This window comes from Oncorhynchus nerka, linkage group LG8 (genome assembly GCF_034236695.1).
Source record: "Oncorhynchus nerka isolate Pitt River linkage group LG8, Oner_Uvic_2.0, whole genome shotgun sequence".
Taxonomy (NCBI): Eukaryota; Metazoa; Chordata; class Actinopteri; order Salmoniformes; family Salmonidae; genus Oncorhynchus; species Oncorhynchus nerka.
Genome location: NC_088403.1, coordinates 70,864,229 through 70,936,317, shown reverse-complemented (window position 1 = coordinate 70,936,317; position 72,089 = coordinate 70,864,229). Strand labels below are relative to the sequence as shown.

The 72,089-nt window shown below is 49.8% G+C and overlaps 1 protein-coding gene across 1 annotated transcript; it reads right to left on the bottom strand.

The window, feature by feature from the left end:
* Positions 1-31,559: 31,559 nt before the first annotated feature.
* On the bottom strand, positions 31,560-67,145 carry LOC135572993 (eukaryotic translation initiation factor 4E type 2-like). Its single transcript, XM_065022040.1, has 6 exons — positions 66,790-67,145; positions 59,496-59,580; positions 40,391-40,439; positions 37,441-37,544; positions 34,092-34,228; positions 31,560-33,975 (listed from the first exon to the last, which is right to left on the bottom strand). Exons 1-6 carry the CDS (start codon positions 66,804-66,806, stop codon positions 33,936-33,938), a joined length of 432 nt encoding a protein of 143 aa, XP_064878112.1. The 5' UTR covers positions 66,807-67,145; the 3' UTR covers positions 31,560-33,935.
* Between the last annotated feature and the right edge of the window lie 4,944 nt (positions 67,146-72,089).

Here is a 72,089-nt window from a genome sequence, read left to right as displayed (position 1 = left end):
TGTCCCTAACCCTAACACACTGTCCCCAACCATAACACACTGTCCCTAACTGTCCCTAACCCTAACACACTGTCCCTAACACACTGTCCCTAACCATAACACACTGGCCCCAACCACAACACACTGTCCTTAACCATAACACACTGTCCCACACTGTCCCTAACCATAACACACTGTCCTCAACCATAACATACTGTCCCTAACCATAACACACTGTCCCTAACCATAACACACTGTCCTTAACCATAACACACTGTCCCTAACCAAAACACACTGGCCCCAACCACAACACACTGTCCCTAACACACTGTCCCTAACCATAACACACTGGCCCCAACCATAACACACTGTCCCTAACCATAACACACTGGCCCCAACCATAACACACTGTCCCTAACCATAACACACTGTCCCTAACACACTGTCCCTAACCCTAACACACTGTCCCCAACCATAACACACTGTCCCTAACACACTGTCCCTAACCATAACACACTGGCCCCAACCACAACACACTGTCCTTAACCATAACACACTGTCCCACACTGTCCCTAACCATAACACACTGTCCTCAACCATAACATACTGTCCCTAACCATAACACACTGTCCCCAACCATAACACACTGTCCCACACTGTCCCTAACCATAACACACTGTCCCTAACCATAACACACTGTCCCTAACACACTGTCCCTAACCATAACACACTGTCCCTAACCCTAACACACTGTCCCCAACCATAACACACTGTCCCTAACTGTCCCTAACCCTAACACACTGTCCCTAACACACTGTCCCTAACCATAACACACTGGCCCCAACCACAACACACTGTCCTTAACCATAACACACTGTCCCACACTGTCCCTAACCATAACACACTGTCCTCAACCATAACATACTGTCCCTAACCATAACACACTGTCCCTAACCATAACACACTGTCCTTAACCATAACACACTGTCCCTAACCAAAACACACTGGCCCCAACCACAACACACTGTCCCTAACACACTGTCCCTAACCATAACACACTGGCCCCAACCATAACACACTGTCCCTAACCATAACACACTGGCCCCAACCATAACACACTGTCCCTAACCATAACACACTGTCCCTAACCATAACACACTGTCCCACACTGTCCCTAACCATAACACACTGTCCCTAACCCTAACACACTGTCCCCAACCATAACACACTGTCCCACACTGTCCCTAATCATAACACACTGTCCCTAACCATAACACACTGTCCCTAACACACTGTCCCCAACCATAACACACTGTCCCACACTGTCCCTAACCATAACACACTGTCCCTAACCATAACACACTGTCCCTAACACACTGTCCCTAACCATAACACACTGTCCCTAACCCTAACACACTGTCCCCAACCATAACACACTGTCCCTAACCATAACACACTGTCCTTAACCAAAACACACTGTCCCCAACCATAACACACTGTCCCTAACACACTGTCCCTAACCATAACACACTGTCCCTAACCATAACACACTGTCCCACACTGTCCCTAACCATAACACACTGTCCCTAACCATAACACACTGTCCCTAACACACTGTCCCCAACCATAACACACTGTCCCACACTGTCCCTAACCATAACACACTGTCCCTAACCATAACACACTGTCCCTAACACACTGTCCCTAACCCTAACACACTGTCCCCAACCATAACACACTGTCCCTAACTGTCCCTAACCCTAACACACTGTCCCTAACACACTGTCCCTAACCATAACACACTGGCCCCAACCACAACACACTGTCCTTAACCATAACACACTGTCCCACACTGTCCCTAACCATAACACACTGTCCTCAACCATAACATACTGTCCCTAACTGTCCCTAACCCTAACACACTGTCCCTAACACACTGTCCCTAACCATAACACACTGTCCTCAACCATAACACACTGTCCCTAACCATAACATACTGTACCTAACCATAACACACTGTCCCTAACCATAACACACTGTCCCTAACACACTGTCCCCAACCATAACACACTGTCCCACACTGTCCCTAACCATAACACACTGTCCCTAACCATAACACACTGTCCCTAACCATAACACACTGTCCCTAACCCTAACACACTGTCCCCAACCATAACACACTGTCCCTAACCATAACACACTGTCCTTAACCATAACATACTGTCCCTAACTGTCCCTAACCATAACACACTGTCCTCAACCATAACACACTGTCCCTAACTGTCCCTAACCCTAACACACTGTCCCTAACACACTGTCCCTAACCATAACACACTGGCCCCAACCACAACACACTGTCCCTAACCATAACACACTGTCCTTATCCATAACACACTGTCCCTAACCATAACACACTGTCCCTAACCCTAACACACTGTCCCCAACCATAACACACTGTCCCTAACCCTAACACACTGTCCCCAACCATAACACACTGTCCCTAACCATAACACACTGTCCTTAACCATAACATACTGTCCCTAACTGTCCCTAACCATAACACACTGTCCTCAACCATAACATACTGTCCCTAACCATAACACACTGTCCCTAACCATAACACACTGTCCCTAACACACTGTCCCTAACCATAACACACTGGCCCCAACCATAACACACTGTCCCTAACCATAACACACTGTCCCTAACCATAACACACTGTCCCTAACCCTAACACACTGTCCCCAACCATAACACACTGTCCTACACTGTCCCTAACCATAACACACTGTCCCTAACCATAACACACTGTCCTTAACCAAAACACACTGTCCCCAACCATAACACACTGTCCCTAACACACTGTCCCTAACCATAACACACTGTCCCTAACCATAACACACTGTCCCACACTGTCCCTAACCATAACACACTGTCCTCAACCATAACATACTGTCCCTAACCATAACACACTGTCCCTAACCATAACACACTGTCCTCAACCATAACACACTGTCCCTAACCATAACACACTGTCCCTAACCATAACACACTGTCCTTAACCATAACACACTGTCCCTAACCAAAACACACTGGCCCCAACCACAACACACTGTCCCTAACACACTGTCCCTAACCATAACACACTGTCCCTAACCATAACACACTGGCCCCAACCATAACACACTGTCCCTAACACACTGTCCATAACCATAACACACTGTCCCTAACCATAACACACTGTCCCTAACCATAACACACTGTCCCTAACCACAACACACTGTCCCTAACCACAACACACTGTCCCTAACCATAACACACTGTCCCTAACCATAACACACTGTCCCTAACCATAACACACTGTCCCTAACCATAACACACTGTCCCTAACCACAACACACTGTCCCTAACCACAACACACTGTCCCTAACCCTAACACACTGTCCCTAACCATAACACACTGTCCCTAACCATAACACACTGGCCCCAACCACAACACACCGTCCCTAACACACTGTCCCCAACCATAACACACTGTCCCACACTGTCCCTAACCATAACACACTGTCCCTAACACACTGTCCCCAACCATAACACACTGTCTCACACTGTCCCTAACAATAACACACTGTCCCTAACCATAACACACTGTCCTTAACCATAACACACTGTCCCTAACATAACACACTGTCCCTAACATAACACACTGTCCCTAACACACTGTCCCCAACCATAACACACTGTCCCTAACCATAACACACTGTCCCTAACCATAACACACTGTCCCTAACACACTGTCCCTAACCATAACACACTGGCCCCAACCATAACACACTGTCCCTAACCATAACACACTGGCCCCAACCATAACACACTGTCCCCAACCATAACACACTGTCCCCAACCATAACACACTGTCCCGAAACCAAAACACACTGTCCCCAACCATAACACACTGTCCCTAACCATAACACACTGTCCCTAACCATAACACACTGTCCCTAACCATAACACACTGTCCCTAACCATAACACACTGTCCTTAACCATAACACACTGTCCTTAACCATAACACACTGTCCCTAACCATAACACACTGTCCCTAACCATAACACACTGTCCCTAACCATAACACACTGTCCCTAACCATAACACACTGTCCTTAACCATAACACACTGTCCCTAACATAACACACTGTCCCCAACCATAACACACTGTCCCTAACCATAACACACTGTCCCTAACCATAACACACTGTCCCTAACACACTGTCCCTAACCATAACACACTGGCCCCAACCATAACACACTGTCCCTAACCATAACACACTGGCCCCAACCATAACACACTGTCCCCAACCATAACACACTGTCCCGAAACCAAAAAACACTGTCCCCAACCATAACACACTGTCCCTAACACACTGTCCCTAACCATAACACACTGCCCCCAACCATAACACACTGTCCCTAACCATAACACACTGTCCTTAACCATAACACACTGTCCCTAACCATAACACACTGTCCCTAACCCTAACACACTGTCCCCAACCATAACACACTGTCCCACACTGTCCCTAACCATAACACACTGTCCCTAACCATAACACACTGTCCTTAACCAAAACACACTGTCCCCAACCATAACACACTGTCCCTAACACACTGTCCCTAACCATAACACACTGTCCCTAACCATAACACACTGTCCCACACTGTCCCTAACCATAACACACTGTCCCTAACCATAACACACTGTCCCTAACCATAACACACTGTCCCTAACACACTGTCCCCAACCATAACACACTGTCACACACTGTCCCTAACCATAACACACTGTCCCTAACCATAACACACTGGCCCCAACCATAACACACTGTCCCTAACACACTGTCCCTAACCATAACACACTGTCCCTAACCATAACACACTGTCCCACACTGTCCCTAACCATAACACACTGTCCTCAACCATAACATACTGTCCCTAACCATAACACACTGTCCTCAACCATAACACACTGTCCCTAACCATAACACACTGTCCTTAACCATAACACACTGTCCCTAACCAAAACACACTGGCCCCAACCACAACACACTGTCCCTAACACACTGTCCCTAACCATAACACACTGTCCCTAACCATAACACACTGGCCCCAACCATAACACACTGTCCCTAACACACTGTCCCTAACCATAACACACTGTCCCTAACCATAACACACTGTCCCTAACCACAACACACTGTCCCTAACCACAACACACTGTCCCTAACCATAACACACTGTCCCTAACCATAACACACTGTCCTTAACCATAACACACTGTCCCTAACATAACACACTGTCCCTAACATAACACACTGTCCCTAACACACTGTCCCCAACCATAACACACTGTCCCTAACCACAACACACTGTCCCTAACCACAACACACTGTCCCTAACCATAACACACTGTCCCTAACCATAACACACTGGCCCCAACCACAACACACCGTCCCTAACACACTGTCCCCAACCATAACACACTGTCCCACACTGTCCCTAACCATAACACACTGTCCCTAACACACTGTCCCCAACCATAACACACTGTCTCACACTGTCCCTAACAATAACACACTGTCCCTAACCATAACACACTGTCCTTAACCATAACACACTGTCCCTAACATAGCACACTGTCCCTAACATAACACACTGTCCCTAACACACTGTCCCCAACCATAACACACTGTCCCTAACCATAACACACTGTCCCTAACCATAACACACTGTCCCTAACACACTGTCCCTAACCATAACACACTGGCCCCAACCATAACACACTGTCCCTAACCATAACACACTGTCCCGAAACCAAAACACACTGTCCCCAACCATAACACACTGTCCCTAACACACTGTCCCTAACCATAACACACTGGCCCCAACCATAACACACTGTCCCTAACCATAACACACTGTCCTTAACCATAACACACTGTCCCTAACCATAACACACTGTCCCTAACCCTAACACACTGTCCCCAACCATAACACACTGTCCCACACTGTCCCTAACCATAACACACTGTCCTTAACCAAAACACACTGTCCCCAACCATAACACACTGTCCCTAACACACTGTCCCTAACCATAACACACTGTCCCCAACCATAACACACTGTCCCACACTGTCCCTAACCATAACACACTGTCCCTAACCATAACACACTGTCCCTAACACACTGTCCCTAACCATAACACACTGTCCCTAACCATAACACACTGGCCCCAACCATAACACACTGTCCCTAACTGTCCCTAACCCTAACACACTGTCCCTAACACACTGTCCCTAACCATAACACACTGGCCCCAACCACAACACACTGTCCTTAACCATAACACACTGTCCCACACTGTCCCTAACCATAACACACTGTCCTCAACCATAACATACTGTCCCTAACCCTAACACACTGTCCCTAACACACTGTCCATAACCATAACACACTGTCCTCAACCATAACACACTGTCCTTAACCATAACACACTGTCCTTAACCATAACACACTGTCCCACACTGTCCCTAACCATAACACACTGTCCTCAACCATAACACACTGTCCCTAACCATAACACACTGTCCCTAACCATAACACACTGTCCCTAACCATAACACACTGTCCCTAACCATAACACACTGTCCCTAACCATAACACACTGTCCCTAACACACTGTCCCTAACCATAACACACTGTCCCTAACCATAACACACTGTCCCTAACCATAACACACTGTCCCTAACCATAACACACTGTCCCTAACCATAACACACTGTCCTTAACCATAGCACACTGGCCCCAACCACAACACACTCTCCTTAACCATAACACACTGTCCCACACTGTCCCTAACCATAACACACTGTCCCTAACCATAACACACTGTCCCTAACTGTCCCTAACCCTAACATGACTGCCCTTGACCAGCACAAAAACATCCTGTGGCGTTCTGCATTACCATCGAATAGCCCCGTGATATGCAACTTTTCAGGGAAGTCTGGAACCAACATACTCAGGCAGTTTAAAAAAAAAAAATTATTTCACCTTTATTTAACCAGGTAGGCTAGTTGAGAACAAGTTCTCATTTGCAACTGCGACCTGGCCAAGATAAAGCATAGCAGTGTGAACAGACAACACAGAGTTACACATGGAGTAAACAATTAACAAGTCAATAACACAGTAGAAAAAAGGGGCAGTCTATATACAATGTGTGCAAAAGGCATGAGGAGGTAGGCGAATAATTACAATTTTGCAGATTAACACTGGAGTGATAAATGATCAGATGGTCATGTACAGGTAGAGATATTGGTGTGCAAAAGAGCAGAAAAGTAAATAAATAAAAACAGTATAAAAACAGTATGGGAATGAGGTAGGTGAAAATGGGTGGGCTATTTACCAATAGACTATGTACAGCTGCAGCGATCGGTTAGCTGCTCAGATAGCTGATGTTTGAAGTTGGTGAGGGAGATAAAAGTCTCCAACTTCAGCGATTTTTACAGTTCGTTCCAGTCACAGGCAGCAGAGTACTGGAACGAAAGGCGGCCAAATGAGGTGTTGGCTTTAGGGATGATCAGTGAGATACACCTGCTGGAGCGCGTGCTACGGATGGGTGTTGCCATCGTGACCAGTGAACTGAGATAAGGCGGAGCTTTACCTAGCATGGACTTGTAGATGACCTGGAGCCAGTGGGTCTGACGACGAATATGTAGCGAGGGCCAGCCGACTAGAGCATACAAGTTGCAGTGGTGTGTGGTATAAGGTGCTTTAGTGACAAAACTGATGGCACTGTGATAGACTGCATCCAGTTTGCTGAGTAGAGTGTTGGAAGCCATTTTGTAGATGACATCGCCGAAGTCGAGGATCGGTAGGATAGTCAGTTTTACTAGGGTAAGCTTGGCGGCGTGAGTGAAGGAGGCTTTGTTGCGGAATAGAAAGCCGACTCTTGATTTGATTTTCGATTGGAGATGTTTGATATGAGTCTGGAAGGAGAGTTTGCAGTCTAGCCAGACACCTAGGTACTTATAGATGTCCACATATTCAAGGTCGGAACCATCCAGGTTGGTGATGCTAGTCGGGCATGCGGGTGCAGGCAGCGATCGGTTGAAAAGCATGCATTTGGTTTTACTAGCGTCTAAGAGCAGTTGGAGGCCACGGAAGGAGTGCTGTATGGCATTGAAGCTCGTTTGGAGGTTAGATAGCAGTGTCCAATGACGGGCCGAAAGTATATAGAATGGTGTCGTCTGCGTAGAGGTGGATCAGGGAATCGCCCGCAGCAAGAGCAACATCATTGATATATACAGAGAAAAGAGTCGGCCCGAGAATTGAACCCTGTGGCACCCCCATAGAGACTGCCAGAAGACCGGACAGCATGCCCTCCGATTTGACACACTGAACTCTGTCTGCAAAGTAATTGGTGAACCAGGCAAGGAAGTCATCCGAAAAACCGAGGCTACTGAGTCTGCCGATAAGAATATGGTGATTGACAGAGTCGAAAGCCTTGGCAAGGTCGATGAAGACGGCTGCACAGTACTGTCTTTTATCGATGGCGGTTATGATATCGTTTAGTACCTTGAGTGTGGCTGAGGTGCACCCGTGACTGGCTCGGAAACCAGATTGCACAGCGGAGAAGGTACGGTGGGATTCGAGATGGTCAGTGACCTGTTTGTTGACTTGGCTTTCGAAGACCTTACATAGGCAGGGCAGGATGGATATAGGTCTATAACAGTTTGGGTCCAGGGTGTCTTCCCCTTTGAAGAGGGGGATGACTGCGGCAGCTTTCCAATCCTTGGGGATCTCAGACGACATGAAAGAGAGGTTGAACAGGCTGGTAATAGGGGTTGCGACAATGGCGGCGGATAGTTTCAGAAATAGAGGGTCCAGATTGTCAAGCCCAGCTGATTTGTACGGGTCCAGGTTTTGCAGCTCTTTCAGAACATCTGCTATCTGGATTTGGGTAAAGGAGAACCTGGAGAGGCTTGGGCGAGGAGCTGCGGGGGGGTGGAGCTGTTGGCCGAGGTTGGAGTAGCCAGGCGGAAGGCATGGCCAGCCGTTGAGAAATGCTTATTGAAGTTTTCGATAATCATGGATTTATCGGTGGAGACCGTGTTACCTAGCCTCAGTGCAGTGGGTAGCTGGGAGGAGGTGCTCTTGTTCTCCATGGACTTCACAGTGTACCAGAACGTTTTGGAGTTGGAGCTACAGGATGCAAACTTCTGCCTGAAGAAGCTGGCCTTAGCTTTCCTGACTGACTGCGTGTATTGGTTCCTGACTTCCCTGAACAGTTGCATATCACGGGGACTATTCGATGCTATTGCAGTCCGCCACAGGATGTTTTTGTGCTGGTCGAGGGCAGTCAGGTCTGGAGTGAACCAAGGGCTGTATCTGTTCTTGGTTCTGCATTTTTTGAACGGAGCATGCTTATCTAAAATGGTGAGGAAGTTACTTTTAAAGAATGACCAGGCATCCTCAACTGATGGGATGAGGTCAATGTCCTTCCAGGATACCCAGGCCAGGTCGATTAGAAAGACCTGCTCACAGAAGTGTTTTAGGGAGCGTTTGACAGTGATGAGGGGTGGTCGTTTGACTGCGGCTCTGTGGCGGATACAGGCAATGAGGCAGTGATCGCTGGGATCCTGGTTGAAGACAGCGGAGGTGTATTTGGAGGGCCAGTTGGTCAGGATGACGTCTATGAGGGTGCCCTTGTTTACAGAGTTAGGGTTGTACCTGGTGGGTTCCTTGATGATTTGAGTGAGATTGAGGGCATCTAGCTTAGATTGTAGGACTGCCGGGGTGTTAAGCATATCCCAGTTTAGGTCACCTAACAGAACAAACTCTGAAGCTAGATGGGGGGCGATCAATTCACAAATGGTGTCCAGGGCACAGCTGGGAGCTGAGGGTGGTCGGTAGCAGGCGGCAACAGTGAGAGACTTATTTCTGGAGAGAGTAATTTTCAAAATTATTAGTTCGAACTGTTTGGGTATGGACCTGGAAAGTATGACATTACTTTGCAGGCTATCTCTGCAGTAGACTGCAACTCCTCCCCCTTTGGCAGTTCTATCTTGACGAAAGATGTTATAGTTGGGTATGGAAATCTCTGAATTTTTGGTGGCCTTCCTGAGCCAGGATTCAGACACGGCAAGGACATCAGGGTTAGCAGAGTGTGCTAAAGCAGTGAGTAAAACAAACTTAGGGAGGAGGCTTCTGATGTTGACATGCATGAAACCAAGGCTTTTTCGATCACAGAAGTCAACAAATGAGAGTGCCTGGGGACATGCAGGGCCTGGGTTTACCTCCACATCACCCGCGGAACAGAGAAGGAGTAGTATGAGGGTGCGGCTAAAGGCTATCAAAACTGGTCGCCTAGAGCGTTGGGGGCAGAGAATAAGAGGAGCAGGTGTCTGGGCATGGTAGAATATATTCAGGGCATAATGCGCAGACAGGGGTATGGTGGGGTGCGGGTACAGCGGAGGTAAGCCCAGGCACTGGGTGATGATGAGAGAGGTTGTATCTCTGGACGTGCTGGTTGTAATGGGTGAGGTCACCGCATGTGTGGGAGGTGGGACAAAGGAGGTAACAGGGGTATGAAGAGTGGAACTAGGGGCTCCATTGTGAACTAAAACAATGATAACTAACCTGAACAACAGTATACAAGGCATATTGACATATGAGAGAGACATACAGCGAGGCATACAGTAATCACAGGTGTTGAATTTGGAAAGCTAGCTAAAAACAGTAGGCGAGGCTAATCCGCTAGCACAACAAACAGCAGGTAAAATGGCGTTGACTAGGCAACGGGGCCGACAGATAAAACAAACAAGCAGAATGGAGTACCGTGATTAATGGACAGTCCAGCGTGCGTCAGCTATGTAGCCAAGAGATCAGTGTCCAGGGGGCAGCGGTGGATGGGCAGGGAAGCTGGACTGGCGAGTGTTATCCAGGTAAAAAAAACTAACAATGACTAAATAGCTTGTAGCTAGTTAGCGTCTGGAGGTTCTTGAGTGTGTTCTAAAAAATTAAAAGTAATAGCGATTCCGTATCACATTGGGTGAGGCAGGTTTCCGGAAGGTATAAACAAATTAAAAATCAAAAAGAGATAGTAAATGGGTCCAGAGAGTGTTTGGGACGCGGTTCGTAGGCCCGGGCTAGACAAGGTAGCAGTTAGCGGACCGGAGCTAGACAAGCTAGCAGGCCGAATTAGCAAGCAGGGAGATAGCGAGGGCTAGAGAGTTAGCCTTTGGGGGACGTCGCGATGGGGTGAGTCTGTTTATTCCTCTTCAAGCGGTGGCATCGACAGACCGGTCGTGGGCCCGGGTATTGTAGCCCAGGAGTATGCTACAGGTGCTCTGGCCGGGCTAGCTTCAGGCTAAGTGGGTGGAAACGCTAGCCAGGGGTAATCATCTGGGGTTGCAGTTTAGCTAGATAGCTAGTTGTGAAAATCCAGCTGAAAAATGTTCCGTTTGCGGTGGGAATCCGGGGATGAAAAATAAATAGGTCCGTTGTGCTCTGGTTAGAGTCGCGTTGTTCGAACTGGCGAGAGCTTTCCGGGCTAAAGGTTAGCTGATGACCGGTTAGCTGAAGACCGCTAGCATAGCTGGTGGTTAGCTGGCTAGCTTCAGTTGAGGGGTTCCGGTTCCGAAGTAAATATAAATACTTTAGGAAAAATAGCTACATTGGGTGAGGCGGGTTGCAGGAGAGTACTTGGAAGCTTAGGTTTAGCAAAATGTTTTTAAAGAGGTATGCGAAGAAAAATATGTAAAAAAAACGAAAAAGAAGCGATATATACAGGGACGGGACGACAGGACGACTTACTGCTACGCCATCTTGGAAAGCAAAGGCTAGCTTTTTCAAACAGAAATGTGATCACCGACCATTTTGAATCCCACCGTACCTTCTGGTTTCCGAGCTGATCATGGGTGCCACTCAGCCACGCTCAAGGTCCTAAACGATATCATAACCACCATAGATAAAAGACAATACTGTGCAGCCCTATTCATAGACCTGGCCAAGGCTTTTGACTCTGTCAATCACCGCATTCTTATCAGCAGACTCAACAGTCTTGGTTCTCAAATGACTGTCTCGCCTGGTTCACCAAACTACTTCTCAGACAAAGTTCCGTGTGCCAAATCGGAGTGCCTGTTGTCCGGACCTCTGGCAGTCTCTATGCAGGTGCCACAGGGTGCAATTCTCGGGCCGAATATGTGGACAACTACAAATACCTAGGTGTCTGGTTAAACTGTAAACTCCTCCCAGACTCACATTAAGCATCTCCAATCCACTTCACAGTTCAGGAGCAGAGCTCGGTCACTCCTTCTCACCCCTTCCAGAATCAGAACAGAGCTCAGTCACTCCTTCTCAATCCTCTGAGGGGCCTCCCTAGTCTGAATCTCTGAGGGGCCTCCCTAATCTGAATCTCTGAGGGGCCTCCCTAGTCTGAATCTCGGAGGGGCCTCCCTGGTCTGAATGTCGTTGTTAATCTTTGCCATTTTCTCTTTTAAAAGAGTAGAAACATCCACCATCAGTTGTATTTCAGCCATCACCTCCACCTGCTCCAATCCCCTCCACCTCCTCTCCCATCCCCTCCGCTTCTTCTCCCATCCCCTCTGCCTCCTCCAATCCCCTCCGCTTCCTCTCCCATCCCCTCCGCTCCCCTATCCTCTCCCATCTCCATCCCCTCCCCTCCCCTCCGCTCTCCCATCCCCTCCTCCCCTCTTCTCTCCTCTCCCTCCCAATCCCCTCCTCTCCCATCTCCTCTCCCATCCTCCGCCTCCTCTCCCATCCCCTCTGCCTCCTCCTCCTCTCCCATCCCCTCCGCCTCCTCTCTCCCATCCCCTCCTCCTCCTCTCCCATCCCCTCCTTCTCCTCTCCTCTCCCATCCCCTCCGCCTCTCCTCTCCCATCCCCCCGCCTCCTCTCCCATCCCATCCCTCCTCTCCCATCCCCTCCAGGTCTCCTCTCCCATCCCCTCCTCCTCTCAATCCCCTCCGTCCCTCCTCCATCCCCTCCTCTCTCCTCTCCCATCCCCTCCGCTCCTCTCCATCCCCTCCGCCTCCTCTCCCATCCCCTCCGCCTTCTCCCCCCTCCGCCTCCGCCCATCCCTCCTTCTCCTCCCCATCCCCCTCCGCCTCCTCTCCCATCCCCTCTGCCTCCTCTCCCCATCCCCTCCGCCTCCTCTCCCATCCCCTCCTTCTCCTCTCCCCATCCCCTCCGCCTCCTCTCCCATCCCCTCCGCTTCTTCTCTCCCATCCCCTCCGCCTCCTCTCCATCCCCTCCGCCTCTCTCTCCCATCCACTCCCCTCTCATCCCCTCTTCTCTCCCATCCCCTCCTCCCCTCTCCCCTCTCCCATCCCCTCCGCCTCCTCTCCCATCCCCTCCGCCTTCTCTCCCTTCTCCATCCCCCGCCTCCTCTCCCATCCCCTCCGTCTCCCTCCCCTCCCCTCTCTCCCATCCCCTCCCTTTCCCATTCCAGCCTCCTCTCCCATCCCCTCCGTCTCCTCTCTCCCATCCCCCTCCCCTCCTCTCCATCCCCTCTGCCTCTCTCTCCCATCCCCTGCCTCCTCTCCTCTCCATCCCCTCCGCCTCTCTCCCATCCCCTCCGCCTCTTCTCCCATCCCCTCCGCTCTCTTCTCCCATCCCCTCCCGCCTCTCCCATCCCCTCCTCTCCCATCCCCTCCGCCTCTTCTCCCATCCCCTCCCATCCTCTTCTCCCATCCCTCCTCCTCCCCTCCCATCCCTCCTCCTCTCCCATCCCCTCCATCTCCTCTCCCATCCCCTCCGCCTCTCTCCCATCCCCTCCATCCCTCCCCATCCCCTCCTCTCTCCCATCCCCTCTGCCTCCTCTCATCCCCTCCGCCTCCTCTCCATCCCTCCGCCTCTCCTCTCCCATCCCCTCCGCCTCTTCTCCCATCCCCCTCCCTTCTCCATCCCCTCCGCCTCCTCTCCATCCCTCCGCCTCCTCTCCATCCCTCCCTCCTCTCTCTCCCATCCCTCCTCCCCATCCCCCTCGCCTCCTCTCCCATCCCTCCCTCCTCTCCCATCCCCTCCTCTCTCCATCCCCTCCGCCCACTCCTCCTCTCCTCTCCCATCCCTCCGCCTCCTCTCCCATCCCCTCCTCCTCTCCCATCCCCTCCGCCCCTCTCCTCTCCCATCCTCTGCCTCCTCTCTCTCCCATCCCCTCAGCCTCCTCTCCATCCCCTCCGCCTCTTCTCCCATCCCCTCCGCCTCCTCTCCCATCCCCTCCGCCTCTTCTTCTCCCATCCCCTCCGCCTCTCTCCCATCCCTCCGCCTCCCATCCCATCCCCTCCTTCTCCTCTCCCATCCCCTCCGCCTCCTCTCCCCCTCCCCTCCCATCCTCCCCCTCCCTATCTCCTCTCTCCCATCCCCTCCCCATCCTCCTCTCCCATCCCCCCTCTCCCAACCCCCTCCGGCTCCTCCCATCCCCTCCCTCCGCCTCCTCTCCCATCCCTCATCTCCTCTCCTCCCATCCCTCCTCCTCTCTTCTCCATCCCCTCCGCCTCCTCTCCCATCCCCTCCTCTCCTCTCCCATCCCCTCCGCCTCCTCTCCCATCCCCTCCCCCATCCCCTCCGGCTCCATCCTCTCCCATCCCTCTGCCTCCTCCTCTCCCATCCCCTCCACCCTCCTCTTCTCCCATCCCCTCCGCCTCCTCTCTCCCCATCCCCTCTGCCTCTCCCATCCTCCCCTCCTCTCCCATCCCTCCGTCTCTCTCTCCCATCCCTCTCCTCTCCCATCCCTCCGCCTCCTCTCCCATCCGCCTCCTCTCCTCCCTCCGTCTCCTCTCCCCTCCCTTCCCATTCCCTCTTCTCCCATCCCTCCTCCGCCTCTCTCCCATCCCCTCCCATCCCCTCCTCTCCCATCCTTCTTCTCCCATCCCCTCCGCCTCCTCTCCCATCCCCTCCGCCTCTTCTCCCATCCCCTCCGCCTCCTCCCCATCCCCTCCGTCTCCTCTCCCATCCCCCTCCCCCTCCGCCTCTCTCCCATCCCCTCATCTCCATCCCCTCCTCCTCTCACGCCTCCTCTTCTCCCATCCCTCCAATCCCCTCCGCCTCCTCTCCCATCCTCCTCCCCTCCCGCTCTTCTCCCATCCCCTCCGCCTCCTTCTCCCATCCCCTCCCTCCTCTCCCATCCCCTCCGCCTCCTCTCCCATCCCCTCACTCCCTCCTCTCCCCTCCCCCTCCACCTCCTCTCCATCCCTCCATCTCCTCTCCCATCCCCTCCGCCTCCTCTCCCATCCCCTCCCTTCTTCTCCCATCCCTCCTCCTCTCTCTCCCATCCCCTCCACCTCCTCTCCCATCCCCTCCTCCTCTCCCCATCCCTCCGCTTCTTCTCCCATCCCCTCCGCCTCTTCTCCCATCCCCTCCCATCCCTCTGCCTCCTCTCCCTCATCCCCTCCGCCTCCTCTCCCATCCCCTCCGCCTCCTCTCCCATCCCTCCGCCTCCTCTCCCATCTCCATCCCGTCTCCTTCTCCTCTCCCATCCCCTCCGCCTCCTCTCCCATCCCCCTCCTCCTCCTCTCCCCTCCCCTCCCTCCTCTCCCATCCCTCCGCTCTTCTCCCATCCCCTCCTCTCTCCTCTCTCCATCCCCTCCGCCTCTCCCATCCCTCCTCTCCTTCTCCCATCCCCTCTTCTTCTCCCATCCCCCTCCTCTCCCATCCCCTCTCATCTCCCCTCCTTCCCATCCCCTCCTCTCCCATCCCCTCCGCTTCTTCTCCCATCCCCTCCGCCTCCTCTCCCATCCCTCCCCATCTCCATCCCTCCGCCTCCTCTCCCATCCCCTCCGCCTCCTCTCCCTCCCATCCCCTCCGCCTCTCTCCCATCCCCCGCCTCCCTCCCATCCTCTCTCCATCCCCTCCTCTCTTCTCCCATCCCCTCCGCCTCCTTCTCCCATTCCCCTCTCCCATCTTCTCCCATCCCCTCCGCCTCCTCTCCCATCCCCTCCGCCTCTTCTCCCCTCCCCTCATCCCCTCCTCTCTCATCCCCTCCGCCCCCATCCTCTCCCCCATCCCCTCCGCCTCCTCCCCATCCCCTCCCTCCTTCTCCCATCCCCTCTGTCTCCTCTCCCATCCCCTCCGCCTCCTATCCCATCCCCTCTTCTTCTCCTCTCCCCCCCCATCCCCTCCCATCCTCTTCTCCCATCCCCTCCTTCTCCTCTCTCCCATCCCCTCCTCCTCCTCTCCCATCCCCTCCGCTCCTCTCCCATCCCTCTCCCTCCTCTCCCATCCCCTCCCATCCTCAGCCTCCTCTCCCATCTCCCATCCTCCCGCCTCCTCTCCCATCCCCTCCCTCTTCTTCCTCCCATCCCCCCATCCCCTCCTCTCCCATCCCCTCCTCCTCCTCTCCCATCCCCTCCGCCTCCTCTCCCATCCCCTCCGCCTCTCCCATCCCCTCCTTCTCCCATCCCCTCCGCCTCCTCGACTCTCCCATCCCTGGGCCTCCTCCCATCCCCTCCTCTTCTCCCATCCCCTCCGCCTCCTCTCTTCCCCATCCCCCCTCCTTCTCCTCATCCCCTCCCCTCCTTCTCCCATCCCATTCCCTCCTCCCATCCCCTCATCTCCCATCCCCTCCTCTCCCATCCCCTCCGCCTCCTCTCCCTCTCCCCCCCTCCCGCCTCCTGCCTCCTCTCCTCTCCCATCCCCTCTCCTCCTCCCCCTCCTCCCTCCCATCCCCTCCGCCTCTTCTCCCATCCCCTCCGCTTCTTCTCCCATCCCCTCCCCCTCTTCTCCCATCCCCTCCGCCTCCTCTCCCATCCCCTCCGCCTCCTCTCCCATCCCCTCCTTCTCTCTCCCATCCCCTCCCGCCTCTTCTCCCATCCCCTCCGCCTCCTCTCCCATCCCCTCTCTCCTCTCCCATCCCCTCCGCCTCCTCTCCCCATCCCCTCCGCCTCCTCTCCCATCCCCTCATCTCCTCCCATCCCCTCCGCCTCTCTCCCCTCCCCTCCGCCTCTTCTCCCATCCCCTCCGCCTCTTCTCCCATCCCCTCCGCTCTCCCATCCCATCCCCTCCTCCCATCCCCTCCGCCTCCCCTCCCATCCCCTCCTCTTCTCCCCTCCCATCCCCCTCCGCCTCCTCTCCCATCCCCTCCGCCCTCCTCTCCCATCCCCTCCTTCTCCCATCCCCCTCCGCCTCCTTTCCCATCCCCTCCTCTCCTCTCCCTCCTATCCCCTCTGCCTCCTCCCATCCCCTCCACTCTCCCATCCCTGCCTCCTCTCCTCTCCCATCCCCTCCGCCTCTTCTCCCATCCCCTCCGCTCTCTTCTCCCATCCCCTCCGCCTCTTCTCCCATCCCCTCCGCCTCTTCTCCCATCCCCTCCGCCTCTTCTCCCATCCCCTCCGCCTCTTCTCCCATCCCTCCGCCTCCTCTCCCATCCCCTCGGCCTCCTCTCCCATCCCCTCCACCTCATCTCCTCTCCCATCCCCTCCGCCTCCTCTCCCATCCCCTCCGCCTCCTCCCATCCCATCCGCCTCCTCTCCCATCCCCTCCCCATCCCTCCGCCTCCTCTCCCATCCCCTCCGCTTCTTCTCCCATCCCCTCCGCCTCTTCTCCCATCCCTCCTCTCCCATCTCTTCTCCCATCCCCTCCCCACTCCTCTCCCATCCCCTCCTCCTCTCCCATCCCCTCCGCCTCCTCTCCATCCCCTCCTCCCATCCCTCCGCCTCCTCTCTCCCTCCCATCATCCCCTCATCCTCCTCTCCCATCCCCTCCGCCTCCTCTCCCATCCCCTCCGCCTCTTCTCCAATCCCCTCCGCCTCCTCTCCAATCCCCTCCGCCTCCTCTCCAATCCCCTCCTCCTCCTCTCCCATCCCCTCCTTCTCCCATCCCCTCCCTCCGCCTCCTTTCCCATCCCCTCCCTCTCCTCATCCCCCTTCTCCCATCCCCTCCGCCTCCTCTCCCATCCCCTCCGTCTCCTCTCCCATCCCCTCCGTCTCCTCTCCCATCCCCTCCGCTTCTCCTCTCCCATCCCCTCCGCTCTTCTCCATCCCCTCCGCCTCCTCTCCCATCCCCTCCGCCTCTTCTCCCATCCCCTCCGCCTCTTCTCCCATCCCTCAAGTCTTCTCCCATCCCCTCCGCCTCTTCTCCCATCCCCCCGCCTCTTCTCCCATCCCCTCCGCCTCTTCTCCCATCCCCTCCGCCTCTTCTCCCATCCCTCCGCCTCTTCTCCCCATCCCCATCCTCCTCCCCTCTCCCATCCCCTCCGCCTCCGGCCCCTCTCCCATCCCTCCGCCTCCTCTCCCATCCCCTCCGTCTCCTCTCCCATCCCCTCCATCCCTCCGTCTCCTCTCCCTCTTCTCCCATCCCCTCACTTCTCCCCCTCTCCATCCCCCGCTCCTCTCTCTCATCCCCTCCACCCTCCTCTCCCCATCCCCTCCTCCCCTCTTCTCCCATCCCCTCCGCCTCCTCCCCCTCCCATCCCCCTCATCCCTCTCCTCTCCCATCCCCTCCGCCTCCTCTCCCATCCCCTCTGCCTCCTCTCCCATCCCCTCCATCTCTTCTCCAATCCCTCCACCTCCTCTCCCATCCTCCTCCTTCTCCCTCTCCCCCATCCCCTCCTCCCCTCTCCCATCCCCTCCCCTCTCCCTCTTCTCCCATCCCCTCCGTCTCCTCTCCCATCCCCTCCGCCTCCTCTCCCCATCCCCTCCGTCTCCTCTCCCATCCCCTCCGCCTCCTCTCCCATCCCCTCCTTCTTCTCCCATCCCCTCCGCCTCCTCTCCCATCCCCTCCGCTTCTTCTCCAATCCCTCTCCCATCCCCTCTGCCTCCTCTCCCATCCCCTCCTTCTCCTCTCCCCCCATCCCCTCCACCTCCTCTCCCATCCCCTCCGCCTCTTCTCCCATCCCCTCCGCCTCCCCTCTCCCATCCCCTCTTCTCCCATCCCCTCCGCCTCATCTCCCATCCCCTCCGCCTCTTCTCCCATCCCCTCCGCCTCTTCTCCCATCCCCTCCGCCTCTTCTCCCATCCCCTCCGCCTCTTCTCCCATCCCCTCCCATCCTCCTCTCCCATCCCCTCCGCCACCTCTCCCATCCCCTCCGTCTCCTCTCCCATCCCCTCCGTCTCTTCTCCCATCCCCCCTCTTCCTCCTCTCCCATCCCCTCCGCCTCCTCTCCCATCCCCTCCGCCTCTCTCCCATCCCCTCCGCTTCTTCTCCCATCCCCTCCGCCTCCTCTCTCATCCCCCTCTTCTCTCCTCTCTCCATCCCCCCCATCCGCCTCCTCCTCCGCCTCTTCTCCAATCCCCTCCGCCTCCTCTCCCATCCCCTCCGGCTCCTCTCTCCATCCCATCCCCCCTCCGCCTCCTCTCCCATCCCCTCCGCCTCCTCTCCCATCCCCTCCGCCTCTTCTCCATCCCTCCGCCTCCTCTCCCATCCCCTCCTTCTCCTCCTCTCCCATCCCCTCCGGCCCCTCCCCTCCCCTCCTCATCCCTCACTCCCCTCCGCCTCTCCCATTCTTCTCCCATCCCCTCCGCCTCCTCTCCCCATCCCCTCCGCCTCCTCTCCCATCCCCTCCTTCTTCTCCATCCCCTCCGCCTCCTCTCCCATCCCCTCCTTCTCCTCTCCCATCCCCCATCCCCCGCCCTTCTCCCATCCCCTCCGCTCCCTTCTCCCATCCCCTCCTCTCTCCCCATCCCCTCCCCATCCCCTCTCCTCTCTCCCATCCCCTCCGCCTCTCTCTCCCATCCCCTCCGTCTCCTCTCCCCCTCATCCCCTCCGCCTCCTCTCCCATCCCCTCCGCCTCCTCTCCCATCCCCTCCACTTCTTCTTCTCAATCCCCTCCGCCTCCTCTCTCCCATCCCCTCCTTCTCCTCTCTCCCATCCCCTCCGCCTCCTCTCCCATCCCCCTCCGCCTCCTCTCCCATCCCCTCCGCCTCCTCTCCCATCCCCTCCGCCTCATCTCCATCCCCTCCCCTCCGCCTCTTCTCCCATCTTCCCTCCCTCCTCTTCTCTTCTCCATCCCCTCCGCCTCTTCTCCCATCCCCATCCCCTCGCCTCTTCTCCCCATCCCCTCCGCCTCTTCTCCCATCCCCTCCGCCTCTTCTCCCATCCCCTCCTCTCCCATCCCTCCGCCTCTCCCCATCCCCTCTGCCTCCTCTCCCTGCCCTCCCTCCCTCTCCAATCTCCTCCCATCCCATCCCCCCAATCCGTCTCTCTCCCATCCCCCGCCTCCTCTCCATCCCCCTCCGCCTCCTCTCCCATCCCCTCCTCCCTCCTCTCCCATCCCCTCCGCTCTTCTCTTCTCAATCCCTCCGCCTCCTCTCCCCTCCAATCTCCTCTCCCATCCCCTCCTCCCCTCCGCCTCCTCTCCCTCTCCCATCCGTCTTCTCCAATCCCCTCCGCCTCTTCTCCCATCCCCTCCCATCCCCCCGCTCCTCTCCCATCCCATCCCCATCTCCGCCTCCTCTCCCCATCCCCTCCGCCTCCTCTCCCATCCCCTCCGCCTCCTCTCCCATCCCCTCCTTCCTCCTCTCCCCCATCCCCTCCGTCTCCTCCTCTCCCATCCCCTCCTCCTCCTCTCCAATCCCCTCCGCCTCCTCTCCCATCCCCTCCGCCTCCTCTCCCCCATCCCCTCTGCCCATCCTCTCTCCATCCCCTCCGCCTCCTCTCCCATCCCCCTCCGCCTCCTCTCTCCCATCCCCTCCGGCTCCTCTCCCATCCCATCCCCTCCGCCTCCTCTCCCATCCCCCTCCGCCTCCTCTCCCATCCCCTCCTCTCCCATCCCCTCCGCCTCCTCTCCCATCCCCCTCCTCCCTCCTCTCCCATCCCCTCCGCCTCTTCTCCCATCCCCCCTCCCCTCCTCTCCCATCCCCTCCTCCCATCCTCTCCCAATCCCTCCGCCTCCTCTCCCATCCCCCTCCGCCTCTTCTCCCATCCCCTCCCTCTCCGCCTCCTCTCCCATCCCTCCTCTCCCATCCTCTCCCATCCCCTCCGTCTCTTCTCCATCCCCTCCGCCTCCTCTCCATCCCCTCCGCCTCCTCTCCCATCCCCTCCCTCCTCCTCTCCATCCCCTCCTCCTCCTCTCCCCTCCTTCTCCTCTCCCCTCTCCCCTCCTTCTCCTCTCCCATCCCCTCCGCCTCCTCTCCCATCCCTTCTCCGCCCTCCCTCCTCTCCCATCCCCTCCGCCTCTTCTCCTCCTCATCCCCTCCGCCTCTTCTCCCATCCCCTCCGCCTCTTCTCTCCCTCTCCCCTCCAGCCTCTTCTCCCATCCCCTCCGCCTCCTCTCCCCATCCCCTCCTTCTCCTCTCCCATCCCCTCCTCTTCCTCTCCCATCCTCCATCCCCTCCGCCTCTTCTCCCATCCCCTCCGTCCCCCCCTCCCTTCTCCCATCCCCTCCCGCCTCCTCTCCCATCCCCTCCGCCTCCTCTCCCTTCTCCCCTCCGTCTCCTCTCCCCATCCCCTCCGCCTCCTCTCCATCCCCTCCGCCTCCTCTCCCATCCCTCCGCTTCTTCTCCAATCCCCTCCCGCCTCCTCTCAATCCCCTCCTTCTCCTCTCCCATCCCCTCCGCCTCCTCTCCCATCCCCTCCCATCCCCTCTTCTCCCATCCCCTCCGCCTCCTCTCCCATCCCCTCCCGCCTCATCTCCCATCCCCTCCGCCTCTTCTCCCATCCCCTCCGCCTCTTCTCCCATCCCCTCCGCCTCCTCTCCCATCCCCTCCGCCTCTTCTCCCATCCCCTCCTCTTCTCTCCCATCCCCTCCGCCTCTTCTCCCATCCCCTCCGCCTCCTCTCCCCCATCCCCTCCGTCTCCTCTCCCATCCCCTCCGTCTCTCCCATCCCCTCCCATCCCCCCCCTCCACGCCTCCTCTCCCCATCCCCTCCGCCTCCTCTCCCCATCCCCTCCGCCGCCTCTCCCATCCCCTCCGCTTCTTCTCCAATCCCCTCAGCCTCCTCTCAATCCCTCCGTCTCCTCTCCCATCCCCTCCGCCTCCTCTCCCATCTTCTTCTCCAATCCCCCTCCGCCTCCTCTCCCATCCCCTCCCGCCTCCTCTCCCATCCCATCCCCTCCGCCTCCTCTCCCATCCCCTCCGCCTCCTCTCCCATCCCCTCCAAACTTCTTCTCCAATCCCCTCCGCCTCCTCTCCCTCATCCCCATCCTCCTCCTCTCCCATCCCCCTCCGGCCCCTCTCCCATCCCATCCCTCCGCTTCTTCTCCCATCCCCTCCGCCTCCTCTCCCATCCCCTCCGCCTCTCCATCTCCCCTCCCCTCCTCCCCTCTTCTCCAATCCCCTCCCATCCCCCTCCTCTCCCATCCCCTCCTTCTCCTCTCCCATCCCCTCAAACCTCCTCTCCCATCCCATCCCTCCGCCTCCTCTCCCATCCCCTCCGTCTCCTCTCCCATCCCCTCCGCCTCCCTCTCTCCCATCCCCTCCGTCTCCTCTCCCATCCCCTCCCCTCTCCCATCCCTCCCATCCCCTCCGCCTCCTCTCCCATCCCCTCCGCCTCTTCTCCAATCCCCTCCGCCTCCTCTCTCCCATCCCCTCCTCCCTCTCCTCTCCCATCCCCTCCGCCTCCTCTCCCATCCCCTCCATCCCAGTCTTCTCCCCCATCCCCTCCGCCTCCTCTCCCATCCCCTCCGCCTCATCTCCCATCCCCTCCGCCTCTTCTCCCATCCCCTCCGCCTCTTCTCCCATCCCTCCGCCTCTTCTCCCATCCCCTCCGCCTCTTCTCCCATCCCCTCCGCCTCCTCTCTCCCATCCCCTCCTTCTCCTCTTCTCCCATCCCCTCCGCCTCCTCTCCAATCCCCTCCGCCTCCTCTCCCATCCCCTCCTCTCCTCTCTCCCCTCCCTCCTCCTCTCCCATCCCCTCCCCTCCTCTTCCCATTCCCCCATCCCTCCGCCTCTTCTCCCATCCCCTCCGCCTCCTCTCCCATCCCCTCCCATCTCTCCCATCCCCTCCATCCCTCAAGTCTCTCTCTCCATCCCCTCCTCTCTCCCATCCTCCTCTCCCATCCCCTCCCCTTCTCAATCCCCTCCTCCTCCTCTCCCATCCCCTCCGCCTCTTCTCCCATCCCCTCCGCCTCTTCTCCCATCCCCTCCGCCTCTTCTCCCATCCCCTCCGCCTCTTCTCCCCCATCCCCTCCGCCTCCTCTCCCATCCCCTCCGCCTCTTCTCCCATCCCCTCCGCCTCTTCTCCCATCCCCTCCGCCTCTTCTCCCATCCCCTCCGCTCCTCTCCCATCCCCTCCGCCTCCTCTCCCATCCCCGCTTCTCCTCTCCCATCCCTCAAGTCTCCTCTCCCATCCCCTCCGCCTCCTCTCCCATCCCCTCCGTCTCCTCCTCCCCTCCCCCTCTTCTCCTCTCCATCCCCTCCCTCTCTCCTCTCCCATCCCCTCCTTCTTCTCCCCATCCCTCCGCCTCCTCTCATCCCCTCCCCCTCTTCTCCCATCCCCTCCGCCTCCTCTCCCATCCCCTCCGCCTCCTCTCCCATCCCCTCTTCTTCTCCAATCCCCTCCGCCTCCTCTCCCATCCCCTCCTTCTCCTCTCCCATCCCCTCCGGCCCCTCTCCCATCCCATCCCCTCCGCCTCTTCTCCCATCCCCTCCGTCTCCTCTCCCATCCCCTCCGCCTCCTCTCCCATCCCCTCCGTCTCCTCTCCCATCCCCTCCGCCTCCTCTCCCATCCCCTCCGCCTCCTCTCCCATCCCCTCCGCTTCTTCCTCAATCCCCTCCGCCTCCTCTCTCATCCCCTCCTTCTCCTCTCCCATCCCCTCCACCCCTCCTCTCCTCTCCATCCCCCCCCTCCTCTCCCATCCCCTCCGCCTCCTCTCCCATCCCCTCCGCCTCCTCTCCCATCCCCTCCGCCTTCTTCTCCAATCCCCTCCGCCTCCTCCAATCCCCTCCGTCTCCTCTCTCCATCCCCTCCGCCTCCCCTCTCCTCCCATCCTCTCCAATCCCCTCCGCTCCTCTCCCATCCCCTCGGCTCCTCTCCATCCATCCCCTCCAATCCCCTCCTCTCCCATCCCCTCCGCCTCCTCTCCCATCCCCTCCGCTTCTTCTCCAATCCCCTCCGCCTCCTCTCCCATCCCCTCCTTCTCCTCTCCCATCCCCTCTCTCCCATCCCATCCCCTCCGCCTCCTCTCCCATCCCCTCCGCCTCCTCTCCCCCTCCTCTCCCATCCCCTCCGCCTCCTCTCCCATCCCCTCCCCTCCGCTTCTTCTCCAATCCCTCCGCCTCCTCTCCCATCCCCTCCTTCTCCTCTCCCCATCCCCTCCGGCCCCTCTCCCATCCTCCTCCTCTCCCATCCCCTCCGCCTCCTCTCCCATCCCCTCCGTCTCCTCTCCCATCCCCTCCGCCTCCTCTCCCATCCCCTCCGTCTCCTCTCCCATCCCCTCCCATCCTCCTCTCCCATCCCCTCCGCCTCCTCTCCCATCCCCTCCTTCTCCTCCAATCCCCTCCGCCTCCTCTCCCATCCCCTCCTTCTCCTCTCCCATCCCTCCGCCTCCTCTCCCATCCCCTCCCCTTCTTCTCCATCCCCTCCGCCTCCTCTCCCATCCCCTCCCCTCATCTCCCATCCCTCCGCCTCTTCTCCCATCCCCTCCGCCTCTTCTCCCATCCCCTCCGCCTCTTCTCCCATCCCCTCCGCCTCTTCTCCCATCCCCTCCGCCTCTTCTCCCATCCCCTCCGCCTCTTCTCCCATCCCCTCCGCCTCCTCTCCCATCCCCTCCGCCTCCTCTCCCATCCCCTCCGTCTCCTCTCCCATCCCCTCCGTCTCTCCCATCTCCCATCCCCCCGCCTCCTCTCCCATCCCCTCCGCCTCCTCTCCCATCCCCTCCGCCGCCTCTCCCATCCCCTCCGCTTCTTCTCCAATCCCCTCCGCCTCCTCTCCAATCCCCTCCGTCTCCTCTCCCATCCCCTCCGCCTCCTCTCCGCTTCTTCTCCAATCCCCTCCGCCTCCTCTCCCATCCCCTCCGGCTCCTCTCCCATCCCATCCCCTCCGTCTCCTCTCCCCATCCCCTCCGCCTCCTCTCCATCCCCTCCGCCTCCTCTCCATCCCTCCGCCTCCTCTCCCATCCCCTCCGCCTCCTCTCCCATCCCCTCTGCTTCTTCTCCCATCCCCTCCGCCTCCTCTCCCATCCCCTCCTTCTCCCTCTCCCATCCCCTCCGCCTCCTCTCCCATCTCCCATCCCCTCCGCCTCCTCTCCCATCCCCTCCGTCTCCTCTCCCATCCCCTCCGCCTCCTCTCCCATCCCCTCCTCCTCTCCCATCTCCCCCCCTCCCCTCCGCCTCCTCTCCCATCCCCCTCCCCATCCTCCTCTCCCATCCCCTCCTTCTTCTTCTCCAATCCCCTCCCCCTCCTCTCTCATCCCCTCCCAATTCTCCTCTCCCATCCCCTCCTTCTCCTCTCCCATCCCCTCCGCCTCTTCTCCCATCCCCTCCGCCTCCTCTCCCATCCCCTCCCCTCATCTCCCATCCCCTCCCTCCTCTTCTCCCATCCCCTCCGCCTCTTCTCCCATCCCCTCCGCCTCTTCTCCATCCCCTCCTCCTCTTCTCCCATCCCCTCCGCCTCTTCTCCCATCCCCTCCGCCTCTTCTCCCTCCCCTCCGCCTCCTCTCCCATCCCCTCCGCCTCCTCTCCCATCCCCTCCGTCTCCTCTCCCATCCCCTCCGTCCTCCTCTCCCATCCCCCGCCTCCTCTCCCCATCCCCTCCGCCTCCTCTCCCATCCCCTCCGCCCTCTCCCCTCTCCCATCCCCTCCGTCTCTTCTTCTCCAATCCCCTCCCTCCGCCTCCTCTCCCATCCCCTCCGTCTCCTCTCCCATCCCCTCCGCCTCCCCTCCGCCTCTTCTCCAATCCCCTCCGCCTCCTCTCCCATCCCCTCCGGCTCCTCTCCCATCCCATCCCCTCCGCCTCCTCTCCCATCCCCTCCGCCTCCTCTCCCATCCCCTCCGTCTCCTCTCCCATCCCCTCCGCCTCCTCTCCCATCCCCTCCGCCTCCTCTCCCATCCCCTCCGCTTCTTCTCCAATCCCCTCCGCCTCCTCTCTCATCCCCTCCTTCTCCTCTCCCATCCCCTCCGCCTCCTCTCCCATCCCCTCCGCTTCTTCTCCCATCCCCTCCGCCTCCTCTCCCATCCCCTCCGCCTCATCTCCCATCCCCTCCGCCTCTTCTCCCATCCCCTCCGCCTCTTCTCCCATCCCCTCCGCCTCTTCTCCCATCCCCTCTCCCCCCTCTTCTCCCCTCCTCTCCCATCCCCTCCGCTTCTTCTCCAATCCCCTCCGCCTCCTCTCCCAATCCCCTCCGTCTCCTCTCCCATCCCCTCCGCCTCCTCTCCGCTTCTTCTCCAATCCCCTCCGCCTCCTCTCCCATCCCCTCCCCTCTCCTCTCCCCCATCCCCTCCCCTCCGCCTCTCTCTCCCATCCCCTCCGCCTCCTCTCCCATCCCCTCCGCCTCTTCTCCCCATCCCTCCGCCTCCTCTCCCATCCCCTCCGCCTCCTCTCCCATCCCCTCCGCCTCCTCTCCCATCCCCTCCGCCTCTTCTCCCATCCCCTCCGCCTCCTCTCCCATCCCCTCTGCCTCCTCTCCCATCCCCTCCGCCTCCGCTCTCCCATCCCCTCCGCCTCCTCTCCCATCCGCTCTCTTCTCCCTCTTCCCATCCCCTCCGCCTCCTCTCCCATCCCCTCCGCCTCCTCTCCCTCCATCCCCTCTCCCATCCCCTCTCTCCCATCCCCTCCCCCTCCTCTCCCATCCCCTCCGTCTTCTTCTCCATCCCATCCCCTCCCTCCTCCCCATCTCCTTCTCCCCATCCCCTCCGCCTCCTCTCCCATCCCCTCCGCCTCCTCTCCCATCCCCTCCGCCTCTTCTCCCATCCCATCCCCCCTCCCATCCTCTCCCATCCCCTCCGCCTCTCCCATCCTCCTCCGTCTCCTCTCCCATCCTCCGCCTCCTCTCCCATCCCCTCCGCCTCCTCTCCCATCCCCTCCGCCTCCTCTCCCATCCCCTCCGCCTCCTCTCCCCTCCTTCTCCTCTCCCATCCCCTCCGCCTCCTCTCCCATCCCCCGCCTCCTCTCCCATCCCCTCCCGCCTCCTCTCCATCCCTCCGCTCTCTTCTCCCATCCCCTCCGCCTCCTCTCCATCCCCTCCGCCTCCTCTCCCATCCCTCCGCCTCTTCTCCAATCCCCTCCGCCTCCTCTCCCATCCCCCTCCTTCTCCTCTCCCATCCCATCCCCCCTCTCCCATCCCATCCCCTCCGCCTCTTCTCCCATCCCCTCCGTCTCCTCTCCCATCCCCTCCGCCTCCTCTCCCATCCCCTCCGTCTCCTCTCCCATCCCCTCCGCCTCCTCTCCCATCCCCTCCGCCTCCTCTCCCATCCCCTCCGCTTCTTCTCCAATCCCCTCCGCCTCCTCTCTCATCCCCTCCTTCCTCCTCTCCCATCCCCTCCTCTCTCCTCTCCCCATCCCCTCCGCTCCTCTTCTCCCATCCCCTCCGCCTCCTCTCCCATCCCCTCCGCCTCATCTCCCATCCCCTCCGCCTCTTCTCCCATCCCCTCCGCCTCTTCTCCCATCCCCTCCGCCTCTTCTCCCATCCCCCTCTCTTCTCCCATCCCCTCCGCCTCTTCTCCCATCCCCTCCGCCTCTTCTCCCATCCCCTCCGCCTCTTCTCCCATCCCCTCCGCCTCCTCTCCCCATCCCCTCCGTCTCCTCTCCCATCCCCTCCGTCTCCTCTCCCATCCCCCCGCCTCCTCTCCCATCCCCTCCGCCTCCTCTCCCATCCCCTCCGCCTCTCCCATCCCCTCCGCTTCTTCTCCAATCCCCCTCCGCCTCCTCTCCCATCCCTCCGCCTCCTCTCCCATCCCCTCCGCCTCCTCTCCGCTCTTCTCCAATCCCCTCCGCCTCCTCTCCCATCCCCTCCCCATCCTCTCCCATCCCATCCCCTCCGCCTCCTCTCCCATCCCCTCCCCTCCTCTCCCCCTCTCATCCCCTCCGCTTCTTCTCCAATCCCCTCCGCCTCCTCTCCCATCCCCTCCTTCTCCTCTCCCATCCCCTCCGGCCCCTCTCCCATCCCATCCCCTCCGCTTCTTCTCCCATCCCCTCCGCCTCCTCTCCCATCCCCTCCGCCTCCTCTCCCATCCCCTCCGCTTCTTCTCCAATCCCCTCCGCCTCCTCTCCCATCCCCTCCTTCTCCTCTCCCATCCCCTCCGCTCCTTTCCCATCCCCTCCGTCCCTCTCCCATCCCATCCCCTCCGCCTCCTCTCCCATCCCCTCCGTCTCCTCTCCCATCCCCTCCGCCTCCTCTCCCATCCCCTCCGTCTCCTCTCCCATCCCTCCCCCATCCTCTCCTCTCATCCCCTCCGCCTCCTCTCCCATCCCCTCCGCTTCTTCTCCAATCCCCTCCGCCTCCTCTCCTCATCCCCTCCTTCTCCTCTTCTCCATCCCCTCCGCCTCCTCTCCCATCCCCTCCGCTTCTTCTCCCATCCCCTCCGCCTCTTCTCTCCCATCCCCTCCGCCTCCTCCCCATCCCCCATCTCCCATCCCCTCCGCCTCTTCTCCCATCCCCTCCGCCTCTTCTCCCATCCCCTCCGCCTCTTCTCCCATCCCCTCCGCCTCTTCTCCCATCCCCTCCGCCTCTTCTCCCATCCCCCTCCGCCTCCTCTCCCATCCCCTCCGCCTCCTCTCCCATCCCCTCCTCCCCTCTCCCCATCCCCTCCGTCTCCTCTCCCATCCCCCCGCCTCCTCTCCCCCCTCTCCTCCCATCCCCTCCGCCTCCTCTCCCATCCCCTCCATCCTCTCCCATCCCCTCCGCCTCTTCTCCAATCCCCTCCGCCTCCTCTCCAATCCCCTCCGTCTCCTCTCCCATCCCCTCCCTCCTCCTCTCCCTTCTTCTCCAATCCCCTCCGCCTCCTCTCCCATCCCCTCTCCCATCTCCTCTCCCATCCCATCCCCTCCGCCTCCTCTCCCATCCCCTCCGCCTCCTCTCCATCCCCTCCGCCTCTTCTCCCATCCCCTCCGCCTCCTCTCCCATCCCCTCCGCCTCCTCTCTCCCCTCCGCCTCCTCTCCAATCCCCTCCGCCTCCTCTCCAATCCCCTCCGCCTCCTCTCCCATCCCCTCTGCCTCCTCTCCCATCCCCCCGCCTCCTCTCCCATCCCCCTCCGCCTCCTCTCCCATCCGCTTCTTCCCCATCCCATCCCTCCGCCTCCTCTCCCATCCCCTCCGCCTCCTCTCCCATCCCCTCCGCCTCCTCTCCCATCCCCCATCCCCTCCGCCTCCTCTCCCATCCCTCCGCTTCTTCTCCCATCCCATCCCCTCCGCTCTCCCCCATCTCCCATCCCTCCGCCTCCTCTCCCATCCCCTCCGCCTCCTCTCCCATCCCCTCCGCCTCTTCTCCCATCCCATCCCCTCCGCCTCCTCTCCCATCCCCTCCGCTTCCTCTCCCATCCCCTCCGTCTCCTCTCCCATCCCCTCCGCCTCCTCTCCCATCCCCTCCGCCTCCTCTCCCATCCCCTCCGCCTCCTCTCCCATCCCCTCCGCCTCCTCTCCCCTCCTTCTCCTCTCCCATCCCCTCCGCCTCCTCTCCCATCCCCTCCGCCTCTTCTCCCATCCCCTCTGCTTCTTCTCCCATCCCCTCTGCTTCTTCTCCCATCCCCTCCGTCCCCTCTCCCACTTCCCCTGCTATTCTGTAAATTACCTCCTACGCTATAGAATTGTAAAAAAAAAAAAATGCCGAAGATAAAAATCAGTGTTTTTGAGGGTGGATCTGCTTAATATTGCGGAAAGAATGTTGCTTCCAATGTAATTGTCTGCATCATTTCCAATCCCCCATATTCTTGGGGTAAATATATATATCCATACACGCATGCATATACATACACATATATACATACACATACCTATATAGACATACATACTTTTTTAAAGAATATACCTTTATTATTATTTATTATTATTCCCCCCAAACCCTTCCCCCGATCCCCCAATTGGAGTAAACTAATAAACACTTCTGCTTCTACCTTCAATCCATACATCTTATACACACTCTACAGACACAGTCTACTTTACAATAGGTCTCTCTTGTTTGTTCTTAGTCCTCTATTTCTGATGTCCATCCAGTTTGATGATTTCTATTTGTAACTATGCTATTTCACAAAAGCTCCGAACCTATATACATTCTACAGATCCCTTATGCCCTACATTGTTTCTCTTGTTATTAGCTCCACTCAACCCATCTGTCTCTCAACATTTCTACTTGCCATATATTTTTAAACTGTGCTGTGATGCTTCACAAAATAATTGAACCTTCCTATTCTCATTGCTTCTACAGATTGTAAATTTAAAAAAAATTTTTTTGCTAAAATAATTATTATATTATTGATTGATTTACTATGACTTTTCAAATCACCCAGTATCTGTAGTGTTAGTTCTAGGCAAATGGTGCAATTCTTCAGCCATTCCTGGACCTGTGACCAAAAATGGACAATACCAAAATAAATGATCTAATGACTCTGCCTCCTCACAGCAGAATCTGCAGAGCTGGGAAGATTGTATCCCCCATATATATACCATTCTATTAGTAATGACTCTGCCTCCTCACAGCAGAATCTGCAGAGCTGGGAAGTATCCCCCATATATATAACCTTCTATTAGTTGCAAGTATTTTGTATAGTAATTTAAATTGAAAAATTTAAGTTTTGAATCCGGCGTTGTTTTGCGTATCAATTCATAAACCATGTGCCATGAAATGGGTAAATTGAAAATCTCTTCCCAACTATTTTGCAATTTATCAGTGTTTGTAGGTCACGCGTTCACAATCAATTCTTTAACTGCCATTATTCATCTTGACCAACATTCTGAAACCTATTTTGACACTTTTCTGCATAATATCCACGATTTGTTTGACCCTTTACACAGACTGGAAGTTAGCGGAGTTGGATGATTCGCTTTATGGGAGTTGCTTCATTCCCCCAAAAGGGGACACAGCCTTTTTCAAAACAATTTATAAACAAAGCCAGTCTGGTGTAAAGCCTCTTTCCCTGTCTGCTCTTGAATGGCAAATCCAGGCATAGTAATTCATATACCATTTGTTGTGTTCATGAAGAAACAAAACTGTGGGAGCAACAATTCCATCTGGGGCTTCCATGCCCGGCCTTGTTGGCTAAGTTCAATGCCCGGCTTCACCCCGCTGTAGAGCTGTCCCTGTTGGCTAAATTCAATGACCTCTTCACTGCCCCGTAGAGCTGGCCCTGTTGGCTAAATTCAATGACCTCTTCACTGCCCCGTAAAGCTGGCCCTGTTGGCTAAATTCAATGACCTCTTCACTGCCCCGTAGAGCTGGCCCTGTTGGCTAAATTCAATGACCTCTTCACTGCCCCGTAGAGCTGGCCCTGTTGGCTAAATTCAATGACCTCTTCACTGCCCCGTAGAGCTGGCCCTGTTGGCTAAGTTCAATGACCTCTTCACCGCCCCGTAGAGCCGGGGCAGACTTTAGCACGTTAATGTATTATCAAAATGCAATAAGCATTCCCACAGGTCACGGGTATTCAGCATTTTTTAAGCAAGATTAGGGTCAATGTAATAATGAATTAGTCAGACAGGATACTAAAAACACATTTATTTCTGTAGGGTTAGGGAACATTAACACCATCACACACACACACAGAGAGTTGGTCCCACTGGCCTGTTGTGGCAACTCAGGGACAAGTTGCAAAAAGACGACGCTCATGTCTCCATAGTATCACACTATTTTCCATAGCAACGCACTACTCCATCTCCGCAGTGAAACACTCTCAGAAATGCAATAGACAGCGAGAGAGAGAGAAATGCAGGGAGAGAGAGAAATGCAGGGAGAGAGAGAAATGCAGGGAGAGAGAGAAATGCAGGGAGAGAGAGAAATGCAGGGAGAGAGAGAGAAATGCAGGGAGAGAGAGAAATGCAGGGAGAGAGAGAAATACAGGGAGAGAGAAATGTAGGGAGAGAGAGAGAAATGTAGGGAGAGAGAGAAATGCAGGGAGAGAGAGAGAAATGCAGGGAGAGAGAGAGAAATGCAGGGAGAGAGAGAGAAATGCAGGGAGAGAGAGAGAAATGCAGAGAGAGAGAGAAATGCAGAGGGAGAGAGAAATGCAGAGAGAGAGAGAAATGTAGAGAGAGAGAGAAATGTAGGGAGAGAGAAATGCAGAGAGAGAGAGACATGCAGGGAGAGAGAGAGAAATGCAGGGAGAGAGAGAGAAATACAGGGAGAGAGAGAGAAATGCAGGGAGAGAGAGAAATGCAGGGAGAGAGACATGCAGGGAGAGAGAGAGAAATGCAGGGAGAGAGAGAAATGTAGGGAGAGAGAGAAATGCAGAGAGAGAGAAATGCAGAGAGAGAGACATGCAGGGAGAGAGAGAGAAATGCAGGGAGAGAGAGAAATGCAGGGAGAGAGAGAGAAATGCAGGGAGAGAGAGAGAAATACAGGGAGAGAGAGAGAAATGCAGGGAGAGAGAGAGAAATGCAGGGAGAGAGAGAAATGCAGGGAGAGAGAGAGAAATGCAGGGAGAGAGAGAAATGCAGGGAGAGAGAGAAATTCAGGGAGAGAGAGAAATGCAGGGAGAGAGAGAAATGCAGGGAGAGAGAGAAATGCAGCAAGAGAAACAGGTAGCAAAAGAGAGAGACAGGATTCATACAGACAGTGGCAAGTCGAATTCAAGGACTTAAGTACTTTTTCAAGCACTAGTATTTATTTTCAAGGACCATCAGTTTGTAATATTAACCATGTGTATGTGACCAATAAAATGGGATTATTTGTTTCTAGTTGCCACCAGATGACAGTATATCGCCTTAATGGAAAAAAATGACTATATTATTCATCACTAAAGTTATACACTACCTTACAAGTTAAACTCAATACGTTGTTTTATTATATACATGAATCGTCAGTACTGATGATGTCATTTGAGTATTAATGACTATTGTATTTTTATTGCACATTTGGGAATCTTAATATCTACGAAAAAGCATCTTGCTTCCGACTGGCAGCTTTAGTGTCGCTGCTCGGGTGAACAGCCAACAGAACGCCAGGAGCCTGGCTGCCGCTTGATAAAATTGAATGTCACATGACCCCGGTGAATGACGCGATTGGTAAAAATGCTCTGGAGGTCATTGCAGAGAAAAAGTCACAACGTAGAACTGGCGCCGGCGCAGGACGTTGTCTTTGCCGCTTCATGTCGCTCTTCAGGGTCGAATCACCCATGTGAATGTTTCATGAGCTGAAATAAAAGATCCCAGAAATGTTCCATACCCACAACAGGTTAAATCTACATGCCTGGCCTTTTAGCTATCGATGTGATGTTTGGCGGGAACCTAATCAGTCAGTTTTGGACCTGCCTGGCTGAGTGGGTGGAATGAGCGATCTCGCCTGGCAACCAGATCACAGAACGTGAGGAAATAAAACTGGGTAGAATTCAAGACCAATACTTTTTTCATAACCATATTTGATCATTTTCTGTTCTCCTTTAATTCAAGTACTTTTCAAGGTGTTCCATTTCAGAGTGCTAATTCAAGTATTTTAAGCACCTCAATCACCTTGTGAAGCCTGGAGAGAAAGAGCCAGAGAGAGAAAGAGAGATGCCGAGAGAGAAAGAGAGAGAAGCCAAGAGAGAGAAGCCGAGAGAGAAAGAGAGAGAAGCCGAGAGAGAAAGAGAGAGACGCCGAGAGAGAAAGAGATGCCGAGAGAGAAAGAGATGCCGAGAGAGAAAGAGATGCCGAGAGAGAAAGAGATGCCGAGAGAGAAAGAGAGAGAAAGAGATGCCGAGAGAGAAAGAGATGCCGAGAGAGAAAGAGATGCCGAGAGAGAAAGAGATGCCGAGAGAGAAAGAGATGCCGAGAGAGAGGAGATAGAATGTGACAGAGAGTCATGTTATGCTTTATGAGGAAACAGTATAACTTCAGGAGAAACGGTCAGGTGGTTTTGCCTCTCTTCCTCCTCCGCCTCTCTTCACAGGGTGATCTTTGTGTTGCGGAAGCTGGAATTATCCCTAAAAAGAAAACAGAGATCAATAAAAAAACGTTTGAATTATCTATAGAGATAACACAGTACATAGTGAGTGGTCGTGTGTACACGATGGTGGGAGTGTGTGTGTGTGAATCGTACTTGAGGCTGTCGTTGTGTGTCTTGTACTCCATGATGGTGTTGGGAGGGAGGTTCAGGACGCGCCGAAGAGTGTCTCGGATTCTAGATGTCGTCACCTGATCGCTGGCCGTCTTATTCCATATAGACAAGATGTCCTCCTAGACAGACAGACAGACACACACACACACACACACACACACACACGAGTGAGTGAGGCTGAATCTCAAACCGAACACTTTGAACACTCGATATGCGTGTTCAGTCAATCTCAAATAGTTGTGGAGTCACCGAGGGCTCCACTGCAGCCTCTGGAGTCACCGAGGGCTCCACTGCAGCCTCTGGAGTCACCGAGGGCTCCACTGCAGCCTCTGGAGTCACCGAGGGCTCCACTGCAGCCTCTGGAGTCACCGAGGGCTCCACTGCAGCCTCTGGAGTCACCGAGGGCTCCACTGCAGCCTCTGGAGTCACCGAGGGCTCCACTGCAGCCTCTGGAGTCACCGAGGGCTCCACTGCAGCCTCTGGAGTCACCGAGGGCTCCACTGCAGCCTCTGTGGAGTCACCGAGGGCTCCACTGCAGCCTCTGTGGAGTCACCGAGGGCTCCACTGCAGCCTCTGTGGAGTCACCGAGGGCTCCACTGCAGCCTCTGTGGAGTCACCGAGGGCTCCACTGCAGCCTCTGTGGAGTCACCGAGGGCTCCACTGCAGCCTCTGTGGAGTCACCGAGGGCTCCACTGCAGCCTCTGTGGAGTCACCGAGGGCTCCACTGCAGCCTCTGTGGAGTCACCGAGGGCTCCACTGCAGCCTCTGGAGTCACCGAGGGCTCCACTGCAGCCTCTGTGGAGTCACCGAGGGCTCCACTGCAGCCTCTGTGGAGTCACCGAGGGCTCCACTGCAGCCTCTGTGGAGTCACCGAGGGCTCCACTGCAGCCTCTGTGGAGTCACCGAGGCTCCACTGCAGCCTCTGTGGAGTCACCGAGGGCTCCACTGCAGCCTCTGTGGAGTCACCGAGGCTCCACTGCAGCCTCTGTGGAGTCACCGAGGCTCCACTGCAGCCTCTGTGGAGTCACCGAGGGCTCCACTGCAGCCTCTGTGGAGTCACCGAGGCTCCACTGCAGCCTCTGTGGAGTCACCGAGGCTCCACTGCAGCCTCTGTGGAGTCACCGAGGGCTCCACTGCAGCCTCTGTGGAGTCACCGAGGGCTCCACTGCAGCCTCTGTGGAGTCACCGAGGGCTCCACTGCAGCCTCTGTGGAGTCACCGAGGGGCTCCACTGCAGCCTCTGTGGAGTCACCGAGGGCTCCACTGCAGCCTCTGTGGAGTCACCGAGGGCTCCACTGCAGCCTCTGTGGAGTCACCGAGGGCTCCACTGCAGCCTCTGTGGAGTCACCGAGGCTCCACTGCAGCCTCTGTGGAGTCACCGAGGCTCCACTGCAGCCTCTGTGGAGTCACCGAGGCTCCACTGCAGCCTCTGTGGAGTCACCGAGGGCTCCACTGCAGCCTCTGTGGAGTCACCGAGGGCTCCACTGCAGCCTCTGTGGAGTCACCGAGGGCTCCACTGCAGCCTCTGTGGAGTCACCGAGGCTCCACTGCAGCCTCTGTGGAGTCACCGAGGCTCCACTGCAGCCTCTGTGGAGTCACCGAGGGCTCCACTGCAGCCTCTGTGGAGTCACCGAGGGCTCCACTGCAGCCTCTGTGGAGTCACCGAGGGCTCCACTGCAGCCTCTGTGGAGTCACCGAGGGCTCCACTGCAGCCTCTGTGGAGTCACCGAGGGCTCCACTGCAGCCTCTGTGGAGTCACCGAGGGCTCCACTGCAGCCTCTGGAGTCACCGAGGGCTCCACTGCAGCCTCTGGAAGCCTCTTCATCCACCGTCGCAGCAAGTTCATCCCAACAATTTCAGCACCTCACTTAGTCACAACTACTTTGCCCTCAAAAATAGTAAAATAAGTCAACAGAAAACAAGTTAACGAGGTCTTAGTCAAGCAATTTTTCATCTAGCTAAGGAGTTTAGTGCTTGAATGAGCTGTATTGGTGATTAATGTACACGAAAACGTGTCCATTACATTAGCTTGCTAGCTAGCTGTAAGCCTGAACCAGCCTCGTCATATTCCCATTACATTAGCAATCCATCACTCTCCTTGGTCAAATAGCTCTTACACAGCCTGGAGGTGTGTTGGGTCATTGTCCTGTTGAAAAACAAATGATAGTCCCACTAAGCCCAAACCAGATGGGATGGCGTATCTCTGCAGAATGCTGTGGGAGCCATGCTGGTTAAAAGTGCCTTGAATTCTATATAAATCGCAGACAGTGTCACCAGCAATGCACCCCCACACCACCGAGCTTCCCGGTGGGAACCACATATGCGGAGATCATCCGTTCACCTACTCTGCGTCTCACAAAGACATGGCGGTTGGAACCAAAACTCTCAAATTTGGACTGCAATTTCTGAGGCTGATAACTCTGGGTCTCCCTGCAGCAGAGGGAACTCTGGGTCTCCCTGCAGCAGAGGGAACTCTGGGTCTCCCTGCAGCAGAGGGAACTCTGGGTCTCCCTGCAGCAGAGGGAACTCTGGGTCTCCCTGCAGCAGAGGGAACTCTGGGTCTTCCTTTCCTGTGGCGGCCCTCATGAGAGCCAGTTTCATCATAGGGCTTGATGTTTTTTGTGGCTGCACTTGAAGAAACTTTCAAAGCTCTTGACATTTTCTGGATTGACTGAGCTTCGTGTCTTAAAGTCGATCGACTGTCGTTTCTCTTTGCTTATTTGAGCTGTTCTTGCCATAATATGGACTTGGTCTTTTACCAAATAAGGCTACCTTGTCACAACACAACTGATTGGCTCAAACACATTAAGGAAATAAATTCCACAAAGTAACAAGGAAACCTGTTAATTTAAATGCATTCCAGGTGACTACCTCATGAAGCTGGTTGAGAGAATGCCAAGAGTGTGCAAAGCTGTCATCAAGGCAAAGGGTGTCTACTTTGAAGAATCTCAAATATATTTGGATTTGTTTAACACTTCTTTGGTTACTACATGGTTCCATATGTTAATTCATAGAGTTGATGTCTTCACTATTATTCTACAATGTAGACAATAGTAAAAATAAAGACAAACCCTGGAATGAGAACGTGTGTCCAAACTTTTGACTGGTACTGTCCCACGTGCCCGTGTTTCATAGCAGGTCACAAGGCAAGTCGCGGGAGATAATGCTCACGAATGAATTTAGATGTTTTTTATAATGACAAGCGGGACGTCAACTGGGCATCGTCTCAAAGCGTAGTGATCACTATCAGCAAGTGGCCAATCGATAAAGGGCTTAGGGCCCAAGAGACTCAGCCTGTGTGTGTGTGTGTGTATGTGTGTGTGTGTGTATACCTGGAACCGTATAGAGACCACCACCCCACAGATCTCCTCTCCCACCATGAACTGTTCTCCCAACATGGCCAGAATAATGTTCTCCCAGAACCTGCTGGCCAGACCTGTCAACAACAACAACATTAACAACATGGCCAGAATAATGTTCTCCCAGAACCTGCTGCCCAGACCTGTCAACAACAACAACATTAACAACATGGCCAGAATAATGTTCTCCCAGAACCTGCTGCCCAGACCTGTCAACAACAACAACATTAACAACATGGCCAGAATAATGTTCTCCCAGAACCTGCTGCCCAGACCTGTCAACAACAACAACATTAACAACATGGCCAGAATAATGTTCTCCCAGAACCTGCTGCCCAGACCTGTCAACAACAACAACATTAACAACATGGCCAGAATAATGTTCTCCCAGAACCTGCTGGCCAGACCTGTCAACAACAATATTAACAACATGGCCAGAATAATGTTCTCCCAGAACCTGCTGGCCAGACCTGTCAACAACAACAACATGGCCAGAATAATGTTCTCCCAGAACCTGCTGGCCAGACCTGTCAACAACAACAACATGGCCAGAATAATGTTCTCCCAGAACCTGCTGGCCAGACCTGTCAACAACAACAACATGGCCAGAATAATGTTCTCCCAGAACCTGCTGGCCAGACCTGTCAACAACAACAACATGGCCAGAATAATGTTCTCCCAGAACCTGCTGGCCAGACCTGTCAACAACAACAACAACAACATGGCCAGAATAATGTTCTCCCAGAACCTGCTGGCCAGACCTGTCAACAACAACAACAACATTAACAACATGGCCAGAATAATGTTCTCCCAGAACCTGCTGGCCAGACCTGTCAACAACAATATTAACATGGCCAGAATAATGTTCTCCCAGAACCTGCTGGCCAGACCTGTCAACAACAACAACATTAACAACATGGCCAGAATAATGTTCTCCCAGAACCTGCTGGCCAGACCTGTCAACAACAACAATATTAACATGGCCAGAATAATGTTCTCCCAGAACCTGCTGGCCAGACCTGTCAACAACAACAACATTAACAACATGGCCAGAATAATGTTCTCCCAGAACCTGCTGGCCAGACCTGTCAACAACAACAACAACAACAACATGGCCAGAATAATGTTCTCCCAGAACCTGCTGGCCAGACCTGTCAACAACAACAACATGGCCAGAATAATGTTCTCCCAGAACCTGCTGGCCAGACCTGTCAACAACAACAACAACATGGCCAGAATAATGTTCTCCCAGAACCTGCTGGCCAGACCTGTCAACAACAACAACAACATGGCCAGAATAATGTTCTCCCAGAACCTGCTGGCCAGACCTGTCAACAACAACAACAACATGGCCAGAATAATGTTCTCCCAGAACCTGCTGCCCAGACCTGTCAACAACAATATTAACATGGCCAGAATAATGTTCTCCCAGAACCTGCTGCCCAGACCTGTCAACAACAACAACATTAACAACATGGCCAGAATAATGTTCTCCCAGAACCTGCTGGCCAGACCTGTCAACAACAACAACAACATGGCCAGAATAATGTTGTCAACAATACAATAAGAACAATATAAAAAGGCAGGTTTAAAGAAGAGCTTAGAATGCAAATAGGAGGTTTAAGAATGTTAGAAGGATGTTTGGGCTCCCGAGTGGTGCAAAAGGTCTACGTTACTGCATCTCAGTGCTAGAGGCATCACTACAGATACCCTGGTTCGAATCCAGGCTGTAACACAACCGGCCGTGATTGGGAGCCCCTTTGGGCAGCGCACAATTGGCCCCGCGTCGTCCGGGTTTGGCTGGTGTAGGGAGTCATTGTAAATAAGAAATAGTTCTTAACTTGCCTAGTTAAATAAAGGTGACATTTACAATTTTAAAAATTACATTTAGAACATTAAAGGGGGATTTAGAATGTTAAAGGGGGATTTAGAATGTTAAAGGGAGGTTTAGAATGTTAAAGGGAGGTTTAGCATGTTAAAGGGAGGTTTAGAATGTTAAAGGGGATTTAGAATGTTAAAGGGAGGTTTAGAATGTTAAAGGGAGGTTTAGAATGTTAAAGGGAGGTTTCGAATGTTAAAGGGAGGTTTAGAATGTTAAAGGGAGGTTTCGAATGTTAAAGGGGGATTTAGAATGTTAAAGGGAGGTTTAGAATGGTCAGGAAAAACGGTCCAACTCAGCGTCTTTCTAAATGTTTTAATTGAAATGGGGTCTTTGGTGCTTCATTGATGTGGCATTCTGGTCATGCGCGCCGTGACTGACGACTGGCCACTGTAGCTAGCCAGTAACTCCTCCAGTATGTGTTGATGTCATTTCAAAGGATTTGTTTTTAGATGGAAGCTGTAGAGATCGGAATAAAAAGGCACTTCTGGAGTTAAATATTTTATTTATTAAATTACCTGGTATGATGGTACATCATAGCGATTGATAGAGGACTCATCTTCATATCTGTGCCATTATAGTGTCTGTGACATCATGGGCAGCACCATTGATGCTACAACCCATAGGAATCCCAACCCAGTTGACTACTTTAAAATGGCAGAAGCCCTCAATGGCGCTGCTAAAACAACCTTTGGCCACAAGAAGCTTCTATCATTCTCTATGTGGAGCACTGATCAGTGCTTCTATCATTCTCTATGTGGAGCACTGATCAGTGCTTCTATCATTCTCTATGTGGAGCACTGATCAGTGCTTCTATCATTCTCTATGTGGAGCACTGATCAGTGCTTCTATCATTCTCTATGTGGAGCACTGATCAGTGCTTCTATCATTCTCTATGTGGAGCACTGATCAGTGCTTCTATCATTCTCTATGTGGAGCACTGATCAGTGCTTCTATCATTCTCTATGTGATCAGTTAAGTTGTTATTTTGGTGCCCAAAGTCGACGTTTAAAAAAGGGAGGTTTAGTAATAATAAAAACAGACCTTTCCGCAGCCTGATGATCCACTTCCCACCGTTCTTATTAGCTTCATCCTGGAGGGTTACACACAAAGATACAGTCGAATGTTTACATACACCTCAGCCAAATATATTTAAACTCAGTTTTTCACAATTCCTGACATTTAATCCTAGTAAAAATTCCCTGTTTCAGGTCAGTTAGGATCACCACTTTATTTTAAGAATGTGAAATGCCAGAATAATAGTAGATAATTATTTATTTCAGCTTTTATTTCTATCATCTATCATCACATTCTAAATTACTATTTGGTAGCAGCGCCTTTAAATTGTTTAACTTGGGTCAATCGTTTCGGGTAGCCGTCCACAAGCTTCCCACAACAAGTTGGGTGAATTTTGGCCCATTCCTCCTGACAGAGCTGGTCTAACTGAGTCAGGTTTGTAGGCCTCCTTGCTCGCACATGCTTTTTCAGTTCTGCCCACAAATGTTCTATAGGATTGAGGTCAGGGCTTTGTGATGGCCACTCCAATACCTTGACTTTGTTGTCCTTAAGCCATTTTGCCACAACTTGGGGTTATTGTCCATTTGGAAGACCCATTTGTGACCAAGCTTTAACTTCCTGACTGATGTCTTGAGATGTTGCTTCAATATATCCACATGCTTTTCTTTCCTCATGACGCCATCTATTTTGTGAAGGGCACCAGTCCCTCCTGCAGCAAAGCACCCCCACAACATGATGCTGCCACCCCCGTGCTTCACGGTTGGGATGGTGTTCTTCAACTTGCAAGCCTCCCCTTTTTCCTCCAAACATAACGATGATCATTATGGCCAAACAGTTCTATTTGGTTTCATCAGACCAGAGGACATTTCTCCAAATAGTACGATCTTTGTCCCCATGTCCAGTTGCAAACCGCAGTCTGGCTTTTTTACGGCGGTTTACGAGTTTGAAGGTCTTGAAATAAATCCACACCTCCAATTGACTCAAATTATGTCAATTAGCCTATCAGAAGCTTCTAAACCCATGACATCATTTTCTGGAATTTTCCAAGCTGTTTAAAGGCACATTCAACTTAGTGTATGTAAACTTCTGACCCACTGGAATTGTGATACAGTGAATTATAAGTGAAATAATCTGTCTGTAAACAATTGTTGGAAAAATTACTTGTGTCCTGCACAAAGTAGATGTCCTAACCGACTTGCCAAAACTATAGTTGGTTAACAAGAAATTTGTCGAGTGGTTGAAAAATGAGTTTTAATGACTCCAACCTAAGTGTATGTAAACTTCCGACTTCAACTGTACATACCAAAAGGTATGGTTATAGTGGATGGGATGCGACCATGCTAATGGCCTGACTTGACCATCTTACATACATCACATACAGTGAATACTGTTGGAGACTGACTTCAGCCAGTTTTAATATGTTTATAAGTAGCCGTAGTAATTATTGTGTTATGGGTTGGATGGAATGGAATGGTCTATGTGCATTGTATTTGGGCAGAGGGGAAGGGGGCTGAGGACAAGAATAATTGCATAAAGGTTGAATAGGAGGCATTTGTCTAGAGAGATAATGTTGTAGAACAGTAATTACAATCCATCTTATCTCTCTAGTTTACACAGCTCAGAAAGTATTCAGACCCCTTCTCCACATTCTGTTACGTTACAGTCTTATTCGAAAATGGATTAAATAAAAAATCATCAATCTACACACAATACCCCATAATGACAAAGCAAAAACAGGTTGAGACATTTTTGCTAAATAATTAAAAACCAGAAATACCTTATTGACATGAAATCAGACCCTTTGCTATGACACTGGAAACTGAGCTCAGGTGCATCCACGTATGGAGTAAAAAGTACATTATTTTCTTTAGGAATGTAGTGGAGTAAAAGTTTTCAAAAATATAAACAGTAAAGTAAATCTAATTTTAAATCTAATTTTATTAGTCACATGCGCTGAATACAACAGCTGTAGCAGACCTTACAGTGAAATGCTTAGTTACGAGCCCCTAACCAACAATGCAGTTTCAAAAAAGTAATAATATGAATAAGAAATAAAAGTAACAAATAATTAAAGACCTCCTCCCTATAGGCGGTCTCGTTGTTGTCCGTGATCAGCCCTACCACTGTTGTATCGTCTGCAAACTTAATGATGGTGTTGGGAGTCGTGCCTGGCCGTGCAGTCGTGGGTGAACAGGGAGTACAGGAGGGGACTGAGCACGCACCCCTGAGGGGCACCTGTGTTGAGGATCAGTGTGGCGGATGTGTTGAATCCTACCCCTACCACCTGGGGGCAGCCCAGCATCCAGTTGCAGAGGGAGGTGTTTAGTCCCAGGGTTCTTAGTTTATTGATGAGCTTTGAGGGCACTATGGTGTTGAACGCTGAGCTGTAGTCAATAAATAACATTCTCACATATCCAGGTGGGAAAGGGCAGTTTGGAGTGCAATAGAGATTGCATCATCTGTGGATCTGTTTGGGCGGTATGCAAATTGGAGTGGGTCTAGGGCTTCTGGGATGATGGTGTTGATGTGAGCCATGACCAGCATTTCAAAGCACTTCATGGCTACAGATGGGAGTGCTACGGGTCGGTAGTCATTTAGGCAGGTTACTATAGTGTTTTTGAGCACAGAGACTATGGTGGTCTGCTTCAAACATATTGGTATTACAGACTCGGACAGGGAGAGGTTCAAAATGTCACTGAAGACACTTGCCAGTTGGTCAGCACATGCTCGCATCGCAGTACAGGTCCTGGTAATCTGTCTGGCCCTGCGGCCTTGTGAATGATGACCTGTTTAGGTCTTACATCGGCTGCAGAGAGCACAGTCTTCTGGTACAGCTGGTGCTCTCATGCATGTTTCCGTGTTATTTGCCTCGAAGCAAGCATTAAAGTAGTTTAGCTCGCTTGGTAGGCTCGTGTCACTGGGCAGCTCTCGGCTGTGCTTCCCTTGTTGTCTGTAATGGTTTGTAGTCTTAAGAAGTACTTTAAAGTATCTGTACTTAAGCAGGTTTTTTGGGGTAATTTAAACCACTGATCATACCCATGAAAACGCGAGTCTGTAATCGCTGCCAGAGGTTCTTCAACAAAGTACTGAGTAACGGGTCTGAATACTTATTAAAATGTCAAATTTCTATCTTTTTATCTTTAATGTCTAAAACCTGTTTTTAACCGAACCTGTTTTCGCCCTAACCCAAACCTGTTTTCGCCCTAACCCGAACCTGTTTTCGCCCTAACCCGAACCTGTTTTCGCCCTAACCTGAACCTGTTTTCGCCCTAACCTGTTTTTACCCGAACCTGTTTTCGCCCTAACCCTAACCTGTTTTCGCCCGAACCTGTTTTCGCCCTAACCTGTTTTTACCCTAAGTCTTATGGGGTAGTGTGTAGGTTACAGCTTTATTCTAAAATGGATTACATTGTTTCCCCCTCAATCTACACACAATACCAAATAACGACAAAGCAAAAACAGGTTTAGACATTTCTAATTTATTAAAAATAAAACTGAACTACCCCATTTACATAAGTATTCAGACCCTTTACTCAGTACTTTGAAGCACCTTTGGCAGCGATTACAGCCTTGAGTCTTTGGTACAACAGAGCTTGAGACTACAAGCTTGGCACACCTGTATTTGGGGAGTTTCTCCCATTCTTCTCTGCAGATCCTCTCAAGCTCTGTCAGGTTGGATGGGGAGCGTCGCTGCACAGCTATCTTCAGGTCTCTCCAGAGATGTTCGATCGGGTTCAAGTCCGGGCTCTGGCTGGGCCACTCAATGACATTCAGAGACGTGTCCCGAAGTCACTCCTGCGTTGTCTTGGCTGTGTGCTTAGGGTCATTGTCCTGTTGTAAGGTGAACCTTCTACCAAGTGTGATGTCCTGAGCGCTCAGGAGCAGGTTTTCATCAAGGATCTCTCTGTACTTTGCTCCGTTCATCTTTCCCTCTATCCTGACTCGTCTCCCAGTCTCTGTGACTAAAAACCATCCCCACAGTATGATGCTGCCACCACCATGCTTCACCATAGGGATGGTGCCAGGTTTCCTCCAGACGTGATGCTGCCACCACCATGCTTCACCATAGGGATGGTGCCAGGTTTCCTCCAGACGTGATGCTTGGCATTCAGGCCAAAGAGTTCACCAGAGAATCTTGTTTCTCATGGTCCGAGTCCTTTAGGTGCTTTTTGGCAAACACCAAACGGGCAGTCAAATCAAATCAAATTTATTTATATAGCCCTTCATACATCAGCTGATATCTCAAAGTGCTGTACAGAAACCCAGCCTAAAACCCCAAACAGCAAGCAATGCAGGTGTAAAAGCACCTGTCATGTGCCTTTACTGAGTGGCTATACTCTACCATAAAGGCCTGATTGTGATAATGTTGTCCTTCTGGAAGGTTCTCCCATCTCCACAGAGGAACTTTAGAGCTCTGTCAGTGACCATACCTCCCTGAACAAGGCCTTTCTCCCCGATTGCTCAGTTTGGCCGGATAAACTATTTATGTGTTCTTGGGGACCTTCAATGCTATGCCTCGACACAATCCTGTCTCGGAGCTCTACAGACAATTCCTTCAACCTCACGGCTTGGTTTTTGCTCTGACATGCACTGTCAACTGTGGGACCTTATATAGACAGGTGTGTTCCTTTCTAAATCATGTCCAATCAATTGAATTTACCACAGGTGGACTTCAATCCATCTCAAGAATGATCATGGAAACAGGATATATTTTCCTCATATCAAAGGGTCTGGGTTAAAAACCTGTTTTCGCTAATATTGAAAAGAAGAATCCATTTTAGAATAAGGCTGTAACATAACAAAATGTGGAAAAAGTCAAGGGGTCTGAATACTTTGATTGCACTGTATGTCTACATGTTACCTCCCACATTATACCCATATATAATAATAATATAATGTATATATCTACATGTTACCTCCCACATTATACCCATATATAATAATATAATGTATATAGACATGTTATATAACCTCCCATATATATATAATAATATATATATCTACATGTTACCTCCCACATTATACCCATATATAATAATAATATAATGTATATATCTACATGTTACCTCCCACATTATACCCATATATATATAATAATAATATAATGTATATAGACATGTTACCTCCCACATTATACCCATATATAATAATATAATGTATATAGACATGTTACCTCCCACATTATACCCATATATAATAATATAATGTATATAGACATGGTACCTCCCACATTATACCCATATATAATAATAATATAATGTATATAGACATGTTACCTCCCACATTATACCCATATATAATAATAATATAATGTATATAGACATGTTACCTCCCACATTATACCCATATATAATAATATAATGTATATATCTACATGTTACCTCCCACATTATACCCATATATAATAATATAATGTATATATCTACATGTTACCTCCCACATTATACCCATATAGAATAATAATATAATGTATATAGACATGTTACCTCCCATATATAATAATAATATAATGTATATATCTACATGTTACCTCCCACATTATACCCATATATAATAATAATATAATGTATATAGACATGTTACCTCCCACATTATACCCATATGTTACCTCCCACATTATACCCATATATAATAATAATATAATGTATATATCTACATGTTACCTCCCACATTATACCCATATATAATAATATAATGTATATAGACATGTTACCTCCCACATTATACCCATATATAATAATATAATGTATATAGACATGTTACCTCCCACATTATACCCATATATAATAATAATATAATGTATATATCTACATGTTACCTCCCACATTACACCCATATATAATAATAATATAATGTATATATCTACATGTTACCTCCCACATTATACCCATATATAATAATATAATGTATATAGACATGTTACCTCCCACATTATACCCATATATAATAATAATATAATGTATATAGACATGTTACCTCCCACATTATACCCATATATAATAATAATATAATGTATATAGACATGTTACCTCCCACATTATACCCATATATAATAATAATATAATGTATATAGACATGGTACCTCCCACATTATACCCATATAGAATAATATGTATATAGACATGTTACCTCCCACATTATACCCATATATAATAATATAATGTATATATCTACATGTTACCTCCCACATTATACCCATATATAATAATATAATGTATATATCTACATGTTACCTCCCACATTATACCCATATAGAATAATAATATAATGTATATAGACATGTTACCTCCCATATATAATAATAATATAATGTATATATCTACATGTTACCTCCCACATTATACCCATATATAATAATATAATGTATATAGACATGTTACCTCCCACATTATACCCATATATAATAATAATATAATGTATATATCTACATGTTACCTCCCACATTATACCCATATATAATAATATAATGTATATAGACATGTTACCTCCCACATTATACCCATATATAATAATAATATAATGTATATATCTACATGTTACCTCCCACATTATACCCATATATAATAATAATATAATGTATATATCTACATGTTACCTCCCACATTATACCCATATATAATAATATAATGTATATATCTACATGTTACCTCCCACATTATACCCATATATAATAATAATATAATGTATATATCTACATGTTACCTCCCACATTATACCCATATAGAATAATAATATAATGTATATAGACATGTTACCTCCCACATTATACCCATATATAATAATAATATAATGTATATAGACATGGTACCTCCCACATTATACCCATATAGAATAATAATATAATGTATATATCTACATGTTACCTCCCACATTATACCCATATAGAATAATAATATAATGTATATAGACATGTTACCTCCCACATTATACCCATATATAATAATAATATAATGTATATAGACATGTTACCTCCCACATTATACCCATATATAATAATATAATGTATATAGACATGTTACCTCCCACATTATACCCATATATAATAATATAATGTATATATCTACATGTTACCTCCCACATTATACCCATATATAATAATATAATATATATATCTACATGTTACCTCCCACATTATACCCATATATAATAATAATATAATGTATATATCTACATGTTACCTCCCACATTATACCCATATATAATAATAATATAATGTATATATCTACATGTTACCTCCCACATTATACCCATATATATTAATAATATAATGTATATATCTACATGTTACCTCCCACATTATACCCATATATAATAATATAATGTATATATCTACATGTTACCTCCCACATTATACCCATATATAATAATAATATAATGTATATATCTACATGTTACCTCCCACATTATACCCATATATAATAATAATATAATGTATATATCTACATGTTACCTCCCACATTATACCCATATATAATAATAATATAATGTATATAGACATGTTACCTCCCACATTATACCCATATATAATAATAATATAATGTATATAGACATGTTACCTCCCACATTATACCCATATATAATAATATAATGTATATAGACATGTTACCTCCCACATTATACCCATATATAATAATATAATGTATATATCTACATGTTACCTCCCACATTATACCCATATATAATAATATAATGTATATAGACATGTTACCTCCCATATATAATAATAATATAATGTATATAGACATGGTACCTCCCACATTATACCCATATAGAATAATAATATAATGTATATAGACATGTTACCTCCCATATATAATGTATATAGACATGTTACCTCCCATATATAATAATAATATAATGTATATATCTACATGTTACCTCCCACATTATACCCATATATAATAATAATATAATGTATATAGACATGTTACCTCCCACATTATACCCATATAGAATAATATAATGTATATAGACATGTTACCTCCCACATTATACCCATATATAATAATATAATGTATATAGACATGTTACCTCCCACATTATACCCATATATAATAATAATATAATGTATATAGACATGTTACCTCCCACATTATACCCATATATAATAATAATATAATGTATATAGACATGTTACCTCCCACATTATACCCATATATAATAATAATATAATGTATATAGACATGTTACCTCCCACATTATACCCATATAGAATAATAATATAATGTATATATCTACATGTTACCTCCCACATTATACCCATATATAATAATATAATGTATATAGACATGTTACCTCCCACATTATACCCATATATAATAATATAATGTATATAGACATGTTACCTCCCACATTATACCCATATAGAATAATAACATAATGTATATAGACATGTTACCTCCCACATTATACCCATATATAAGAATAACATAATGTAATATAGACATGTTACATCAACCAATTATACCCATATAAATAATACATGATGTATATAGACATGGTACCTCCCACATTATACCCATATATAATAATATAAAGTATATAGACATGTTACCTCCACATTATACCCATATATAATAATAATATAATGTATATAGACATGATACGTCCCACATGGTGGTGTGTATATAATAATAATATAATGTATATATCTACATGTTACCTCCCACATTATACCCATATGAATAATAATATAATGTATATAGACATGTTACCTGTTATACCCATATATAATAATATAATGTATATATTGGTGGTGTGTCCCACATTATACCCATATATAATAATAATATAATGTATATATCGTGTTACCTGGTGTGTTATACCCATATAGAATAATAATATAATGTATATAGACATGTTACCTCCCACATTATACCCATATATAATAATAATATAATGTATATATCTGTTGTTACCTCCACATTATACCCATATATAATAATATAATGTGTATATCTACATGTTACCTCCCACATTATACCCATATATAATAATAATATAATGTATATGGTGGTTGTCCCACATTATACCCATATATAATAATATAATGTATATAGACATGTTACCTCCCACATTATACCCATATATAATAATAATATAATGTATATATCTACATGTTACCTCCCACATTATACCCATATATATAATAATATAATGTATATATCTACATGTTACCTCCCACATTATACCCATATATGGTAATATATGTATGTATATAGACATGTTACCTCCCACATTATACCCATATATAATAATATAATGTATATAGACATGTTACCTCCACATTATACCCATATATAATAATATAATGTATATAGACATGTTACCTCCCACATTATACCCATATATAATAATATAATGGTGGTGTGACATGTTACCTCCCACATTATACCCATATATAATAATAATATAATGTTATATCTACATGTTACCTCCACATTATACCCATATAGGTAATAATATATGTATATAGACATGTTGGTACCCATATATAATAATATAATGTGTTGGTGGTACCTGTGTGTACCCGTGTTGGTGGTAATATAATGTATATATCGTGATGGTACCTCCCACATGTATGTGCATATATGTTGGTGGTGTGTATGTGCGTGATACCTCCCACATGGGTTTGATTCCCTCTTGAAACAGGTGGTGGTGTGTGGCCAGTCAGTTGGTGGTGTGTGTCGGTGACTGTGTTGGAACTGGTCCACCTGGCAACCAATCACAGCACAAGATAACATCAACCAATCACAGTGTGATAACATCAACTGATGATGTTGGTGGTGTGTGTGTATGTGATGTGTTGGTGGTGTGTGTGTATGTGATGCGTGTTGGTGGTGTGTGTGTATGTGATGCGTGTTGGTGGTGTGTGTGTATGTGATGCGTGTTGGTGGTGTGTGTGTATGATGCGTGTTGGTGGTGTGTGTGTGTATGCGATGCGTGTTGGTGGTGTGTGTGTATGTGATGCGTGTTGGTGGTGTGTGTGTATGTGATGCGTGTTGGTGGTGTGTGTGTATGTGATGCGTGTTGGTGGTGTGTGTGTATGTGATGCGTGTTGGTGGTGTGTGTGTATGCGATGCGTGTTGGTGGTGTGTGTGTATGCGATGCGTGTTGGTGGTGTGTGTGTATGCGATGCGTGTTGGTGGTGTGTGTGTGTGCGATGCGTGTTGGTGGTGTGTGTGTATGCGATGCGTGTTGGTGGTGTGTGTGTGTGTGTATGTCATGCGTGTTGGTGGTGCGTGTGTGGTGGTGTGTGTGTATGTGATGCGTGTTGGTGGTGTGTGTATGTGATGCGTGTTGGTGGTGTGTGTGTCATGATGCGTGTTGGTGGTGTCTGTGTTGGTGGTGCGTGTTGGTGGTGTGTGTGTGTGTATGTGATGCGTGTTGGTGGTGTGTGTGTGTGTGTATGTGATGCGTGTTGGTGGTGTCTGTGTACTGACCGATGCGTGTTGGTGGTGTGTGTGTGTGTGTATGATGCGTGTTAGTGGTGTGTGTACTGACCGATGCGTGTTGGTTGTGTGTGTGTGTGTGTATGTGATGCGTGTTAGTGGTGTATGTGTTGGTGGTGTCTGTGTACTGACCGATGCGTGTTGGTGGTGTGTGTGTGTGTGTATGTGATGCGTGTTAGTGGTGTGTGTACTGACCGATCCGTGTTGGTGGTGTGTGTGTGTGTGTGTGTGTGTGTGTGATGCGTGTTGGTGGTGTATGTGTTGGTGGTGTCTGTGTACTGACCGATGCGTGTTGGTGGTGTGTGTGTGTGTGTGTATGTGATGCGTGTTAGTGGTGTGTGTACTGACCGATGCGTGTTGGTGGTGTGTGTGTGTGTGTGTTGGTGGTGTGTGTGTGTGTGTATATGATGCGTGTTGGTGGTGTGTGTGTGTGATGCGTGTTGGTGGTGTGTGTGTGTGTGTATGATGCGTGTTGGTGGTGTGTGTGTGTGTGTGTATGTGATGCGTGTTGGTGGTGTGTGTGTGTGTGTATGTGATGCGTGTTGGTGGTGTGTGTGTGTGTGTATATGATGCGTGTTGGTGGTGTGTGTGTGTGTGTATATGATGCGTGTTAGTAGTGTGTGTACTGACCGATGCGACCGTGCCGATCTGTCTGATGTTCTGTTCATAACTCTGTGTGTTGGCGGGCCGGGACGGAGTCCTCCGAGAATACCACAAGGTATAGTTATACTGGAGAGGATGTTCCCCTACTGCAGGACTCACCGTCTAACACACACACACACACACACAGTCAGTATGAGTACCACAAGGTATAGTTATACTGGAGAGGATGTTCCCCTACTGCAGGACTCACTGTCTGATGTTCACACACACAACACACACACACACACACACAGTCAGTATGAGTACCACAAGGTATAGTTATACTGGAGAGGATGTTCCCCTACTGCAGGACTCACTGTCTAACACACACACACACACACACACACACACACACACACACACACAGTCAGTATGAGTACCACAAGGTATAGTTATACTGGAGAGGATGTTCCCCTACTGCAGGACTCACTGTCTAACACACACACACACACACAGTCAGTATGAGTACCACAAGGTATAGTTATACTGGAGAGGATGTTCCCCTACTGCAGGACTCACTGTCTAACACACACACACACACACACACACACACAGTCAGTATGAGTACCACAAGGTATAGTTATACTGGAGAGGATGTTCCCCTACTGCAGGACTCACCGTCTAACGCACACACACAGTCAGTATGAGGCATTAGTTACAACAGTTTGTGTGTATATATACACTGCTAAAAAAAAACACTTAAACAACACAATGTAACTCCAAGTCAATCACACTTCTGTGAAATCAAACTGTCCACTTAGGAAGCAACACTGATTGACAATAAATTTCACATGCTGTTGTGCAAATGGAATAGACAACAGGTGGAAATTATAGGCATTTACCAAGACACCCCCAAATAAAGGAGTGGTTCTGCAGGTGGTGACCACAGACCACTCCTCAGTTCCTATGCTTCCTGGCTGATGTTTTGGTCACTTTTGAATGCTGGCGGTGCTTTCACTCTAGTGGTAGCATGAGACGGAGTCTACAACCCACACAAGTGGCTCAGGTAGTGCAGCTCATCCAGGATGGAACATCAATGCGAGCTGTGGCAAGAAGGTTTGCTGCGTCTGTCAGCGTAGTGTCCAGAGCATGGAGGCGCTACCAGGAGACAGGCCAGTACATCAGGAGACGTGAGGGATGCCGTAGGAGGGCAACAACCCAGCAGCAGGACCGCTACCTCCGTCTTTGTGCAAGGAGGAGCAGGAGGAGCACTGCCAGAGCCCTGCAAAATGACCTCCAGCAGGCCACAAATGTGCATGTGTCTGCTCAAACGGTCAGAAACAGACTCCATGAGGGTGGTATGAGGGCCCGACGTCCACAGGTGGGGGTTGTGCTTAAATACAGCCCAACACCGTGCAGGACGTTTGGCATTTGCCAGAGAACACCAAGATTGGCAAATTCGCCACTGGCGTCCTGTGCTCTTCCCAGATGAAAGCAGGTTCACATTGAGCACATGTCACAGACGTGACAGAGTCTGGAGACGCCGTGGAGAAAGTTCTGCTGCCTGCAACATCCTCCAGCATGACCGGTTTGGCGGTGGGTCAGTCATGGTGTGGGGTGGCATTTCTTTGGGGGGCCACACAGCCCTCCATGTGCTCTCCAGAGGTAGCCTGACTGCCATTAGGTACCGAGATGAGATTCTCAGACCCCTTGTGAGACCATATGCTGGTGCGGTTGGCCCTGGGTTCCTCCTAATGCAAGATAATGCTAGACCTCATGTGGCTGGAGTGTGTCAGCAGTTCCTGCAAGAGGAAGGCATTGATGCTATGGACTGGCCCGCCCGTTCCCCAGACCTGAATCCAAATGAGCACATCTGGGACATCATGTCTCACTCCTTCCACCAACGCCACGTTGCACCACAGACTGTCCAGGAGTTGGCGGATGCTTTAGTCCAGGTCTGGGAGGAGATCCCTCAGGAGACCATCCGCCACCTCATCAGGAGCATGCCCAGGCGTTGTAGGGAGGTCATACAGGCACGTGGAGGCCACACACACTACTGAGCCTCATTTTGACTTGTTTTAAGGACATTACATCAAAGTTGGATCAGCCTGTAGTGTGGTTTTCCACTTTAATTGTGAGTGTGACTCCAAATCCAGACCTCCATGGGTTGATACATTTGGTTTCCATTGATAATTTTTGTGTGATTTTGTTGTCAGCACATTCAACTATGTAAAGAATAAAGTATTTAATCAAGAATATTTCATTCATTCAGATCTAGGATGTGTTATTTTAGTGTTCCCTTTATTGTTTTGAGCAGTATATATATATATATATACACACGAGGCATTCGAAAAATGCATTAGAAAAATGAGATTCAATCATTTGGGTTGAAGTTAGAAGGAAAAGAGGATGAGAACAGAGACAGACTGATTGTCTCAACATCAGTTACCATTGCTACCTGTTTTACCCTAACAAACATCAGTTACCATTGCTACCTGTTTTACCCTAACAAACATCAGTTACCATTGCTACCTGTTTTACCCTAACAAACATCAGTTACCATTGCTACCTGTTTTACCCTAACCAACATCAGTTACCATTGCTACCTGTTTTACCCTAACCAACATCAGTTACCATTGCTACCTGTTTTACCCTAACAAACATCAGTTACCATTGCTACCTGTTTTACCCTAACAAACATCAGTTACCATTGCTACCTGTTTTACCCTAACAAACATCAGTTACCATTGCTACCTGTTTTACCCTAACAAACATCCATGGATATCAGTCTGAAAGTCACTGTAAAAAAATAAGCAATAATCTGAACAAGCCAGAATGTCTAATGAAATGATAAGTAGTCTAACTGTTTTACCTTGACAAACAGAAGTTACCATTGCACACCTGTTTTACCTCTAACACAACACACACTGGCCTTTTACCCTAACAAACATCACACATTGCTGGCCTTTTACAACCAACATCAGTTACCATTGCTACACTGTTTTACCTAACAAACATCAGTTACCATTGCTACCTGTTTTACCTAACTAACATCACACCATTGGCCTCTACACACCTAACACACATCACACATTGCTGGCCTCTTTTACCCTAACAAACACTGGCCTCTACACAATAAGCACACAAGCCAGAATGTCTAATGAAATGATAAGTACTGGTTGTCTTACACACACACACACTGGCCTCTACACACACACACACACACTGGCCTCTACACACACACACACACACTGGCCTCTACACACACACACACACACACACACACACACACACACTGGCCTCTACACACACACACACACACACACTGGCCTCTACACACACACACACACACTGGCCTCTACACACACACACACACACACACACACCTCTACACACACACACACACACACACACTGGCCTCTACACACACACACACACACACACTGGCCTCTACACACACACACACACACACTGGCCTCTACACACACACACTGGCCTCTACACACACACACTGGCCTCTACACACACACACACACACTGGCCTCTACACACACACACACACACACTGGCCTCTACACACACACACACACACTGGCCTCTACACACACACACACACTGGCTTCTACACACACACACACACTGGCCTCTACACACACACACACACTGGCCTCTACACACACACACTGGCCTCTACACACACACTGGCCTCTACACACACACACACTGGCCTCTACACACACACACACTGGCCTCTACACACACTGGCCTCTACACACACAGGCCTCTACACACACTGGCCTCTACACACACACACACTGGCCTCTACACACACACACACTGGCCTCTACACACACACACACACACTGGCCTCTACACACACACACACACACTGGCCTCTACACACACACACACACACTGGCCTCTACACACACACACACACACTGGCCTCTACACACACACACACACACTGGCCTCTACACACACACACACACACTGGCCTCTACACACACACACACACACTGGCCTCTATACACACACACACACACTGGCCTCTACACACACACACACACACACTGGCCTCTACACACACACACACACACTGGCCTCTACACACACACACACACACTGGCCTCTACACACACACACTGGCCTCTACACACACACACACACACTGGCCTCTACACACACACACTGGCCTCTACACACACACACACACACACTGGCCTCTACACACACACACACACACACTGGCCTCTACACACACACACACACACTGATCTCTACACACACACACACTGATCTCTACACACACACACACTGATCTCTACACACACACACACACACTGGCCTCTACACACACACACACACACACTGGCCTCTACACACACACACACACACACTGGCCTCTACACACACACACACACACACTGGCCTCTACACACACACACACACTGGCCTCTACACACACACACACACTGGCCTCTACACACACACACACACTGGCCTCTACACACACACACACACTGGCCTCTACACACACACTGGCCTCTACACACACACACACACACTGGCCTCTACACACACACACAATCTGGCCTCTACACACACACACACACTGGCCTCTACACACACACACACTGGCCTCTACACACACACACACACACTGGCCTCTACACACACACACACACACACACTGGCCTCTACACACACACACACACTGGCCTCTACACACACACACACACTGGCCTCTACACACACACACACACACTGGCCTCTACACACACACACACACTGGTCTCTACACACACACACACACACTGGCCTCTAAACACACACTGGCCTCTACACACACACTGGCCTCTACACACACACTGGCCTCTACACACACACACACACTGGCCTCTACACACACACACACACACTGGCCTCTACACACACACACTGGCCTCTACACACACACACACACTGGCCTCTACACACACACACACACTGGCCTCTACACACACACACACACTGGCCTCTACACACACACACACACTGGCCTCTACACACACACACACACTGGCCTCTACACACACACACACTGGCCTCTACACACACACACACTGGCCTCTACACACACACACACACTGGCCTCTACACACACACACACTGGCCTCTACACACACACACTGGCCTCTACACACACACACACTGGCCTCTACACACACACACTGGCCTCTACACACACACACTGGCCTCTACACACACACACTGGCCTCTACACACACACACTGGCCTCTACACACACACACTGGCCTCTACACACACACACACTGGCCTCTACACACACACACACACACTGGCCTCTACACACACACACACACACTGGCCTCTACACACACACACACACACACTGGCCTCTACACACACACACACACACACTGGCCTCTACACACACACACACACTGGCCTCTACACACACACACACACACTGGCCTCTACACACACACACACTGGCCTCTACACACACACACTGGCCTCTACACACACACACACTGGCCTCTACACACACACACACTGGCCTCTACACACACACACACTGGCCTCTACACACACACACACACTGGCCTCTACACACACACACACTGGCCTCTACACACACACACACACTGGCCTCTACACACACACACACTGGCCTCTACACACACACACACTGGCCTCTACACACACACACACTGGCCTCTACACACACACACACACACTGGCCTCTACACACACACACACACACACACACACTGGCCTCTACACACACACACACACTGGCCTCTACACACACACACACACTGGCCTCTACACACACACACACACTGGCCTCTACACACACACTGGCCTCTACACACACACTGGCCTCTACACACACTGGCCTCTACACACACACACACTGGCCTCTACACACACACACACTGGCCTCTACACACACACACACACACACACTGGCCTCTACACACACACACACACACTGGCCTCTATACACACACACACACACACACTGGCCTCTATACACACACACACACACACACTGGCCTCTACACACACACACACACTGGCCTCTACACACACACACACACACTGGCCTCTACACACACACACACTGGCCTCTACACACACACACACACTGGCCTCTACACACACACACACACACACACACACTGGCCTCTACACACACACACACACACTGGCCTCTACACACACACACTGGCCTCTACACACACACACTGGCCTCTACACACACACACTGGCCTCTACACACACACACACACACACACTGGCCTCTACACACACACACTGGCCTCTACACACACACACTGATCTCTACACACACACACACTGATCTCTACACACACACACACTGATCTCTACACACACACACACACACACTGGCCTCTACACACACACACACACACTGGCCTCTACACACACACACACACACACACACACACACACACACACTGGCCTCTACACACACACACACACACACACTGGCCTCTACACACACACACACACTGGCCTCTACACACACACACACACTGGCCTCTACACACACACACACACTGGCCTCTACACACACACACACACACTGGCCTCTACACACACACTGGCCTCTACACACACACACACACTGGCCTCTACACACACACACACACACTGGCCTCTACACACACACACACACTGGCCTCTACACACACACACACACTGGCCTCTACACACACACACACACTGGCCTCTACACACACACACACACTGGCCTCTACACACACACACACACTGGCCTCTACACACACACACACACTGGCCTCTACACACACACACACACACTGGCCTCTACACACACACACACACACTGGCCTCTACACACACACACACACACTGGCCTCTACACACACACACACTGGCCTCTACACACACACACACTGGCCTCTACACACACACTGGCCTCTACACACACACACACTGGCCTCTACACACACACACACTGGCCTCTACACACACACACACTGGCCTCTACACACACACACACTGGCCTCTACACACACACACACTGGCCTCTACACACACACACAGGCCTCTACACACACACACACTGGCCTCTACACACACACACACTGGCCTCTACACACACACACACTGGCCTCTACACACACACACACTGGCCTCTACACACACACACACTGGCCTCTACACACACACACACTGGCCTCTACACACACACACACTGGCCTCTACACACACACACACACACACTGCCTCTACACACACACACACTGGCCTCTACACACACACACACACACTGGCCTCTACACACACACACACTGGCCTCTACACACACACACACTGGCCTCTACACACACACACACTGGCCTCTACACACACACACACTGGCCTCTACACACACACACACTGGCCTCTACACACACACACACTGGCCTCTACACACACACACACTGGCCTCTACACACACACACACTGGCCTCTACACACACACACACTGGCCTCTACACACACACACACTGGCCTCTACACACACACACACTGGCCTCTACACACACACACACTGGCCTCTACACACACACACACTGGCCTCTACACACACACACACTGGCCTCTACACACACACACTGGCCTCTACACACACACACACTGGCCTCTACACACACACACACTGGCCTCTACACACACACACACTGGCCTCTACACACACACACACTGGCCTCTACACACACACACACTGGCCTCTACACACACACACACTGGCCTCTACACACACACACACTGGCCTCTACACACACACACACTGGCCTCTACACACACACACACACTGGCCTCTACACACACACACACACACTGGCCTCTACACACACACACACTGGCCTCTACACACACACACACTGGCCTCTACACACACACACACTGGCCTCTACACACACACACTGGCCTCTACACACACACACTGGCCTCTACACACACACTCTCAACAGAGTTGATAGACAACGGAGTTGATAGAGATGAGGGTTTTGGGAGGGGGTTCACTGTGTACGTGTCTGGTGTGTGTTGCGTACCTTGCGTCGGTTGTTGTTGATGGAGCCGTCTTCCTCCCGGTTACAGACGGTCTCATCCTGATCCTCTGGGTCGTCATCTTTCAGACTGGGGGGAGAGAATACACACACATTATACACCCTAACACTCCTCATCCCCTGGGTCGTCATCTTTCAGACTGGGGGGAGAGAATACACACACATTATACACCCTAACACTCCTCATCCCCTGAGGCATCATCTTTAATGTGTGTATGTGTACACACACGGATAGCTAGTTAGCTGAATTGATACCTTTGGGATGAATTAGAACACCGACTGCAAGCCAGGCCTAATCGCCCAACATCATGCTCTCTCTAATTCTCTCTTTCTTTCTCTCTCTCTCGGAGGACCTGAGCCCTAGGACCGTGCCCCAGGACTACCTGACATGATGACTCCTTGCTGTCCCCAGTCCACCTGACTGTTCTGCCTTATTATTATTCGACCATGCTGGTCATTTATGAACATTTGAACATCTTGGTCATGTTCTGTTATAATCTCTACCCGGCACAGCCAGAAGAGGACTGGCCACCCCACATAGCCTGGTTCCTCTCTAGGTTTCTTCCTAGGTTTTGGCCTTTCTAGGGAGTTTTTCCTAGCCACCGTGCTTTTACACCTGCATTGTTTGCTGTTTGGGGTTTTAGGCTGGGTTTCTGTACAGCACTTTGAGATATCAGCTGATGTACGAAGGGCTATATAAATAAATTTGATTTGATTTGATTTGATTTGATCAGTGCCAGACCTCACTAATGCTCTTGTGGCTGAATGGAAGCAAGTCCCCACAGCATTATTCCTACATCTAGTGGAAAGCCTTCCCAGAAGAGTGGAGGCTGTTATAGCAGCAATGTTCCAACATCTAGAGGAAAGCCTTCCCAGAAGAGTGGAGGCTGTTATAGCAGCAATGTTCCTACATCTAGTGGAAAGCCTTCCCAGAAGAGTGGAGGCTGTTATAGCAGCAATGTTCCAACATCTAGTGGAAAGCCTTCCCAGAAGAGTGGAGGCTGTTATCGCAGCAATGTTCCTACATCTAGTGGAAAGCCTTCCCAGAAGAGTGGAGGCTGTTATAGCAGCAATGTTCCAACATCTAGTGGAAAGTCTTCCCAGAAGAGTGGAGGCTGTTATAGCAACAATGTTCCAACATCTAGTGGAAAGCCTTCCCAGAAGAGTGGAGGCTGTTATAGGAGGAATGTTCCAACATCTAGTGGAAAGCCTTCCCAGAAGAGTGGAGGCTGTTATAGGAGGAATGTTCCAACATCTAGTGGAAAGCCTTCCCAGAAGAGTGGAGGCTGTTATAGGAGGAATGTTCCAACATCTAGTGGAAAGCCTTCCCAGAAGAGTGGAGGCTGTTATAGGAGGAATGTTCCTACATCTAGTGGAAAGCCTTCCCAGAAGAGTGGAGGCTGTTATAGGAGGAATGTTCCAACATCTAGCGGAAAGCCTTCCCAGAAGAGTGGAGGCTGTTATAGGAGGAATGTTCCAACATCTAGTGGAAAGCCTTCCCAGAAGAGTGGAGGCTGTTATAGCAGCAATGTTCCTACATCTAGTGGAAGGCCTTCCCAGAAGAGTGGAGGCTGTTATAGCAGCAATGTTCCAACATCTAGTGGAAAGCCTTCCCAGAAGAGTGGAGGCTGTTATAGCAGCAATGTTCCAACATCTAGTGGAAAGCCTTCCCAGAAGAGTGGAGGCTGTTATAGCAGCAATGTTCCTACATCTAGTGGAAAGCCTTCCCAGAAGAGTGGAGGCTGTTATAGCAGCAATGTTCCAACATCTAGTGGAAAGCCTTCCCAGAAGAGTGGAGGCTGTTATAGCAGCATTATTCCTATATCTAGTGGAAAGCCTTCCCAGAAGAGTGGAGGCTGTTATAGCAACAATGTTCCAACATCTAGTGGAAAGCCTTCCCAGAAGAGTGGAGGCTGTTATAGGAGGAATGTTCCAACATCTAGTGGAAAGCCTTCCCAGAAGAGTGGAGGCTGTTATAGGAGGAATGTTCCAACATCTAGTGGAAAGCATTCCCAGAAGAGTGGAGGCTGTTATAGGAGGAATGTTCCAACATCTAGTGGAAAGCCTTCCCAGAAGAGTGGAGGCTGTTATAGGAGGAATGTTCCTACATCTAGTGGAAAGCCTTCCCAGAAGAGTGGAGGCTGTTATAGGAGGAATGTTCCAACATCTAGCGGAAAGCCTTCCCAGAAGAGTGGAGGCTGTTATAGGAGGAATGTTCCAACATCTAGTGGAAAGCCTTCCCAGAAGAGTGGAGGCTGTTATAGCAGCAATGTTCCTACATCTAGTGGAAAGCCTTCCCAGAAGAGTGGAGGCTGTTATAGCAGCAATGTTCCAACATCTAGTGGAAAGCCTTCCCAGAAGAGTGGAGGCTGTTATAGCAGCAATGTTCCAACATCTAGTGGAAAGCCTTCCCAGAAGAGTGGAGGCTGTTATAGCAGCAATGTTCCAACATCTAGTGGAAAGCCTTCCCAGAAGAGTGGAGGCTGTTATAGCAGCATTATTCCTATATCTAGTGGAAAGCCTTCCCAGAAGAGTGGAGGCTGTTATAGCAGCAATGTTCCAACATCTAGTGGAAAGCCTTCCCAGAAGAGTGGAGGCTGTTATAGCAGCAATGTTCCAACATCTAGTGGAAAGTCTTCCCAGAAGAGTGGAGGCTGTTATAGCAGCAATGTTACAACATCTAGTGGAAAGCCTTCCCAGAAGAGTGGAGGCTGTTATAACAGCAATGTTCCAACATCTAGTGGAAAGCCTTCCCAGAAGACTGGAGGCTGTTATAGCAGCAATGTTCCAACATCTAGTGGAAAGCCTTCCCAGAAGAGTGGAGGCTGTTATAGCAGCAATGTTCCAACATCTAGTGGAAAGCCTTCCTAGAAGAGTGGAGGCTGTTATAGCAGCAATGTTCCTACATCTAGTGGAAAGCCTTCCTAGAAGAGTGGAGGCTGTTATAGCAGCAATGTTACAACATCTAGTGGAAAGCCTTCCCAGAAGAGTGGAGGCTGTTATAGCAGCAATGTTACAACATCTAGTGGAAAGCCTTCCCAGAAGAGTGGAGGCTACTATAGCAGCAAAAGGGGACCAACTCCATATGAATTCTCATGAATGAGATGTTGGACGAGCAGGTGTCCACATACACTCCATGACCAACTGTATGTGCACTCGCACCATTCCTATTTTATTCAGCTAAATTAAATTAATATTCTTACAATACAATCAGAAAATAAAATGACATAGGACTTGACCATATCTTGTCAGCTAAATGAACAAGGCCTATAGCATGGAGCATAGCCAGAAACCATACAGTAGGACAACTCATTCCATTCATAGCCAGAAACCATACAGTAGGACAACTCATTCCATTCATAGCCAGAAACCATACAGTAGGACAACTCATTCCATTCATAGCCAGAAACCATACAGTAGGACAACTCATTCCATTCATAGCCAGAAACCATACAGTAGGAAACTCATTCCATTCATAGCCAGAAACCATACAATAGGACAACTCATTCCATTCATAGCCAGAAACCATACAGTAGGACAACTCATTCCATTCATAGCCAGAAACCATACAGTAGGACAACTCATTCCATTCATAGCCAGAAACCATACAGTAGGACAACTCATTCCATTCATAGCCAGAAACCATACAGTAGGACAACTCATTCCATTCATAGCCAGAAACCATACAGTAGGACAACTCATTCCATTCATAGCCAGAAACCATACAGTAGGACAACTCATTCCATTCATAGCCAGAAACCATACAGTAGGACAACTCATTCCATTCATAGACAACTCATTCCATTCATAGCCAGAAACCATACAGTAGGACAACTCATTCCATTCATAGCCAGAAACCATACAGTAGGACAACTCATTCCATTCATAGCCAGAAACCATACAGTAGGACAACTCATTCCATTCATAGCCAGAAACCATACAGTAGGACAACTCATTCCATTCATAGCCAGAAACCATACAGTAGGACAACTCATTCCATTCATAGCCAGAAACCATACAGTAGGACAACTCATTCCATTCATAGCCAGAAACCATACAGTAGGACAACTCATTCCATTCATAGCCTCATTCCAAACCATATACAGTAGGACAACTCATTCCATTCATAGCCAGAAACCATACAGTAGGACAACTCATTCCATTCATAGCCAGAAACCATACAGTAGGACAACTCATTCCATTCATAGCCAGAAACCATACAGTAGGACAACTCATTCCATTCATAGCCAGAAACCATACAGTAGGACAACTCATTCCATTCATAGCCAGAAACCATACAGTAGGACAACTCATTCCATTCATAGCCAGAAACCATACAGTAGGACAACTCATTCCATTCATAGCCAGAAACCATACAGTAGGACAACTCATTCCATTCATAGCCAGAAACCATACAGTAGGACAACTCATTCCATTCATAGCCAGAAACCATACAGTAGGACAACTCATTCCATTCATAGCCAGAAACCATACAGTAGGACAACTCATTCCATTCATAGCCAGAAACCATACAGTAGGACAACTCATTCCATTCATAGCCAGAAACCATACAGTAGGACAACTCATTCCATTCATAGCCAGAAACCATACAGTAGGACAACTCATTCCATTCATAGCCAGAAAACCATTCCATTCAGCCAGAAACCATAGGACAACTCATTCCATTCATAGCCAGAAACCATACAGTAGGACAACTCATTCCATTCATAGCCAGAAACCATACAGTAGGACAACTCATTCCATTCATAGCCAGAAACCATACAGTAGGACAACTCATTCCATTCATAGCCAGAAACCATACAGTAGGACAACTCATTCCATTCATAGCCAGAAACCATACAGTAGGACAACTCATTCCATTCATAGCCAGAAACCATACAGTAGGACAACTCATTCCATTCATAGCCAGAAACCATACAGTAGGACAACTCATTCCATTCATAGCCAGAAACCATACAGTAGGACAACTCATTCCATTCATAGCCAGAAACCATACAGTAGGACAACTCATTCCATTCTTATGACATACATTCTCTTCATTTCTTTAAACCTGCCTAAAATAATGGATTCATTGTTGTGTATAATCAATGGATTCATTGTTGTGTATAATCAATAGATTCATTGTTGTGTATAATCAATAGATTCATTGTTGTGTATAATCAATAGATTCATTGTTGTGTATAATCAATAGATTCATTGTTGTGTATAATCAATAGATTCATTGGAATGTAGATGTTCCAAAGGTGTAGATCAGCGGCTTGTAAACAACGCCCTGGATGTACGAACTGATAATCTGACAACGCCCTGGATGTACGAACGGATATAAAATGGAAATAACAACAAATGTCAAATACAGGCCGAGTCAAATAATTAACATCCAATCACATTAACCGTTACTCATCCAATCACATTAACCGTTACTCATCCAATCACATTAACCGTTACTCATCCAATCACATTAACCGTTACTCATCCAATCACATTAACCGTTACTCTCTTGCGGGAATTCCACCAACGGTCCATGTGAGGCCAAACGTAGCTGCTGCTCATTCCGTTTGCACAAAAATGGATAAATTGTTTTAAAAAAGTAAGGCCGCGTCCATAGACACACATACCAGCTCTACTGGTAGTACTGCTACTACCAGCAGTACTGCACCTGTCGACGACAAGTTGTTCTGCTTACACGACCACATCCAATGCTGGCATCAGTAATTCTACATGTTGTTAGTCCAGCTAGCATGGACACTGATAGCTGTGAATCTGATGCAGCTGAAGAGCCACTGCCCCCTTACCCGGGAAAGCACCGATCAACAGACAGGGACGTTGGACCACCGAAGAGGCGCAAATATGATGAGAACTACATTGATTTGAGGTTCACTTAGATTGGGAACAGTGCCTTTCCTCAGCCACAGTGTGTTATATGTGAAAAACTACTATCTCACAACCTTCACGCTTGCACAGACATTTAGAAACAAAACATGCCAATTTGAAAAATAAGCCACAGAAGTTTGAGCGAGAATTAAGACGAGGTTCGAGTAGTAAGACACGTATAAAAGCAACAAATACCATTAATAACGGGCTAGAAGCGTCTTATATGGTAAGCTACCAAGGGGCTAGAACAGGCAAGGCCCATGGTATTGTGGAGGACTTCATTCTTCCTGCTGCCGCGGATATGGCTGGGACAATGCTGGTAGAAAAGGACAATAAAACTACACAGACAATGCCTCCATAAAAACACTTTCACGACAGGAGATGTTTTGAAAACAATTACTGCTTCTCATACAAGCCAGTAAATTCTGTGTTACAGCTGGATGAGTCAACAGACATGACGGGCCTGGCACAACTCCTGGTATATGTCCGTTATTTTTATGGGGGGGGGGTCAATTAAGGAAGACATCCTCTTCTGCAAACCACTGGAAACCAGAACAACAGGAGAGGATATTTTTAAAGTACTGGACAGCTTTGTGACATCATATGGACGTTGGTGGTCAAGATGTGTTGGTATCTGTACTGATGGCACTACACAGTTAAATAAAGGTAAAATAATATGTACTGATGGCGCAAAAGCCATGAAAGGGACACAGGAGGGTTAACGCACGTGCAAGCAGTTGCTCCCTAGGCAACTTGGATACACAGGAGCATCCACCGAGAGGCTCTTGCTGACATGAAAATACTTGACAGCTTGAAAGACGTTTTGGACACTACTTTGTTAAAGCAAGGTCCCTGAACTCACGTGTATTTTCTGCATTATGCAATGATATGGGCAGCGACCATCTAAAGTGTTTACTACATACAGAAGTGCGCTGGTTATTTTTTTGTTTGTTTTTTATTTAACGAGGCAAGTCAGTTAAGAACAAATTCATATTTTCTATGACGGCCTAGGAACAGAGGGTTAAACTGCCTTGTTCGGGGGCAGAACTACCGATTTTCACCTTGTCGTTAGACCATCCTTTCGGTTCCTGCCCAACGCACTAACCACTAGGCTACCTGGGTCAAATTATTGACACGTCTTTTTGAATTGAGGAGCTCAAAGTTTTCTTTACTGACCATCATTTTCACTTTGTCTGACCGCTTGCATGATGACGAGTTTCTCACACGACTGGCCTATCTGGGTGATGTTTTTCTCTCACCTGGACTGTGGGTAGCTGATAACTACCCACATTCACCACTTACTAAATCAACCATAGCATCTTAATGAGTAGCTAACTACATTACAGAATGGGAACCATTGCTAGCACAGACGGGCAGACAACTTAACTGTTCAAATTGGTTCATCTCAGCTTCGACCAGTCCTCCTCACAGAGTAGCGAACCTCACGAGAACCTGGTTTGTTAAGGAGTTTAAAAGTTCCTAGATAATCGCTTTAATTAACTAGCTGGCTAAACGTTTTGATTAACTAGCTGGCTAAGTTACTTCGCCAACTAACTTCAAAACAAGCAAGATGGCGTCTCTGCAGTTCTACGCCTGAAGGCAAGCAGACGGATCGGTGGCTGGGACAAACAGAAAGAAGTCGAAGTCCTAAGCGAAACGCCCTTTGAATGACCCAGCTCCGTTCATTACTCGAATGTATTGATGGATTGTTGGTGAGATGGATGGATGGCCTGCTTTCGTATTTTAGATAATGAATAATCAACAGCATCATGTAATACATGTTGCGGAAGGGTATGCGCATACAGTATCTGAAGGGTCTCCCGAGGCGCCTAAGGCACTGCATCTCAGTGCTAAGGCAGCGGCACTACAGACCCTGGTTCATTTCCAGCATGTATCACAACCGGCCGTGATTGGGAGCCCCATAGGGCGGCACACAATTGTCCCAGCGTCATCCGTTTAGGGTTCGGCCGGGGTAGGCCATCATTGTAAATACGAATATGTTCATAGTTGTCTTTAATAAAGGTTAAATAAAAATCAGAATAACTGCAGTTGTATTACCACAAGATGGCGCTGTCCATCATCAGAATAACAGCGAGGCTATTGTGATGGTTTGCAGCTTTTGGGACTTCTATATTGGTTTATTAAGTCAGCCAAGCTCAAACAATCACAGATAAAGTATTTCATTTCAAAATATGGTCTGTCTGGTCGATCATCAAATGTATATTTGTCATTTAGCAGATGCTCTTATCCAGAGTGACTACAGGAGCGATTTGGGTTAAGTGCCTTCCTCAAGGGTACAGAGATTTTTCACCTAGTCGGCTCGGGGATTCAAACCAGCGACCTTTCAATGTGTCTATCAAGTTTTAGAACATATTTTAATCATGGGTTTATCACAATGCATCTTTCCATGATTCCTTCCATTCTCTCCTCGCCTCCTTGTCAACTGTTCAAGGTCCCTTCCCTCAGGATGCAAAGAATTAAGATTAATTGAAAGAGCCAATGTGAGTGTGTATATAGAGGTGTGGTGTGTATAGAGGTGTATATAGAGGTGTGGTGTGTATAGAGGTGTGGTGTGTATAGAGGTGTATATAGAGGTGTGGTGTGTATAGAGGTGTGGTGTATATAGAGGTGTATATAGAGGTGTGGTGTATATAGAGGTGTATATAGAGGTGTGGTGTGTATAGAGATGTATATAGAGGTGTAGTGTGTATATAGGTGTATATAGAGGTGTGGTGTGTATAGAGGTGTGTATAGAGGTGTGGTGTGTATAGAGGTGTATATAGAGGTGTGGTGTGCATAGAGGTGTGGTGTATATAGAGGTGTGGTGTGTATAGAGATGTATATAGAGGTGTGGTGTGTATAGAGGGGTATAAAGAGGTGTGGTGTGTATAGAGGTGTATATAGAGGTGTGTGTATATAGGTGTGTATAGAGATGTATATAGGTGTATATAGAGGTGTGGTGTGTATAGAGGGGTATACAGAGGTGTGGTGTGTATAGAGGTGTATATAGAGGTGTGTGTATATAGGTGTGTATAGAGATGTATATAGGGGTGTGGTGTGTATAGAGGTGTATATAGAGGTGTGGTGTGTATATAGGTGTATATAGAGGTGTGGTGTGTATATAGGTGTATATAGAGGTGTGGTGTGTATAGAGGTGTATATAGAGGTGTGGTGTATATAGAGGTGTATATAGAGGTGTGGTGTATATAGAGGTGTATATAGAGGTGTGGTGTGTATAGAGATGTATATAGAGGTGTGGTGTGTATAGAGGTGTATATAGAGGTGTGGTGTGTATAGAGGTGTATATAGAGGTGTGGTGTGTATAGAGGTGTATATAGAGGTGTGCATAGAGGTGTGGTGTGTATAGAGGTGTATATAGAGGTGTGGTGTGTATAGAGATGTATATAGAGGTGTGGTGTGTATAGAGGTGTATATAGAGGTGTGGTGTGTATAGAGGTGTATATAGAGGTGTGGTGTGTATAGAGGTGTATATAGAGGTGTGCATAGAGGTGTGGTGTGTATAGAGGTGTATATAGAGGTGTAGTGTGTATAGAGATGTATATAGAGGTGTGGTGTGTATAGAGGGGTATAAAGAGGTGTGTGTATATAGGTGTGTATAGAGGTGTATATAGGGGTGTGGTGTGTATAGAGATGTATATAGGTGTATATAGAGGTGTGGTGTGTATAGAGGTGTATATAGAGGTGTGGTGTGTATAGAGGGGTATAAAGAGGTGTGTGTATATAGGTGTGTATAGAGGTGTATATAGGGGTGTGGTGTGTATAGAGATGTATATAGGTGTATATAGAGGTGTGGTGTGTATAGAGGTGTATATAGAGGTGTGTGTATATAGGTGTGTATAGAGGTGTATATAGGGGTGTGGTGTGTATAGAGGTGTATATAGAGGTGTGGTGTGTATAGAGGTGTATATAGAGGTGTGGTGTGTATAGAGGTGTATATAGAGGTGTAGTGTATATAGAGGTGTGGTGTGTATAGAGGTGTATATAGAGGTGTAGTGTATATAGAGGTGTGGTGTGTATATAGGTGTATATAGAGGTGTAGTGTGTATAGAGGTGTGTATAGAGGTGTGGTGTATATAGAGGTGTAGTGTATATAGAGGTGTAGTGTATATAGAGGTGTATATAGAGGTGTAGTGTGTATAGAGGTGTATATAGAGGTGTAGTGTGTATAGAGATGTATATAGGGGTATACAGAGGTGTGGTGTGTATAGAGGGGTATACAGAGGTGTGTGTATATAGGTGTGTATAGAGATGTATATAGGGGTGTGGTGTGTATATAGGTGTATATAGAGGTGTGGTGTGTATAGAGGTGTATATAGAGGTGTAGTGTATATAGAGGTGTGGTGTGTATATAGGTGTATATAGAGGTGTAGTGTGTATAGAGGTGTGGTGTATATAGAGGTGTAGTGTATATAGAGGTGTGGTGTGTATAGAGGTGTGGTGTGTGTATAGAGGTGTGGTGTATATAGAGGTGTGGTGTGTATAGAGGTGTATATAGAGGTGTGGTGTGTATATAGGTGTGTATAGAGGTGTAGTGTGTATATAGGTGTATATAGAGGTGTAGTGTGTATATAGGTGTATATAGAGGTGTAGTGTGTATATAGGTGTATATAGAGGTGTTGTGTGTATAGAGGTGTATATAGAGGTGTGGTGTATATAGAGGTGTTGTGTGTATAGAGGTGTATATAGAGGTGTGGTGTGTATAGAGGTGTGGTGTATATAGAGGTGTAGTGTGTATAGAGGTGTAGTGTGTATATAGATGTATATAGAGGTGTAGTGTGTATATAGGTGTAGTGTGTATATAGGTGTATATAGAGGTGTGGTGTATATAGAGGTGTGGTGTGTATAGAGGTGTGGTGTGTATAGAGGTGTGGTGTGTATAGAGGTGTGGTGTGTATAGAGGTGTGGTGTGTATAGAGGTGTGGTGTATATAGAGGTGTGGTGTATATAGAGGTGTGGTGTATATAGAGGTGTAGTGTGTATAGAGGTGTATATAGAGGTGTAGTGTGTATATAGGTGTATATAGAGGTGTAGTGTGTATAGAGGTGTATATAGAGGTGTGGTGTATATAGAGGTGTTGTGTGTATAGAGGTGTATATAGAGGTGTAGTGTGTATAGAGGTGTAGTGTGTATATAGAGGTGTGGTGTATATAGAGGTGTTGTGTGTATAGAGGTGTATATAGAGGTGTATATAGAGGTGTAGTGTGTATATAGGTGTATATAGAGGTGTAGTGTGTATAGAGGTGTATATAGAGGTGTAGTGTGTATATAGGTGTATATAGAGGTGTAGTGTGTATAGAGGTGTATATAGAGGTGTAGTGTGTATAGAGGTGTATATAGAGGTGTAGTGTGTATAGAGGTGTATATAGAGGTGTATATAGAGGTGTAGTGTATATAGAGGTGTGGTGTGTATAGAGGTGTGTATAGAGGTGTGGTGTATATAGAGGTGTTGTGTGTATAGAGGTGTGTATAGAGGTGTGGTGTATATAGAGGTGTGGTGTGTATAGAGGTGTGTATAGAGGTGTGGTGTATATAGAGGTGTGTATAGAGGTGTAGTGTGTATAGAGGTGTGGTGTGTATAGAGGTGTGGTGTATATAGAGGTGTTGTGTGTATAGAGGTGTGGTGTGTATAGAGGTGTGTATAGAGTGTGGTGTGTATAGTGTGTATAGAGGTGTGGTGTGTATAGAGGTGTATAGAGGTGTAGTGTGTATAGAGGTGTATATAGAGGTGTAGTGTGTATAGAGGTGTATATAGAGGTGTGGTGTGTATAGACGTGTATATAGAGGTGTGGTGTGTATAGAGGTGTATATAGAGGTGTGGTGTATATAGAGGTGTATATAGGGGTGTGGTGTGTATAGAGGTGTGTATAGAGGTGTGGTGTGTATAGAGGTGTAGTGTGTATAGAGGTGTATATAGAGGTGTAGTGTGTATAGAGGTGTTGTGTATAGAGGTGTATATAGAGGTGTGGTGTATATAGAGGTGTGGTGTGTATAGAGGTGTATATAGAGGTGTGGTGTGTATAGAGGTGTATATAGAGGTGTAGTGTGTATAGAGGTGTGGTGTGTATAGAGGTGTGTATAGAGGTGTAGTGTGTATAGAGGTGTGGTGTGTATATAGAGGTGTGGTGTGTATATAGAGGTGTGGTGTGTATAGAGGTGTAGTGTGTATAGAGGTGTGTATAGAGGTGTGGTGTATATAGAGGTGTGGTGTATATAGAGGTGTGGTGTGTATAGAGGTGTGGTGTGTATAGAGGTGTGGTGTATATAGAGGTGTGGTGTGTATAGAGGTGTAGTGTGTATAGAGGTGTGTATAGAGGTGTGGTGTATATAGAAGTGTAGTGTGTATAGAGGTGTAGTGTGTATAGAGGTGTGGTGTGTATAGAGGTGTGGTGTGTATATAGAGGTGTGGTGTGTATAGAGGTGTAGTGTGTATAGAGGTGTAGTGTGTATAGAGGTGTGTATAGAGGTGTGGTGTATATAGAGGTGTTGTGTGTATAGAGGTGTAGTGTATATAGAGGTGTGGTGTGTATAGAGGTGTATATAGAGGTGTAGTGTGTATAGAGGTGTTGTGTGTATAGAGGGGTATATAGAGGTGTAGTGTGTATAGAGGTGTAGTGTGTATAGAGGTGTGGTGTGTATAGAGGTGTGGTGTGTATATAGGTGTATATA

Bases quoted from the DNA above. Each gene is read 5' to 3' on its own strand.
- LOC135572993 (XM_065022040.1), bottom strand. The intron at 40,440-59,495 runs GTACGCAACACA...GTAACCCTCCAG, and splicing joins TCAACAACAACCGACGCAAG to GATGAAGCTAATAAGAACGG. The intron at 33,976-34,091 runs GTACGATTCACA...TTTTCTTTTTAG, and splicing joins ACACACAACGACAGCCTCAA to GGATAATTCCAGCTTCCGCA.